The sequence below is a fragment of the Zingiber officinale genome, chromosome 3A (assembly GCF_018446385.1).
Source record: "Zingiber officinale cultivar Zhangliang chromosome 3A, Zo_v1.1, whole genome shotgun sequence".
NCBI lineage: Eukaryota > Viridiplantae > Streptophyta > Magnoliopsida > Zingiberales > Zingiberaceae > Zingiber > Zingiber officinale.
Window position 1 is genome coordinate 118,309,454 of NC_055990.1, and position 72,089 is coordinate 118,381,542.

Genomic DNA, 72,089 nt, shown 5'->3' on the forward strand with positions numbered 1-72,089 from the left:
GATCAATCTTCTACTGATCCAGTCAACAAAGGTAGATCGATCCTCTACTAACCGCAACAAGAGTAAACTGGTCCTCTACAAACCGAACCAACTAGGATAAATCAATCCTCTACTACCCAAGCCAATACGAGTAAATCGATTCTCTACGAACCAAGGCAATACGAGTAAATTGGTTCTTCACGAACCGAAGCAATATGATATTTAGCATATACTAACCACTACTAAACTAGTGATAACAGAAATTACTAACACTAGTGGTATGGTAAAAGAAGTCCTATAAGACTGTATTCCTTGATCTCTAGTAGGGTCAACCGTGATCAGTGATTGACCCAACACATTTGATGTATGCTACAAACAACTGGACAGGTACTAACAAAAGCATACTAATACATAACATAACTAACATAACAACTATGCATGTACTAACAGAAATGTAAGATAACAATATACAAACATACCTCCTATAGTTTGGAGAATCCTGTCGCTGCCTGATCCCAAAACCCAAAAAGTCACATCGAGAAACCAAATCACGAAAAACCAAACGAAAATAGGCCTCGTAAACTTGGCTCTGATACCAATAAATTGTCACGCCCCCAGAGGAGTCCTTACCGAAAAATTTTGACAACATCTCCCCTGTATGGGTGACAATCTGAGGCATACATACATACAATATACATCAGCCACATACGGCTGGAATATATCTACACAACCACGTAGTTATATAATCAGCCTACTCGACTGGAACAGAAATAAACACAATCACGTAGTTATATAAATATATTAATCAGCCCACACGACTGTACTAAAATCAACACAGCGAAAATCACAAACAACGATCACAAAACACAAAGCAACTAACTGCGAGCTGGCTCGACTTGACACAATAACATCAAACCAATTACAAGATACACAAACACAAGAACAAGAAGCAAAACCAAAACACAACTAACGTACGGTATATCAAAACCATAATATCGTCCTCGAATGTGACGTGTGACTGGCGGACAGGTTCTCCAGGCGACTCCATAAATCCTTTACCTGCTACCTGGCGAAATTACCAATATACGGGGTGGTGAGTATAAAGACTCAGCGGATAATAGATAGATAGTGCATGAGTATAGTAAAGAACTAAAGATGCAAAGGTATACAATCTCGTATGGAAATAGCAGATACTACAGTGATATCATAATAGGTGTACATACCTGAAACCATATCCTAAGCTAGTAATGGAAGGTAGGTGTAGCAAAATCCTGCTACAGTGCTGCTCATAACTATATGGTATCATGTGAGGTATATACATGTCAATAGTAAGTAAGCTAGTGTATAAACACATACCACAGGTATATATCTCAACCTATGTAAGCATATCAGCATAAGTAAACAACAACAACATAAGCTAGTAACAACAGCATAGATAAGCAACAACAGCATAAGTAAGCAACCAGCAGATATAATAACAACAGCGTATGTACGGATGGTTATCCCGCCCACCTCTCTGCACCATAACCCCTGTATGGTCGAGAGGCCGGATCGATGACAACTGTACCACCCAAAGGCCGCCACTACTCTTGAGTGACCGGATGAATAGGTGCATAGTAGCTGAATAGCTACGTCTGCGACGGGGGTCCCTGCTGCCCGTGACTCCAGCTATCACTACCCATGAGTGTGCGAGTGGGGGGCACGACAGGACAAGCGGCACGCTCCAAGCTACCACTACCCATGAGTGGCCGAGCGTGCGGCCCTGGCCAACGACCGTCTCAACCACAAGGGAGACAGGGTCGTCGGCAATGCATGCAATGACATGATGCGAACAATGCAACAGTCATCATATATATATAAACAGAAACAGGTATGCTACATGAAGCCAGCATGCTCAGTAAGGTGTGTAAATAAACAGCAACCAAAGCATGTAAACATGGTATCAGGTGTCTATATATCCAATACCTAATATCTAATGTCTGTCATCTGGTATCTGGTATCTGATACCTAGTAATATAGTATATGCTAAATATCATCGATAGCAACGAGAGACTGTATAGATACAGAAACGAGTAGCTCAAAGATTGAGTGGAAGTATCAAACGCAGGAAAAATAAGAGTGGAGTCAAGTTAGATACAGCAACTATCTGAACATAAAGCTCATGCACTAGGATCAAAATACTAAAGAGATAAAGCAAGAAGTACCCGCCTATATATGTCGATCGTGCCAAATGACCTCACATCGAGACGCTCATCTCGGATCAAAGTCCTGTAAATCACAATATGTATAATGTAGCTAATCAAGTAGGAACTAAATAACTAAACAGAATCCCTAATCTAATTAGGGTAACTCTAATCGAACATGATCCTGGAGTAATCCCCCAATCAACCTTAATTATACTACAACCTAATTAGATTAGGTTTACACATGAATCATCAATTAATCCAATATTTAATCCTTGAGTTTCTCAACTTTTTAATTAACATGAATCCATAAATTCATTTACAATCCAATCTTAGCCTCAATCTTTAATAAACAACCAATCCATAATATATTAATAATGATCATGCATCCATTTGTATAAATCATTCATCAAATAACCATCATGAATATAACATACATAGTTCTTCCACTTAACCAGTTTCTAACCACCACATCCAATAATCCCAGCAACACCACTAATTACTCATCAATCATCACCAATCAAATCCCATGCAGAACTAAAATCAAATCTCAACATACTTTACTCTAAATTTGGCAACAAGATGTCACTGAAAGGGGCTCACAACCAATAGCAACGATTCACTACTGTTCGCTAACTCCTTCCCTTGCGAATCTAACAATCCAAACAATGAATCCTATTAATTAACCTTGTAATCCAAGTCAAGCTTGACTTCAACAACCTATAACTAACACTTACCCAATCTCAAGTGAGTTGCCGGTAGCTCATGTCTGAAAAGCTCATAGTTGTAACAAGATGGCCGACATTGTGGATCGCCGGTGAACAGTGCTGGCCGGAGCTACAAAACCAACCAAACATCAAATCTCTATATTCCCATACAAAATGAAAATTAACTTGCTACACATCTGATACGAACCATACCTCAATCTAATTCTGTGTATGAAATCTGTCCCACCCAACGGATCGATAACCAATCTGTACTAGCGACGAAGAGGAACCAAAATCCAGTGATCGGAGTTGCGATGTGCAGAGATCCAGTGGCAGCAGGTTGAGTCTAGGACTCAGATCACATATCAAACCTTACAAGAATGACGACTCAACCCTCGGAACAACAATGACATAGATGTATGCCGACGATGAAAGGGAAGAGGCGACGACAAGGCCGAGCTGCTTCAGCCTCGACCGATCGAAAGAACGGTGACCAATAAAAACAAAGAAGCAGGAATCAGAGAAATCGCAAGAAAGGCAAAAGACTCAAGAACCCTACTTTCACCGACTCACGCGCTTGGTTTCCGGCGAGTTCCTGGTGTCCGCGGCTAGGGCTGGACAGACGACCGCTGGATCGGAGCTAAGGGGGGTCAGCGTCGGCAATCAAGTGTCAGGATGAGGACGAATCGAGAGAGGATCGGTGAAGAGAAGAATCGGCGATTTGGCGGTAGACTGCGACGTCCGGCGTCAAGCTGTGGTGGCCGACGGTGGCATGGAGAGGAGAAGGAAGAAGAAGAAGAAGAGGTGGTCAATCGTGGACCTCGACATCGAGGTCGACGGCCCTTGGCAGAGATGGAAGAGGAGTGGTTCGGCGGCGATGAAGAGAAGAGGAAGAGAGGCCAGCGGCGATGAGGAGGTTTAGGGGAAATCGGGAGAGGGAGAGGGAGAGGGGGTGTCGGCGGAGAGGGTGAGGAGAGCAAACTTAGGGTTTTAAATTAAGCCCTAAGTTGATTTCCTCAATCAATTCCCACTTATTAGGTATTCTAAACTGGCTTTCTCCCATACTTATTAATTCATCCCCGCAAACTACCTCCTACGAACTCCGTTTAAATCCCAGAAAATTTCTAAAAATTCCTAAAAAATCCCATAAGATTATCTGACAAATAACCTTTTTATTTAACTATTATTTGGGTACCGTATTTTACACTTACAGAGTAGGTGAAGTCCTAGAGAGAGATATGTATAGGCTTCTAAGCAAAAGTCATTGTTGAGTGAATTACAGGTCTGTGTCCCCAGGTCGGGGTCAGCGGGTATGAAGACCAAGCTTAGGGATAAGGAACTTAAGAGGGCGCACATTATATGACAAGCAAACAAGGGAATCGTAACCACCCGTTAGAAAATAGTCAGGGCGTGTTAGGGAATATGCTAACGGTCCAGGGCTCATTACCCCTTATCCCTCCTCTGACCTATAGGAGGATGCCACGTGTCACTCACCACCAGACAAAGTCTGACACTCGACATTTCCTGACACTCGCCAGACTCTAGAAATGCCCACAGCCATATAAAAAGGGAGGCTTCGTCCCTACGCAGGTACGCTCACTCGTCTTCACACACTCGTCCTTTACTTTTCGTCTTTTTTACTGTATTTCTGGAGAAAAAACATCTGACTTGAGCGTCGAAGGGTCTGACCCGAAGACTTTTTTCCTGGTTTCTGGTCTCTAACGACTTGGGTGATTTTCTAAGTGTGTGCAGAGCCTTCGCCTGATCATCCCCGTCATCACCCCTCGTCATCCACCCGTGGGAACCTTTCCCGCAGGTGCCAGATCGACCAGCCATCTATGCGACTTTCCGTCAACATCGAAGATAGCGCAGCCCGACCTCTGTCCGACTCAATTTCCGGATGGGATATGCCGATATGGCAAAAACTCAGTTTAATCAGTTTTATCGAACTTGTTAATTTCATACTATCGACACTCATAATCTGATATTTTTTTCCTATTAGATTACCCTTGAAATATTCATGAAGAAATTCTAAGGAAAGGACACTGCTTTTATTATGAATAAACCTTTTGCAAAGTTAATGATAAACTTGCTCGATTTGATTGTGCCTACTGCTGAGGAACATTTTGTCCTATTAATATTCTATTATCATGGTATTGTTGGAAACTTGAAATAAATGAGTTCTGAGTTCTCTTTTATTATCTCTTTATATCTCATCTTTGATTAACACTCTTTGATTGTGTATTCCCATTGCTTTATATCTGTCTAAAGGAAAGTCCATTTGTTTAATTATTAATGAGCTTGCTTTGTTAATGTCAACATGTATTTTTGCATCCTTTGTTTCTTAATGCACAACTAGTATGTTCTGTTAAATGATTGTTATTGTTAATAGTTTAATACTTTCAACTTTGAAAATGGCCACACCATGTTCTTTTATTACCGGGCATTCACTTTAGATAAACATGGAAATTAGATGATGTGATCTGTGATTAGCTATTTCTGAAACCAGATAATCTAGACACCAACCTTCATGCTGATGGTTATGTTGCAGATATTCTCTAATTGGCCTAAGGGAGCATATTAAGAAACATCCCCCCTTGGCAACCACAGAGAAAGTGCAATAGTTTGTTAGGGTGAGTTGAAACTTGTGCATATCACCTGGTAGATTACCTATTATACTATTATTTTATGCATATCATATTATAGGGTTGGCATTATCAAATGGTCTAGTATAATTTGTTTATCACTCGTATTTCATTCATAACTCATGAATATATAAATATAGTTTTGTGTGATTGTTCTAGATGTTATTAAATAAATATGCCATGCATTTTCCCCATTATTATAATAAGAAAATCTGACAAATTATTATTAGGTATGGAATTAGAAGCTTTCATGTAATAATAACATAGAACCGTTAATAAATTTTGGATCCCTGAGTTTGTTTGACCTTGTAAAATGCTTTGTTTCTGAATGGCCATTATACAATGAAAATCCTACTGCAGTACAAAATGATTTTCTGATAAATAATATAAAAAAAATAAAATGTTTTATAACTGTGCTTATTTAATTTCCTTTCTTTTAGTACATAAATTTAAGAGTAAGCACAATTTGGTGACCTTGTAGCATGAATTTTTCTCATTATTGTGGGCTTCAAAATTAATATTCATGTATAGCAAGTTAACCAGATATGTTTGTTTTGTTAGGCAAAGGGAAGAGAAGCTATTGTTGCTGGATTCTATCATGGAGGTTATGAAAATTCACTGTTGATGCTTATGAAGAGAAGGAGAGTACATTCGGGTTTGGTTATAAAGGTGGGCAGCTTCTCTTCCATTCAAAACTGACTTTAGGACTACAAATGCTGTTTATTGCTATGCTCTTTTACCAAGTGTTTGTGTTAATTATTTGGAGTCTATATATATATGTGTGTATTGGTTACCATAATATCAGTATATATTAGCCCACATCATCAAGTAGGAAGCCTTCGACACCATCAACTCCAACAGTGGTCGCGAATTCACTTCCATTAACGAGGGACTGACAGTCCTCCAGATCTACTCCAAGGATATCAGCTAATGCATGATGGATTTCTTAAAGTCGAAGCCCTTGCCAGCCTCATCTCCACCCACCACCGAGGAAGCGGTTGACAAGGCCATTTCAGTGCAAGATGAATCTGCCACCACTACTGAACCTACCATCACTGTTGCTAGTGGTGACAAGAGTCCACGTCCATTATCGAACAGGAGTTTGCGTCCGTTTGAGTCTTGTGTTCGACTTTGGCTAAGTCTAGCATATAATTTGTTTGTTTCGTGTACTCGTATTCCCGTACTTAATGTTTCTCTATTGATCTATTTACTATGGTTTTTGTATGATAATTTAAGGATTGTGGTTATGGTGTTCATTTAACTACATGACTACTTTTACTTGAATAATTTGATGAATTGGATGGATCAATTTATATTCATACAATAATTATGATAGAAAAGGCCTTTTTCCCCACTGAATCAAATTTAAAACACATTTTTGTTTTGTAATTATATATATGATGTTTTTTAGTTGTATGTAAAGGCTATTTCATGCGGTGAAGAATCATTTAAATTGATTTCTTTTGTTCTCCATTATTTGATATTCCTTGTTTACCTAAACTTTTCTTAGAGATTGTAAGTGGATGTAGCAAACTTTGTTAATATAATCTTGCATTTATAACCTATAGATTATTTTGAAAAAGCAATGTTCTTTTCCCTTCTTGAATCCTTGCTTTGTTGTTGTAAAGATTACCTGCTTATCATAGTGGCATTATCTCACTTATAATACTGGGGGTGTTAATATAATGCTAGCAACTTGTTTCCCAAATCATCTTTTGTTGATGACGCGCATTCGGAGTTGGCAGAATGTATACGAGATCATATTTATGAGTAGGTGCGTTCAAATTTATATAAGTTCATTATCTTGTTTTAGCTAAAGTGAACAAGATTTTTTAAGTGATTTTTTAATGAACTATTTGTTGTCGTTAAGTATAGTATTTTGTCTTTAATTTTATTTTCTTCTAATGTCAATATTCCTGAAAGCGAATAAGATTTCCAATGAACTTTTTATTTTCTTCAGCACTTACTGATTTCTTACCCTTTTTTGTATTTCTAGGTTCTAGTAATGATTTCTTAATTTCTCTTTCAAATAGCAACTATTAAGTAGTTTTGTACTATTTTATAGTTTTGTGCAACGTGTTGCCTGGAATCCAGATTTATCTCGTCTGTACCTCAATTTAGATTTTTTAATTGTTGTATGGTGTGAACTGTGACCTTTGTTTTTAGCTTTAAAAGTGAAAATTTCTTTTGCATAATACTGATGGTATTATTTTCTGTGGCAGATACACAGTGTAGATGTTTTGTCCTAGTCTCAAGCCGACCATCCTTTTTTAGTGTAGCTAGTAGAAGTAAGCATGCAGATTGTTGCCTTCAAGACTAGCTAGTTATTTTGTGCTCTTTTGTTTTAAATTTGAATGTCACTATCTATATTGAAACAGAACTATTTAGTCTATGAAATTAGCTAAATTCTACTTTGTAGCTGAATTCTCCTGTAAATACCAATATCTACTTTGTGGTTGAATTATATTGTTTTAGTTGAATTATATTGTTTTGGTACGAGTTTGAAATCATTAGCCGAGCTAATTAACTGCTATTATATGTCAAATTCGAATCTGGACATGGTAAAAAAAAAATAATAGTTTTGTAAATATAAAAACAATGATTTTGTAAATAGATTTTTTTTTATTTTAAAAAGACAACGCTTTTAAAGCATGGTAAAAGTGTTGTATTTGCAAAAAACAGCAATGCTTTTAAAACGTTGTAATAATGTTGTTTTTTCAAAAAAATGACAATGCTTTTAAAGCGTTGTAAAAGCGTTGTCTTTGCTACAAACGACAATGCTTTTAAAGAGTTGTCGTTGAGCTGACTTTTAACAACAGTGTTTTTAACAACGTTTTTTCAAGCACATAGACAATGCTTTTAAAGCGTTGTCTATCAGCTTTTTTCTTGTAGTATTAGATACTATACGTCCTGTCTGTCCACTAGACCAGATAGTGGTAACGTGAGTTCGTCCGCAGATAGTGATATTTATATACTCTGACTGCCCACTAGACCAGATAGTGGTAGCATGATTCTGCTCGCAGTCAGTAGCTGAGGAGCTAGATAGCTATCTCATTCTGTCTGCCCACTAGACTAGATAGTGGTAGCATAAGTTTGCTCACAGATAGTGACCCTGACTGCTCACTAGACCAGATAGTGGTAGTATGAGTTTGCATGCAGTCAGGACTTGATATATGTGTTATATGTTTGTTATGTGTTTGCTTTATGCAGGTGATTTATTGGTTATACCTGGTGGAGTAGGTTAGTGATGTGTTATGGTTTGTTTAGTAGATGATTTTATATCAGTACTCTTACTTTTGTAGTAAGTATTTTACCTGAAACAACATCCTTTTATTTCCTTGTAGTAGTATCATGTAATATTTTCTTATAACCACCAAGTGTTTTGTACTCACTATCTTTTATTTTTATTTGATCTCCAGGAAAGCATATAGAAGATATGTTGTGTCACTCAGATGTCCTGGCTGTCAATCCCACTCAAGTTGGATTCATCCTTTGCGAGTCGTTTGATTTATTTTTTCGTTGCATTTGTTTATGGTTGTATTTCCTAGTTGAATCTTTAAGTTTTGTTATAATAATTTAACTATTTAATTTAGTATGATTATATGTGTGTATATATATATATATATATATATATATACACACACACACACACACACACACACACACACACATATATATATATATATACACACACACACACACGAGGCGTAACACATGTTCGAATTCTTTGTGTTGTTTTCGTTTCTTTTTCCATTTTATTCCGCTATGCACTTTGATTTTAAAATGAAAAAGATAGATTTTTTTTTAAACACATGTGATTCACCCCTCTCATGTGTGCACCCATCCTACAAAAACCTTTAACTATATAACATGAGTTTAGCAACAGTTGAAAAATACATAATGGTTATCCAGGGATGTGAGATTCATTGTAATTTAGCCATTACTTTATTTATATGAGAAAAAGTATATCTTCACTTACTTAGGGCATCTTCAATGGAAGATTTTTAAAGAAGTTTATAAATAAAAAAGCTAAAGAAAAAACTCTAACTGGAAAGAGTGATATATAGTTTTATATTTTTGATGTGGCATTGAAGTGACATATTGGAGAATACAAAAAACTCATATAGAGTATTAACTATTGAAGATGCCCTTATTCTCAAAACTACATTGCTGCTTTACTTTTGAATATAGATATGCTCAAAAAAATGAGCCCATGTCATAATTCAACAGTTAGATACAATATCTATTTATGAAAGAAATTAACTAGTTAATCAAAACTTATATCAAGTAGACAAATAAATACTACCTTTATCTAAGTAATAAGAGGATAGGACTAAGAGTCTTTGATGCAAAAACATCCTCAAATATTCAGAGTTGAGGAGTCATATATTTGTATATTATCTTAATCCAATTATAACTTCATAGATTTTCAAAATTATTGACAATATCTATAAGACCTAAAGTTATCTTATATAACCCCCAAGAGTTTGGTGTGGTGGTAAGAGACAAGTAGGAATGGCAATGGGGCGGGGCGGCCGGGGCGGGTTTACCATTCTCATCCTCGCCCCCGAATTTTATCTCTGTCCCCATCCCCGCCCCCATACCCGATTTTTCCTAATCGGGGAATCCCCAACCCCGACCCCACGGGGATTAAATCCCCCATCCACGGCCCCGTCCCCGATTTTTTAATCGGGGAATACCATCCCCGCCCCGACCCCCATCCCCGATTTTAGAAAAAAAATTATATATCATCTCATTTTAAATAATATAACAATACAATATATTCTCAAAACACCAATTACAATAATATAACAATACCATCCTTTTTCAAACCAACATAAGTTTAATTCTTTAATCTGTCAAACAAAGCTAATGAAATAGTATAATGATGTTTAAAAAAAAAGATTAATATTTCAGAATTTAAGGAGCAAAATCCACCATCAATAAACAAAGCGATCAAGGTCCAAATAATGCATATGTAACAGGTGCAAAATACATAGCATTGCTAAGTCTCAAGGATCATATGAAGGTCCAAACAATGCATATACATCAAGTGCAAAATACATAGCATTGCCAAGCCTTAGGGATCACCAAAACATTTGCACTGCCACTGCTCTCTCCATTCTCTAACTCATTCCTTGCCTTCTCATTCTCTAAAGGCCTGTAAACAATATTACAGGAGTAACAAAACAAAATCAATTCAGATATCAATAAAAGAGTGACAAGAAAATCACCAAAACATTTTTTTACTAGAATACGCATAAAAAAGAAATCACAATGTTACATTGAGTAACAAGAGAATGCATCTTGTTCAAGATCATGGCACCACTTGTGCCTCATGTGCGACAACCTAGCAGATTCGACAAAAGATCACACAACGGAGTATATGGCAAATGCAGTCTACATATCGATTAACAAAAACATGGTTTTCCATGTGTCATGCATCATATGATCACACATTTTGTGTGAAAAGATAAATCAGATATATCAAAATATACTTATTTTTGTATATATTAGTCATTTTTATTGATATAAATATTTTTAAAACTGATCATGTATGCCCACATATTTTATATGCACTATATGGGTTGACCACATATTGCCTGCATTAGCTTTTTCACATCTTACTCAAGATCAAAGGCTTTCTTCATTAATGCTACAACTAATGATAGTCCAACTAATGTGTGATGAACTTCAATATATGGACTCTCTTAGCCAATTGACACATGACCAGACAATGATACGTACAAAGAGGAGAAAGATAATTGCACATACGACAGGAACAATTCTAGAGGAAGGAGAAACATGAGAAGAAAGCAAAGAAAAAGCAAATAGAAGAATTCCAAGTCTATAAGAGAACTAATATAATATTATCCTTTTCTACCTGTCTCATCGTACCTCAGCTTGGTATCAGAGTTGCTTTTTGCAACACCAGCATTACTATATAGTTAACGAATCAAAAATCCAAAAATTCCTAGTTAGGTAAGTGTTGCCATATGTACTTCCTCTTAAGTTAGATAAGAGTTGTGCGTCAAAGATGATTCGCAGCGACAGGAGAAAGCATGAAGTTTCTTATAATCATGTCCTTTATAAAGGGGATCTGAATCATCAACCGCCTACTGAGAAAGGAACCATCACACATATTCCGAGCGTGAAAAAATAGATAGCCGCAAATTGCAGCATGAATCAAAACATGGCACAGACAAAAATCTGACGACTAAAATAACCAAGACAAAATAGGAACGGTCCGAAAGGAAAAAACGAGATCGGCACATAATACTAGGCAATAATCTCAAAAACAATTAGAAAATAATTCTAAATTCTATGGAGTAATAGGGAACAATATCTAAGAGATTAAATTATTATCAGAATATATTCTTGAAACTGATAAAAAGGGGAGCAATTCTAACATTCTATGGAGTTGCTGTCTGTGACTGTGCGTGAGCATGACTCCGACTCCTACAAAATAATAAGACATATAGAAAAAATTAATTAAATTTAAAACACTTTAATACAATAATAAAAATAACTTATCTCAATATCAGTATCATTGTCAAACTTTTGATCCTTTGAAATTATAGAATCTAATAAGACAAAATAAATAACAAATATTTTAATGAAAAATAATAAAGAAATAGAAACAATTTCATTTGAAAACTATTTAATACCTTGAATTTCACTCCATAACCAATCTCGAGCACACATCAAAGCCTCAACAGTTTTAGAATGAAGTTTACTACGGTGAGCATTTAAAACTCTCCCACTAGTACTGAATGTTAATTCGGAAGCAACGATTGTCACGGGAATGGCCAACACATCCTTAGCAATATCATGCAAAATGGGATATTTGATCCCATTTGTCTTCCACCAACATAATATATCAAACTCACTTGTTCTTGGCAAAAGAGACTCTTCTAAATAATAATCCAAGTCTGACTTATGTTCGGTACTAGTATTAGAATCTATGAACATCTCAAATTTATCAGCATAACCACCACGCTTAGGAAGTGGAGGCCTTAAAGAAGAAGATTGTGAATTTTTCACTTTCTGCGATTGTTTGGATTTCTTCTCATACTCTTCAACCATGTCACACAACTTTTTCTTTAGTTTTTCAATCTCATACGAAGACATATCACCATAAACAAGAGGATAATAGAATTGAACTATCTTCATTTTGTACCTCGGATCTAAAATACTCCCAATTGCCAATAAACAATTCATTATGTCCCAATACTTTTCAAACTTTACTTTCATATTTGTTGCCATTGTTTTCACCAAATTATCATCCGAGAGAAGTCAATCACCAATTGCCAACTTAATATCACAAATAGTTGAGAAGAAAAGATTTATAGTGGGATACTTGGTCCCCGAAAACAACTCCGTGACATCAAAAAACATATCCAATTTGGAAGAAATATCTTTCACTTTTGACCAATCTTCTTGTGTGGAAACTCTTTTATATAAAGTCTCACGTTGTTTCAAGCGAGCAAACACAGCTTCATATTCCAATGCAATGTTAAACATTAAATATGTAGAGTTCCATCGTGTTTTGCAATCAAGTTCTAGTTTCTTTGTGCTTGGAACCTTCAATTGTCGAGCTGTTTCAATAAATTTTTCATCTCTTTTTGGTGTTGCTATCCAAAATGCAACACTATAACGAATTGTTTCAATGCTATCACTGATTAATTCTAGTCCATCCCTCACAACCAAATTCAAAATATGGGCACAACACTATTGGTTAGTCCTAGGAAAACGTATCGGTTCCACTGTACAAAATTTTGTTGTACAAGTGTCGAACCTTTCATTAAATAACCTATTGTATTCTTTAGAAGTTAAATTAGGAATCGCAGACGGAACTTAACATTATTGATTCCAAATTTAACTTATCTGTTCTTAATGGTTTAGATTTGAATCGCAAGCAGAACTTAACACTATTGATTCAAATCTACCTAAGTTATTAATTCCATAAATATTAATTTTCAAAATTGACTTCCAGGACTGCATGGCGAGGCACATGGCCTTCTTGGATATGGGAGCAACCACCACTGCCTAGACAAAGCCTTTTAAGGAAAGCTAATATTTATTTCCTTAAATAACTCTAGGTTAACCAAAAAGAACAATTGAATTACAAATTCGAAAAATAAAAGAAAAGAAACACAACTTCAAAACAAATCTGAAAACTCTAGAATCATATGTCTCTTGTGTTTGGTATTTCTAAAAATAACTATACAAAGAAAACTAGTATGATGCGGAAAATAATTACTAGTTATACCTTTCTTTGTAAGCAAATAACCTCTTGATCTTCTACCGTATTCCTCTTCTAACCTCGGACGTTGTGTGGGCAACGATCTTCCGAGATGAGAACCACCAAGCACCTTCTTCTTCCTTCTAGGTTTCGGCCACCACAATTCTCCAAGAGAAGTAGAGGTCCGACCACCACCACCAAGCTCCAAGGGATGCATGAAACAAAACCTTCTTTCTCTCCTTCTTCTCCTAGCTAGAACCGACCACCATCAAGAGCTCCAAGAGGGGTTGCCGCCGGCCACAAGAAGAAGAGAAGAGGGAGAGGCTAGGGCCGACCACCAAGGAGGAAAAGAGAGGAAGAATAGAATAGAGTCATTAGCCATGAAGGCACCTCTACCCTCTCTTTTATAATCCTTGGTCTTGGCAAATAAGAAAATTTTAATAAAAACTTCCTTAATTCTTTTTCTATGAAAAAGAAAATTTAATTAATTAAAAATCAATTTTCTTTTCTCAATTCATATGGTCGGCCACTTTCTCCCCAAAACAAGGAAAATTTAATTCACACAAGAATTAAAACTTCCTAATTTATTTCTAGAAATTTATAAAAAAATTTTCCAATAATTTTAATCCCTTCATGATTGGTTAGTAAAAAGGAAATTTTATAAATTAAAATCTTTCTTTTAAACATGTGGATAATTTCCAAAAAGGAAAGTTATCTCTAAAAATTAAAATCTCTTTTCAATCTACAAATAAGGAAAGATATCAAATCTTTTCTTAATCTTTTGTAGAAACTAATAAAAGAGAATATTTAATTTTTAAACTTTCTTTTAAATCATGAACATGGTTAAAAAAGGAAAGTTTTCTCAAAATTAAAATCTACCTTTCAATCTACAAATAAGGAAATATTTCAAATCTTTTCTTAATCTTTTGTAGAAAACTATAAAAGGAAAGATTTAAATTTCAAACTCTCTTTTAAAACCATGATATCCGCATAAGAAATAATTTTAACAAAAATTCCTTTTTAATATGATGTGGCCGGCCACCTAAGCTTGGGCTCCAAGCTATTGGCCGACCACCTTAAGGCTCAACCTTTAGGCTTGGCCGACCCTAAGCTTGAGCTTCAAGCTTGGCTTGGCCGACCCCTATAGGTTGGGTAAGAAGGTGGGTATGTGGTGGGTATAAATCTCTATATACAAGAGACTACGATAGGGACCGAGAGGAGGAATTGGTTTTGGTCTCCTGATGAAATTAAGCTTCCCGTGTTCGCCCCGAACACACAACTTAATTTCATCAATAATAATTCATTCCACTAAAGAACTATTATTGAACTACCGCACCAATCCCAAATTACATTTTGGGCTCCTTCTTATTATGAGTGTATTAGTCTCCCTGTGTTTAAGATGTCGAATGCCCACTAATTAAATGAGTTACTGACAACTCACTTAATTAATATCTTAGTCCAAGAGTAGTACTACTCAACTTCATCATCATGTCGGATTAAGTCCACCTGCAGGGTTTAACATGACAATCTTATGAGCTCCTCTTGGGGACATTCTCAACCTAGATCACTAGGACACAGTTTCCTTCTATAATCAACAACACACACTATAAGTGATATCATTTCCCAACTTATCGGGCTTATTGATTTATCGAACTAAATCTCACCCATTGATAAATTAAAGAAATAAATATCAAATATATGTGCTTGTTATTATATTAGGATTAAGAGCACACACTTCCATAATAACTGAGTTCTTTGTTCCTTTATAAAGTTAATATAAAAAGAAACGACCTCTAATGGTCCTACTCAATACACTCTAAGTGTACTAGTGTAATTATATAGTTAAGATAAACTAATACCTAATTACACTACGACCTTCTAATGGTTTGTTCCTTTCCATCTTGGTCGTGAGCTACTGTTTATAATTTATAAGGTGCTAATAACATGATCCTCTATGTGTGACACCACACACCATGTTATCTACAATATAAATTAATTGAACAACTACATTTATCATAAATGTAGACATTTGATCAATGTGATTCTTTTTTTCTAGATAAATGTTTATACCAAAAGCTAAGCTTTTAGTATACACTCTAACAAAACACCGCATGTGAAATAATTTTCCTTCTAAGATAAGTGAACTCGGAGGAAGCTTGTCTAGAATAAGCTCAATCATAGCATCATTAGTTGTGCAATTATCAATGGTTAAAGTAGATAACTTACGATCCAAGTTCCAATCCAAGAGGCAATCAACAAGTGCATTTGCGAGGACCTCAGCAGTATGTGGACACGACACATATATAAACCTAGTAGAAAAAGAAATATAATACATTGTAATGATAATAGTAATACTATTAATGGTAAATGCAAGTATAAAGTTAAAGAGAAAAAAATTTACCTAACAAGCCGACTTTGTAATTTCCATGAAACATCGATGAAGTGTGAAGTGATGGCCATGAATCCTCTTTTTTGATTACTTGTCGTCCACATATCAGTTGTCAACGCAATCCGACTAGCATTTAAGTCTAATAATTTCATTGTTTTATTTCTTTCATACTCAAATATCTTCATGATGTCTGTCTTGATTGTGTTATGGGAAACAACTTTAAATATTGGTTGCAATGCATAAGACTATCTTCTAAAGCCAACATGATCAACCATAGATAACGGGTACTCATGCAATATAATTATATTTGCAAGCTCTGCCCTTGCTTGATCTTGGTTGAAATGGTATGTCCCAAGCTGTGTTGTCCCATCATTGGATTTTGTTGGCTGCAATAGAGATTGTTGTATGGTCTTCTGTTTTTTGTGCAAGCATGTTTTCATGTGGTTAAGTAAATGCTTGGTACCATTCTTAGTTTCACCACCTAAGCTCTTCTTACAATCATTGCAGACCGCTTTCCATTTTCCTTCAATTAATTTTTTCTCGAAATGATCCCATGCAATAGATCTAATTTTTCTTTTTTTTTCACCATTTGTACCCGAAATTTCAACATCTAAAGTGTTATTTAGAGTTGCTTCATTTGCCTCGATTGGAACACTCTCATTTTGCGAATGCGATTCAGTCGCGGCATGAACTTCACTTCCCACAGTTGGAGTAGTTAGCATAACACCCTCAACCTCGTTATCATTAATTTCCATCTGAAAGGATATATCATAATATCAAAAAAATCATATTCTACTTATCCACATAATCCCTACATTAATAAAATAAGGTAATGTTATAGATGAGTTTTTTTGAGGAACATACTTTTAAAGAAAAGTCTTCTTAATTGATTGATATCCTTAATCATTATAAAAGCAACACAATCTTAATCTATCAGAGAGTATATATCCTTAATTAATTGTCTTCTTTTATCAGACAGGTAAAAGAGAAAAAAAGACATCACTAGTTCATTATCTCTGTCAGGCTTGTTTACGTTATTAACTGTGAAAGTGGTTGAGCTACTAAAATTTTGAATAAATAAAGTTTAGTATAATCATCAACATCATGTTTTTATGCCAAAGCAACATGGATTGATGATTTGATTAGCAATAGTGATTCCTCTAACATAGCAAAGCAATTAACTGCTTAATTTGTTGAAACATTCAACAATGAGGCCAGGTTTCACCCTTGATCAAGATGGAAAGAAGGAAAATCTTGCTAGATTCTCCTTTCCATTTGAAAGAGCATGCGCATCGAGGTGAGAACAACGATTCTAATGAGTAATGACTTTGACTAGCAAGTGTTGATGATAAAAACTTGAAATATGGCTCACCTCATTGACAACGGGAGCAAGTGTTGATGACATACAAGGATCGGAGGATGTGTACACTGATGACGTTGACAGAAGACTAGAGCAAAGATCAAACTTGGACGGGAGGTAGGGAGCGATCAACGATGACGGGGCTGGAGAGGCCGGAGGCGTTGAACGTCGAAGGGAGCGGCGTCAACGGAGGCGAGGGCCGTCGGTGAAGATTGATGCGAAGGGACGGCGTTTTCGAAGGGACGGCGTCAGCGAAGGGATGACGTCGGTGAAGGGACGACGTCGGCGAAGGGAGCGACGTCGGGGAAGATGGATGCGCGAAGGGACGACGTCGAAATGTTGAATGGCGGCGTAGGGTTTCCTGTTTAGGAATTAGAGTTTATTTTTATCTCACTTTTATTTATTTATTTATTTTATTATTATTATTATTATTATTATTATTAAAACCGGGGTGGGTTCGAGGATGGGGATAGCATACCCATACCCGCCCCGGTTTAATTTCGGGGATTTTAAAAATCCCTGAACCCGAACCAATACCCGAATTAACTCCCCAAAGCCGCCCCCGTTTCGGGTTTTCCCCACGGGACCCCAAATCCATGGGGAAAATTGCCACCCCTAGAGACAAGGTACATTTCCCAAGTAATCAGAGTTCAATTCTCACGCAGGGCACACTTACAACAATTGAACTACTGGTAAAGCTGGAGCTCAATGACAGGAGTCACCTCACTTTTTGAATTTATTTAGTGAGAATAATGTGAGGTCAGATTGTCTATCCTAGGATTAATAGGATCTAATTACTTGATAAAAAAGCTAGCCTATTTTTACTAGAAGCAAACAAAACAAAAGAAAAATTATACAAAATATAAAATTTATAAAATAACAAAATATCCATAATTGAATTAAGATGGAGAGATTATGTCCTCAGTAGATTTTCTAGTATGAATCAATTTAGTTCTTTATGTGTAATTTTTTTTTTAAATAATTCACTGGAAGTAACATTAGAATTCATTTGTATCTCTGTATTTGAGATTCCAAACAATAATGCTATATCTTTCATTGTGAAGGATAAATACATGTTGCAGAATTTAAATGTCTTTACTTTTGAATCTCAATTCTCAAAAATGTTAATTAGTAATCTCTTAAGTTGTGAAATTTTTGGTATAATGAGGAATGGCACAAAGGAGCTACTATTTATAACTTGAATGTGTTTTCATCGAGATATACTATTGAATAACCCTTTCCCTTTGTGGAAGTTTTAGAAAAAAAAATCCTATAAAATATCATAATTTACTCATCCAATGCAACTTTTTCTCCAAAGTTGATAATTGCATCTTTCGTGTAGATACAATTTTTTGAATTTCCTATAATAGAATAAAACAATCAAACTTTGTAAAATTCAATCAAATTACTTTCGTAAAACTAAGTTAAACTAAGTTTAGTCATTACCGCTATCAAAAACTTATCTAAACAATGAGACAATTATAAAAATGCAAAAATATGTATGGTGAAAAAATAAGTAACATAAACCTTAAAAACATTACCTTTGAAGATGATTGTAAGTTGAAATCTTTTAATCGACATTGTCCCAAAAAGTGAATTTATAGGTGAAAGAAAAGTCAAAAACTAGCTTAAAGTTTAGTGAGAAGGAGTTTGGTTGGAGGGAAATTACAGTTTCAATTCTTATAGTGTAGAGGTCAGGATGAGGAGCTTTGGGTGAAGAAGAGAAGAGGGTTACGACTTCTCACTGGAGCTTCAAATTGCGTTGGGACAACACCGCACCTCAAAGTTGTCAGGAGTTGCTAAGGGAAAACAAGAGAGAAGGTGATTATTCAGAAGCTTTGATCGATCGATAATACATGATTTTAGGTCGGACATTGATCACAAAAACTCAATGGGATGGAAGGAAACTCATCGGGACAGAGATATTAGGGTTTTTAGAATAACTTGAAGTGAGAAATGGTTTCGGTGGCATCAAGAAATGGGGTTTTGGGAAAAGTAAAAGTGGCTCATGATTTTTTTGGTTTTGACGAGTACACGATGTTGGTGTAATCGACCTTTAGGATTTCGATATTTGACAATATGACCAATGGTTGATCCAAACAGGACTTGATGTTTGGGAGAGAGAAGTCTAGTCAGGACTAGATGACTAGCAAAAGTAAGTCCTAACGAAAGGTTAGGCAAAGTAGAAATCCCGATGAGTGAAGTAGGGTCCTAATGAGTGAAGCTATTAAACTCTTCATAACATAAAACTTATATCATTGTTAATATTTATCTTTTGTTTAAATTCATTCTTTTCAGTCTCATTTATCATGGATTATGGCTACAGCTAGACCCGACCCCAGGCCGAGTCTGGCCCGGACCCGGCCCGGGCCTGTAACCGGGTCAACGGGTCGGTTGCCCGTTGACCCGGTTCGCCGGGTCGAACCGGAACCGGCCCGGCAAGTTGCCGGGCCGGTTCCGGTTCATGGGATGTAAACACGACGAACCGCCGGTTAACCGGCGGTTCAACCGCAAACAATTTTTTTTTTTTTTTTTTAAACGGCTTGAACCGCCGGTTAACCGGCGGTTCATAGCCGTTGGAACCGTCGGTTAACCGGCGGTTCGTAGCCGTTGGGAGGGTTTTTTGGGTATTTTTTTCAACGGTTAGAATCATTTGACCGTTTTTTGATCAATGGCTATGATTTAGTGTCCGTTACTATCAAAACTCTATAAATAGAGAGCTCATTTCATCATTTTTCACACACATCTTCTCTACTCTTAATCTCATTTTCGTATTCTCTAATCTCTACACGCTTTCGTTTTCAATTTTCAATTACAATGGAAGGAGGCCGCGGAGGTGCATCATCTCGAGCTCGGAAGGGAAAGCAAATAATGAATCCGCGGGAGGAGGACCCTAACATTCAATCCACCGATGATGAGATCGAGCATCTTCCGAATCCGACACCCGAAACACAAGGAAGTACCGATGCAATTACTTCTAAGGTTCGGGAACTTCCTCCTCTAAAGTCTTCTATTTTTATTAAACATTTTGAGAAGGTCACTCTTCCGTCGGGAGAAATGCGTGCAAAATGTAAGCACTGCAATGCTTCCTACAAATTCCAAGCCGGCGACGGCTATGGGTCGTTGAAACGACATGTAGAAACGAAACACCCGACAGAATATGGACTCGACCGTTCTCAAACACAATTATCAAGATTTTCTTCAACTAGCGGTAGTATCGATTCCGGTTTATTTTTATATTCGGATAATAAATTAAGAGAATTATTAGCTAAATTTATTTCCGTAGAACATCTTTCTTTTAGTTTTGGATCTAAATGCACATTTGAAGATTTTTGTAAAGAATCTCTTAATCCATGTGCTAAACGTGTTCCTAGGACTACACTTACTTGTACAATTAAAAAATTAGTAAAACAAGGAAAAAAGAATTTAATTGATGAATTTAGTAAATTAGATAATAAAGTTTCTTTATGTTCCGATATTTGGAGTGATCATTGGCAAACACATTCGTATATGGGTGTGACTTGCCATTGGATCGATAACTCTTGGAACCTCCAAAAAAGATTATTAGCTTATAGAGTTTTTGATGAATCACATAATGCTCATAATATCGCACAATTATTATGTTTAATTTTAGAAGAATATGGTTTAACTCATAAAATATTTTCAATATCATTAGATAATGCTAGTTCTAATACCGCTTGTATAGATGATCTAAAATTTGTTTGTCAACCTATTATTGGAGGTTTATTTTTTCATATTCGTTGTGTATGCCATGTTTTAAATTTATGTGTTCAAGATGGTTTAAAAATTTTAGAAAGTTATATTAAACCAATTAGAATTACAATTTCTTATTTATAGTCTCATCCATTTATAATGAAACAATGGGGTAGGTTTTGTAAAATTAATGGAATGAGACCTAAAAAATTTTCACGTGATGTACCAACACGTTGGAATTCAACATACCAATTATTACAAGATTCATTTCAATATAAAGAATTATTATGTTCATTTTTTGCACAAAACACTAATACTAATATATATTTATTTTCACAACAATGGAATATTTGTAGTAGTATTTGTGAAATTTTAAAAGTATTTAATGATGCAACCGAACAACTTTCCGGTGTTTATTATCCCACTGCTCAATTAGTTTTAGAAAATTTTTCTAATATAGTATTAGTTTTAAATGAACATATTAATAATGAATCTTTATCTCCTTGCATCTTAGCTATGAAAACTAAATGGGAAAAATATTTTTATTTAATTCTTGAAATTTATTTAATTGCATTTGCTTTAGATCCTAGATTTAAATTAGAAGTTTTACAAGAAATGTTAACTTTATATTATGACGCTTTAATTTCAATTAAAGATTCTTCTTCCCCTGATCCAGTTAATATTATATATAATATTAGAATTTATTTATATGATATTTATAATCAATATTATGCAAAATATGGAACACAAATTAATATTTCTGAAATTCAACAAACTACTAGTAGTAATTTAAAACTTACAAAAGCACAACTCTTATCAAAAGAACGGACAAAACATCCACGAGGATCCTCAAGTTCCACACAGGAACTTGAGAATTATTTTACGACTTCTTTTGATTTTAATGAAGCAGATAGCGAAAACTTCGATATCTTAAAGTGGTGGTCACAGAAGGCTCAAAGCTTTCCCGTTCTCTCCGTGATTGCAAAAAAATTTTTAGCTTGTCCAGTGTCAACTGTTGCTGTGGAGCAGACGTTCAGTGCCGGCGGCAACATATTAGATGAACGAGATCAACTTTGTCTCCCGACTCATTGGAAGCCCAAGTATTACTGGACGATTGGACCAGAGCGGAGAAAAGAATCCAAGGAATGCAACTTTCAGATGACGAAGTTGAAGATTTTGATACTAAAGGAACAAATACGACAGGAACAGGAAATGGAAGTGAATGAAAATGTAAAAGGATAAAAATGTAAAAGAACTACGTGGGCTTTGATTCCCCTAAAGGGATACGTAGGCAACTTAAATAAGTGCAAGCCCTTTTTTCAATAAATTTTAATTTCTAATTTTTAATGTTTAATGTTTAATTTTTAATTTTTTTTAACATATTAATTTTGAACCGTGACGAACCGTGACGAACCGTGAACCGAACCGTGAACCGTGAACCGGCGGTTCTGAACCGTGAACCGTAACCGTCTTGGGCGGTTAAGGTTAAGGGTCGACCTGCCTGGAACCGGCGGTTCCGAACCGTCGAACCGTCAGTTCCGAACCGTGGTCAAGTCTAGCTACAGCTAATCATTTTCGATTAGCAGCATTTTTATTTTATTACCTTATTATAAATGAAAAAACATTAAAAATTTTATCATTGAACTACTGCAAGTATTTTTTTTTCAATATTTGTTTTAACATTTTGTTGTTAAACTTTAATTATTAATTTTTTCTTGTTTTTTAACAACTTACTATTTTTACAATAATTAAAGTTTTTACAATTTTGTATTAAGTTTAATGAGTAAAATTATATTTTTGATGAAAACTTCACCTTTCTTCTCTTCTTTTTGATATTTGCAAAATCACTTTAGGTAATGTCCCTTACCCTTGTACCTTTAAAAATTGATTTAGTTTCTGCCTTATGTCATGATGTGGCCACCACATGGCTGTCATGTGGATCTGAAATTTAATTGACTTACTTTTACTTTAATGTTGGGAGATAAACTGAAAATGCTTCATAAACTCTAGGAGGAAAATGACAATTTTGAAAAGTTGGAGGTCAATTTACAAAAAACAGATCAAGTATGAGAGGAATGTGAAAATATATATCTGCTTTTCATTGTCTTCCTGCTCCATGATCACATTTTCCTTCTTTTTCTGTATTAGGGTATTACAATGATTATTTGGCTTGTGGTATTCAACAAGTGCTTAATCATATGACTGTCAATAACTCGGGTATTCTATGGTGTACAAGAGTACAGAGTTAGTTCACTGTTGGTGTGATTGACTTAGCATTTAATAAGGTGTGCCGGACACCATTTCTTTTCCATGCGAGTTCCATTGGATAAAGGATTTCTACCATATACTAAGACCTCATGTTAGTGGGAGTCTCGTGTGTTGGGCCTTATCTTTTTTTTCTTTGGAACAATGTTCTTCACAATACCATTTCCTTAAATTGGATAAGCATGATCCTAGTTGATCCAGCATGATATGATTTGCAACTCCACAAACTGCCAAATATTCACTGGAATTGTATCAAATAGTGAAACAAAGGAGCAGATTAATGCTTGGACCAGCACTCAGCATTTGTTGGACATTGCCTAATAGTTCATCGATGCAAATTACGAGCTGTTTCTCTTTCTATGACTCTGGACTCTTTGAGCTAAATATCATATTGTTTGAGAGAGTTGCTTATATGTCTTGCATGCTTTCTTAGGAAATAGATTACACTAAAGAAGCAGCAAATGCTGAAAATTTTTCTAAAAACTTCAAGGACATGGATTACGTGAAGGTGCCTAATATATACTGGGAATACACCACGACGCAGGTTCATATCGTACTTCCTAATTTCTTTGAGCGCATTAAATTTCATAGAAGCCTATTAAAATATTGGATCACTTTTTGCATGGACTAAGAGTTTTCATTCTGATGGTATTGCAGCATTAGCTCTAATATTAGGGAAGGGCTACTTGAAGTATTCTATGGTACGTATTTATGAGAAAGATCCAGACCGGGTCAGTATCTTGTGAACTTCTGTCCTATCTATTACTCATTTAATTGCAAATCTATTATAATCTTGATACACTAAAAACTACTGCTTATTCTTGAGTCTGATTTCTTTTGATTCAATTATGAACACTTGTCTCTCTGAAAGAAAACACTGCAAGTTTCTTATAGGCACCACCTTCTTCAATATTTGGCTAGCAAATTTTTGTTTTCGTGTGAGCTGTTTTCGTAATTTCATTTCTTTACGGTGATGGGAAGGTAAACAAAAAATATATCTCATAACAATTTTGTGATATTTTCATCTCTTTCTCATATAACTTTCTTTTCTTACGTAATGGAAGTACCAGAGTAGCTAGCTGCTATGCTATTTACATGCTAGTGTTGAAATCTTAATTTATAGTCATTTCATTTTTCTTAGCAATATCTATTATATAATTAAATTGCCATTTTATTCTTGATTATGAAAATATATTGCAAGCAGGCGCTTCAAGCAATGATTCATTCAAATGAGAGTTCTTGTTCCCACTGGCGACATGACAGCTGTCAGGCGAACAACTCAGTTCTTTCTTAATAGGTGAGGTAGAGGAAATTTCATGTAAATTAAACTTTGTATTAAGTCCCCTTGCGGCTCATCAATTTTTAAAACTTTCTATATGGTAGTTTTGAAGAGCGCCTTGTAGCCCAAAGGAAAGAGAGGGAAATGGCCACTGCAGAACTTGGATTCAAAAAACAATTGTCTAAAGAAGAAAGATTTGAAAAGAAGAAACAAAGGCTAGCAGCAATAGGTAGAGAAATAAGACCTTTTAATTTTTGTATCATGGAGGTTGAAACTTTATCTATTACTTTATGTTTGTATTCCATGAATTCTGAATCTTCAGTTTTGCAGCGGGAAGTTTAGTAAACCTTGCGACAATGTTGCATTTCAATTGCCTTCGGGTATTAGCTTTGATCACTCCAACTTTTACAAGCGACATTGCTGATTTATTTTCTTCCATCCTTCTAAACAAGTTTCTGAATGCAGATGCCTGCTACAGCAGCATACATTCTGTGTGCCTTCTTCGGATTGCAAGTCCTTGTAGGCGTTCTCAAAATAAAGAAACTGGACCAACAAGAGAGATTGATAACCGGCACGGCTTGACCTATGAGTTTCTTCCTTGTAGCAAGTTGTTGTCACACTCTTATCGATTCTCTTTTCAAATCTAATTTCCTCATCCATTTTGTATCATAGAAACTGCATCTTAGTAACAAGCAAACTTGTAAATGGTGCATTATAATTGTAAATATAACATTGTAGCTCTCATTCTTATAGAGTTGAAAGATTTGCTCGAGTCCTGTAGAATTGCCTAGGTTAGTTCCTGTCACTCTTTTTTATCAATTGACTCGACCAAACAGATCATGAAGATTGATCATTGCTCAACTTCGATGCACAAAATAGTGCCATTCTCAGAGTCTTCAACATCCATTTTACCAGACAATCATCGGGGACCAATCCATCACAGTTCGTTCAGATGACCCCATCAAACCATGTGAATGAGAGGACTTACCTTCTTGATTTGTGCTCACTTTTTCTTCCATTGATTGAACATAACTGACAAGTAGATCTTAACTTGTTGCAAAATAAACGATAATTACAAGCAAAGTTAATATCTAGTTGCCAAATCGAACAAAAAAAAAATCCTCAGCTGCTGCTTTCTGTAGTCATTGCGACCCTAAGGAAAGGAAGTTTGAATGACAGGGAACATCTAGAAGTCCAGATTGAGCCATTTATTGTAGTACACGCATGTCTTGGGCGATATAACCCCATCGGGTGTGCATTCGCTTATTCTCGGGCACACTCCGCAAGGAACTGAAGCCAAGTAACCAGCTTCAGTTCCCACTTTTCCCCTTGAGATCCTATAGCAAGTCTTACCTGATGGCACCCGCGCGAATTCTCCTGCACCCTTGCTCCTAAATTCCTCAATCTCTTTGTCAAGAACCAAGGTACGAACGATCTCAAGCAACTGCTGCATGCTACATGGCACGTTCAGCACTCTTGAGGCCTCTATGGACCTTGATATTTCTTCCATTGTTGTGACTTTGTGCTCCGCAATGTACCTCAAGCAAACTCTCTTCAAAGCATTGATGAGCTCCGTATCGAGTTTTCCATCGGTGTACCATGAACCACCAGATATTTCCCTTGATGGTTCAAACTCCACAGCCATGAACATCTTTTTAGCTCTGTTGTGAACATTGACGACATCTTTTATAAGGTTTTTGTTCTGCAGTGACTTGAGGGCCTTGGTGACAACAGTGTTAGGAAGACCTGTTTCTCTTTTGATGTCCGCTGTCCAAATCCCCATGCTTTGTTTGCTCTTGATCGATGTGTAGATTTTTTGTTCAGCTTCCGGGAGTGGTGGAGGTTTAGATTTGGAGTCAGGATGTGGCCTCTTCTGTGGTAACATTGGAGGCTGACTCTTCGAAACTAATCTACATTTACATTCACAAAAAAAATCAGAGAATGCAAACAAGTAATAATTCTAGCAGAACAAAATGTAATTGTTTTTGTTATCTATTTGCCTACTGCATTCCATAATTAGTAACATTCAGTCGATTCAACGTTTCTCATTAGAGCTAAAACAAAATTCTTTAAAGTGAAAATATCGAACAGAATAAAATTGATGAGACCAAAAGTAGATAACCCTAGTGTTTTTCAAACTATATACCATAGAAAACTCTTTCTAATGATATTGAGAAAATCTTTGAAGCTATTCATAGAATAGATGGAGCACAAGTTGTACATGACGACAAAGTGGTTTTTTAGTCGGTCTTCAGGAAAAGAAATCCAGGGGCAGAATTCGGTCTTACACAGTTAAGTAGAAGACACTGCAGTAAAGGTATGTAACAAAGAGGAAGTCATCGGTATAATACAAGATGTGATTGAATGTTGAAATAAGCAATACAGGTAAGCCGTTTGTGTGAAGGATTAGGAGTTGTCTCAAAGGTACAATTTCTAGCAGGTATAGTCATGATTAAAAACATAGCCTAATTGTTTTATTACAATAAGAAAGTTATGTAACAATTTAAATGTGATTGTTGAATTAGGATACCAAATGATTCACTAAGTTGTAAGCTATAGTTTCATCTCCGTTAGAAAGGGAGAAAACAGAAAAATGCAATGAATGGTGCCTTGAAGAAGAGACAACCAGTTACGGACCTTGTCGTCCTCAATTTTCCAACAATTTCCAACAGAAAAAATTTAAGATCTTTTCATTTCTTAGTTGCACAAAAATTTCTCAGTTGCACAAAAGAGATTAAAGGGACATCTAACACCATCTGGAGGAATCAGAAACCGGGAGATCAAATGAAAAGGGGAATCAAAATTGTAGCAATAAATGAAATGGCAGAAGCAACAACCTAAAAGGTTCTCGCTTTCTTCCACACGGTGCCAGGGAGGGAGGCCGCTGGAGGTTGCTGGAGGTTGCTAGAGGTCGCGAGAGGGAGGTCGCGGGAGGTGGCTGCTGGAGATCGCGGGAGGAGGGAGGCCGCGGAGGGCGCGGGAGGGGGCCGCTGGAGATCGCGGGAGGAGGGAGGCCGCGGAGGTCGCTGGAGGGAGGTCGCAGGAGGGGGCCGCGGGAGGGGGCCGCGGGAGGTCGTGGGAAGGAGGTCGGGGGCGGACGCTGGAGGCCACGGGATGGAGGCGATGCCGGCGGGAGGTCGCTGGAGGGAGATGACGTTGGAGGGAGGCCTTAGAGGTCGCGAGAGGGAGACGACATGGAGGGAGGCCGCAGGCGACGCTGGAGGTTGGGGGAGAGGAGGTGACGCTAGGGCTTCTGTGCGTGGGCGCGTGCAAGCGTTTTGCACGTGAGAGGGATCGTATAACGTGAGAGGGATCGTATATAACATATGTGGTCCAGGGAGAGACCAGGGATAAGTGGTCCAGAAGATCTGATCCCGGATGATTCGGTGGCGTGCATCAAGCAAGAACGACTAAAAATAGGAAAAAAAAAGCCGTCCAGGTTCAGATCTGTCTTCCCATCGATGAACGAACGGATGTGAGTCTCGGGCAGCATCCGTTCCATCGCGTCCTCCTCCTGGGCCTCCGGCTTCTGCCTTCCGACAGCCCGTCCGTTCCCCAAGCTTCCACCGTCTGTGATTTCCTTCCGCTGCTTGCCGCTAAGGAACTCTCCGCTGCTGCCGCCATCGATTTTGTGTTCCTTAGTCAACCTCTCCCTTGCTGTTCGGGTGAACAAAATTTCCCTCTTTCTTCTCACTACTGATTTGCCAGAGTCGATTTTAGTACTTGATCTGATTTGATCTTTTCCCTTTGCTTGCTACTTACTAGGATGAAGTCGTTGGCGTCGAGGTTAGGTTTCTGGGTCGTAGTTTTGGCGATTCTCAGTGCTGTGAATTGCGGGCAATCCAAGACTGACGACGCTTATGTCACCCTCCTCTACGGGGACGAATTTCTCCTCGGAGTTCGTGTTCTTGGAAAGTCGATCAGGGATACAGGATCCACAAAAGACATGGTTGCTCTTGTCTCAGATGGCGTCTCCGACTATGCTGAGAAGCTACTCCGTGTAAGTTTTCCCTAATTTTCTTCCTTGCTGAGATTATTTAGGTTCAAATTTTGTAGCTACCGTCTCAAAGAGATTTGCGTTCTTCTCTGCTGCAAGTGATTTATCGGGAAGGCTTTGCAAGATGTACTTTTGGCTATTGGAATGTGATAATTTTCGAGATTCTGAGTGTATATATTATTATCATAATTAACATTAGGCAATTCTATATTAGTGTGTTTCATTCATGAACTAGATTAGTATGTCTCATTTGTCTAGTGGCAAAAGGTGAAGCCATCACCTTAGCGTCCCCGCAGCTCCTCCACGACGACCCCACACACTGGAAGGGGTAAATCATGGGGGCTTATTCAGCCTTAGACCTTCCTTGACTCATTATTTCCAAAACTCCTCTTCAAACTGGAGTGTTGATGTCTATCATGCTTAATTTGCCATATAATAACATAACTTACCAAGTGACTTTGTAAAATATCAAATTGGAGCGTAGGTGTCTATCATGCCTAACTTGTGATTTAATAACATAATTTAGGTCCAACTAAGTGGCTTTGTAAAATATAATTAGTCTATTCTTCAAAGAAGTGTATGACATGTTGATATACTTGGACATAGTAACCTTTCAAATGAAATGGCAATTAACGGCACCATATACTGGAGTGCTTGGAATGTGATTAATAGCTTGATTGTTGCTACACATATTTGTTTTTTAAGTATGTGAAAACTCAAGATGTGCTAATAAGGACGTGATCCACATCATCTCACAAGTTCTCATAGTTTTATAATTTTTTTTAGCATGAGAGTGGGCTACAATTCTTTGTTATTGCTCTTTTACATAAGTAAGTTGTTTTCATCAGAATGTAAAACTATAAAGTGGACTCCTATAGTCCTATTAATTGTTGATCTGACATATCAACATCATAGAATGTTTCAATATTGAAATGCAAGATGTCCGCATTTCTTAGTGAGGAAATCTTGTTGAGGATCATCAATGTTATGAAGCTTCTCTATGCAAGAAAAAAATTGCTCCTTTATCCTGGGAAAATAATGAGCATAAAGTGCAAAGAGAAAAAGCGATCACAGTGAGAGAGAGGCACGAGAAGAGTGCCTATGCCCATGACCACAACAAATAAAATTGTATTGCTCAAAACATACACCAATTAGGCATGCACAACATGGTAGCACCCTCTCCTATTATAGACCAAGGAGTTAGTGATACTGTCAATCGAATCTGCAATTATTGTATCTGGTAGAGGTAACTTTAATCTACATCTTCCAAAAGTTGAAATCTCTATTGTCAAATTTATTTATTTTTAACCTTCTTTTACTGCCATTAGATCCACTGGGAGATACTTAGGCCATTAAAAGGAACTCCTAAATTGGATGATACTTGGTTCATAGAAGATGAACTTTGTTAGATAGTAACATAATATTCTTTGAAATCCAACAAAAATAGAAAAGCCAAAGTTAGCTTCCTTAGGTGTGCCTCTTGACCATCCACTCGTACACCTATACACGACATTGGAAGCTTGATCAAGATTTGAAGTCTTCTTAGTTGATGGAGTTAAGTTGAGATCTTTTTGGTGAGGGAGGATAATGCAATACTTAGTATTTTTTTTTTGTAATTAGATTTGAAGTGGTAAAATATTAATTTTGATTACTTTGGTTTTAAGAGAAAATTGTTGTAACAGTATAGGTTGTTTATTACTAAGGTCATCCAAGTTATTTTAGGAGAAGAATATTTAGTGTCCAGTTTTAGGTGAAGGGCCATGGCTGGCATTTATAAAAGAAGACTTAATCTCTCTTACCCATTCATCTTTTGGTTTAATAAATTCTTTTTGTGACTTTTGATTGTCCCTTGTGCTGCATGACAACAATACTATATTTTCTGTTCCACTTAGCAAGTGAAATCATGGTTGATCAGTTCCTGCTGATTTCTGACGGTTTCACCGAATATGTACTGATAGGATGCTATTCTTTATCATTGTTAATGTGTTAACTTATGGAATATGAAAAACTGCATACATTGAGATATATACTAAATGGTATTGGTTAGAAATTTAGTTAATTACAACACAGATGTCAGTTAAATCTTGGCAATGAGAAGATGGGTCCATGTAAGTCTTAATTTACCTGTGCCATATTGCATACGCTACAAATCTAATTGGTGAAAACCAAAGATTTTTAATTAAAGTTTTTTGTCAAAGTTGCCAAGGGAACATAATGATTTTGCATGTGATCATGCTGAGAGCTTGAAAAAAATTTGTCACTATACATAGCTGGTCAAAATTCTCCTTCTGTGGTTGATATTGGTAATTTGTCCATGGTTAATTTTTTGTTGTTGAATTTGTATATCTTGTGGCCGGGATTCTTTATTATGATTCAATAATTACTATCATATATCTGCATCTTTTCTCCCTTTTAATTTGTTGGATTTGTGTTGGGTGCTCACTTATCATTTTTAGATTAAATGTAGGCTGATGGTTGGATTGTTCAGCATATAAGTTTATTGGCTAATCCAAATAGTGTGAGGCCGAAGAGGTTTTGGGGAGTGTACACAAAACTTAAGATATTCAATATGACAAACTATAGAAAAGGTAATTTTTTTAACTATCTTATAAACTGTTCGTTGCTTTTCATCCATTTCCCTTATAGTGGATTTATTAAGCTAATCTTATTCTTTTCCAGTTGTTTATCTTGATGCTGATACAATTGTGATAAAGAGTATTGACGATCTATTCAAGTGTAGAAAGTTTTGTGCAAACTTGAAACATTCTGAAAGATTAAACTCTGGTGTGATGGTTGTGGAGCCTTCTGAATCCATTTTCACAGATATGATGAGCAAAGTAACTACTTTATATTCATATACTGGAGGTTAATTTCTACACTAATTTCTTTTACAACTTTTAAATTTTAGAGCGATGTTAACAATAAATGAATATTTAGCTTCTATAGAAGGTTTTTAACCATGTAATATTGCACGTTTTTGATTGAGCTTGAAAATATAAATTCAAGAATGACTAGAAATCTCAAGCATCTAATTATATTTTTTTGGGCAAAAATCAAAAGGGCGCCTCTAATTATCAGAATCGTTAAAAGGGGCGCCTCTTTTTTTTTTTAAATAATAATAAAGAAAATAAATAGAAAGGGTGCCCTACCATATTTCTCATATTGAAGTTACCCTTATTCACAACCACTATGTAGCTGCCACAACTTGTAAAATAAATTAATTCAACTTATTCAAAAAAATCTATACATAGATTTTATATATAAAAAATACTAACTTGGTCAAAATTGCTCAAACTTGATCAAAATTGCTTCAACATGGTCAAATTCACCATAAATCTGTTGGAACAAGGATTAATCAGCTAGTATTGTTGTAGTAGCCAAGTTGGTACAACATTTTTATAGTGAATTTGATCATATTCAAATGATTTTGATCAAGTTTGAGTATTTTTAACCAAGTTGGTAATAATTCTTGTTATCTAAAAGTGCTCTATGTATATATTTTTGATCAAGTAGCTATGTCATGGCTGCTACACATTGTAGCAGCTATACCAAAGTTGCTACAACAATATGAATAAGGATAACTTTGGTATGTGAAATATGGTGGCATGCCCTTTTGTCTTTTTTTTTTTTGAAAATGGGGCGCCCTTTTGACAATTTTGATAATAGGGGCATCCTTTTGATTTTTGCCCTATTTTTTTCTTCTGATTCTTGTCATCTCAATAATTTTTCTTAAATTTCTGCAGGAGATCAAGGTTTTCTGAATACATATTATTCTGACTTCCCCAATGCACATCTTTTTGAGCCAGATTTGTCAACTGATGCCATGAAAACTAGACCTGTACCTGAAATGGAAAGGTTATCAACCCTGTATAATGCAGATGTTGGTCTTTACATGCTGGCAAATAAGGTGAGTTACTAGTACAAATGAAACTAATTGTACAAATTTACATTCTTGCATGCTTTTATCACGGGTTCGAATCCTGGAAACAACCTCTTGCAAAAAACAGGGTAAGGCTACGTACAATGGATCCTTCCCCGGGACCCCGCATGGCGGGAGCTTCGTGCACCAGACTACCCTTTTTTTACATTCTTGCATGCTTTTATCACCACTACATTCCATAAAGTTGTCTTCTACTATTATTATCTTGAGAGAATGAAGAAAGGTTACTTGTTTTTCTTAGGTTACACACACTTGTAGTGATGTTTTTTCACTTCCTAATTAGTCTCCCCTTATCCTTATTGATTTAGGTATCTTTTGCTACCTTTATTACCTAGCATCAAGTAACTAATATCTCAACTGATGTGATAGCGATAAATATATTCCTACATGGTGTCTTTAGTTGGAAGGTTATAATATTAATGCCTTTTATATCTGGACATGCCCTTCTTTGACCATTGTCTTGAAGGTATTGAAGATTTCCTTGATGTTTCTTATTGATATGGTGAGCTTCGGTCACTCCTAGGTTACTTCCATGGTCCAAAATGATTTGGGGTCATTGCCAATCTTGTTGGTAATGCAACAATTGATGGTTTTGAATTCTCTGTGTTGGGTTCAACAATATATAGGATTGTGCAGAAATAAACTACATTCTCTTCTTAATTCATAGTCTTAAAGGTATTGAAGCTTTCCAAGATGCTTTCTAACAGATATGCTGTGCACCGAGCACACTTAGGTTACTTTCGTAGTCTAGGAGCCATTGCCAATCTTGTTGGTAATGAAGCAATTGATGGTTATGGATTTCCCATGTTGGGTCATGGTTGTGTCTAACATATCCAACTATACCAAGTGTCAAACAAAATCTATTTTTGGACTTTTGAGTGGTTTTTAGCATGATTTTGCGTGGGGATAATTAAGTTTGCAAATTATCACCCTAATGGAGCATTTTGAAGAATAGGAGATACCTAAGGTGTGTTTGGAGTTTGTGAGACCTTATTGTTTTAGAGAAGAGGGGGTTCTTCTCGTAGAGCCTTTTCGTGCTTGGGGAAATCTAGGAGTGAGGTTTTCCACTTTACTATATTTCAATAGTTAAGGGAGGGTACGAAAGTTATTTTCATTTTTTAATTGCATTTTTTACTTATATATTATAGGCTTTGAATCTATTTGATAACTATAGGTTAACTTTGTTAAATGGCTCAACATCTTATTCCTTGCATTGGAAAAACTTTGTTAAATGGCTCTTGATTTTTTTTGGTGCTTTTCTACTTCTAAAGACAAAGATTCCATTGGGCTTGTGTTTCATCATGTTATTTTGTATTCTAACATACAATGCTAGAGTGGTCCCCAACTGTATCTAGTGCTATTAAAGACAATTGTGATTCTAACAAGTGATATTAGAACTCAAATTATTAGATCTTGCACTGATGTTTCATAATGTATGGATTGACATTGGCGACAAGTTGTTTGTAGATGATAATGAATTTAGTCAGCAAGGAAGATTTCTCTATCATAGTTTAGATGAAAAATCTACTTTCTCATGAAAGCAATTAAGGATATTAGGTTTATTGATTAAGCAGTGTCTATGGTATAGTGTGGTGTACTTTAATTGAGAAGGATGAGATATATTTATTAGATAGAGGATTAGGAAATTATGGAAGGTGAGCTTACAATTAATGAGTTATACAAAAATTAAAGACATGTTATATTGTAATTAATATCAACAAACATGACAAGAGACGAACATTTGATGCAGCACATTCTAAGGCCTCGTGGATGAGATATCCATGGTAAGCAAGAATCAAAGTTGTACAGTTAATTATCTTTTTCTCTGGTCAAGATATCAAAGTAGTCTTTAAAGTCAAATTGGTAGGAACTTCTAGGTCTAAGTCAATAGAGGATTTTTCTATAATCAAATTATCATAGTGGTCTTCTAAGGTTGTATTTTATGATTCAATTGTAAGGCTCGTCAAGTTTATAAAAAGTAAATAGTTTGGATGATTTTTTAAAATTTAGTTTTATAATTGGATATTAGGGTTGAAGTTTGTGGTTTAATTATAAGTTTCTTTGAGTTAAGGAAAAGTAAATGTTTTCTTTAAATTTAGATTTATCATTGGATATTTTCCTCTTAAAGCTGGGTTCTTAATCTTTAAATTATGGAATTTTTTAATGGATTTACTTTCTACAATTTTTCTGTGCGCAAGGAAGGAGGGATTTGACCATTAGCGTATTATGACTATTGTCTTACCTATAAATCAATTATTCTGTTGGCCTAAATTACCTAATAAATTAATGTCGAGTTCACTAAGGCTTTAGCTAAATCCAACGTGTTGTGAGATATTTTCATGCATCAGACACTTTCCCGTTTGTTAGGGGATGATTCATCCAGATGCACAACTGGACTTGGTTAATTTCAAGAGATGACGTTATGCTATATCTTTCCTTAGTAGATATAATTTCATCATATAAGATGTACACAATGTCACAATTGACGTCAATCCAAAATTTTCTATTCTTCACAATAGCACAACCCACAGTAGTCAACTACAACAAAGAATTTACCATGCGATCCTAAAACACAAAACACGCAATACATGAATCTAACATTTGTGTCACAATATCAAATTACCATGCATTATAAAGTAGTAAATCAAGTACCAAGTCATACAACAAATCCATAATAACACAACTAAAATACTGAACATAAAGTTTGTGAAATCCAATTTAAAGTAAGTCCAACAGCAAAAGCATCAAGTCCTATGGAGTCTGGTTCCTGGTCTTTATTGGCACCATGAGACCACCTCTGAGCAGAACTATGGACTTGCTACTCCTTGTCTGAGAATCTGAGGGCACAAAAATGGGTGCAACAACATAAATATACCACATAAGTCCTGTTGGCCAAAATAAATACAATGCAAATACAATAAGTATAGAATGAGGCAGCCATGCAGAGTATCAAATGACATGCAATTCAGATTTTCATATGTAACTAAATATAAGTATCACTCTAAAGAGAGCATGGATTAACAAATGTCAGCCAATAGGATGATATATGCCTTCCATATACTGCACCACATACTTGTGCTCCATCCAATACAACATGCACACAGTCAGCATCTACACCATGGTAGAATAAATAAAACCTCCAATTACATGACCGAAGGTCTAAAAATGCATAAAGTTAAATTGTCGGAGCACACCATGCAACATGAATCACACAAAGTTCCCTCTATCACAGGCACCACCTCAGAAAAATGGTTGGAGCTCACCAAGTAATGTAAGAGTTGCACAAAGTGCCCTTCATTGTAGGGACCATTTACTAAGAATGATGGCTGACATCTACCAGATAATGCGCGAGTCTTATATAGTGTCCTCCATCACAGGGACACTATCTCAGTAAAAACAATGATGCGAACATGCATCACACAGCAAATGTTTGAGCCTTCCAATGAGCTTGGAACATCATAGTTCTAACTATAGGTGGTCCAGTGACCTGTACAGTATCCCCCACCTTAGAAGTCTATTAGTTTTCCTTACACAAAAATTCCTTTATTTCACCTCCAAACATGTTTAGAGCAGCATTAGCAAGTTGGAAAAACACCCAATTAGAGACCCTGCGGATATGTTACAAGTCTGACATTCCAAAATGTAGTTACAAAGACTAATGCCCATCTTTTAAGTGTCTTAAAAAACTTGCTTAGACCTTGGCTCGGCCCAAAGTTTGCCCAAATTACCAAATTGCAATTCTATCTCAGCAACATAACATAATCTCTTTAGTTGACTCTATGTTGAATTGAAACTTACTAGCGACAAGTATATTCCCTCTAGAAGCACCAAATTCCTCCTTTTGTAGTTGCCCTCGAATCAAAAGACCTTTTTAACTCCAATAAAACATATAGATCAGCGCCAAAAGTCCTTATTTACATGTTAGGATGCAAGGTCACCCTTGAAACTATCAACACAAAGAAAATAAGGACTAACAATGTCTTACCTATCCTTGAAGAGATGGGTCCTTCCTTTTTGTCATATCACTAGAAAGTGGCTGCTGAATCTTGAAGAGGGCAACTATCACAGAGTGGGTTAGGGATACAGCTAGATTTTGTAAAGAGAAGAATAATAAGTGGAACTCTAGTTTGAGGTTCATAATGGGAAAAAATGAATGAAGGAGGGAAGAAGAAGGTGTTTGTGTGTGGACGAGGAGGGGAAATCACATGGTATAGAAGGGGATCTGCTAACTCCAAGTACCTCAAACCAAGGTTTAACCTAATTCTTCCCTTGAATTGAACTGAAATTAACTTGGTTTAGCTTTGGTTCAATCATAACTTATTCAATCAAACTCTAAATCCAAGTAAAATTTGAGTAAAGCTATCTCAAAACTCTTATTTTGAATTTGACACAAGTTCAAAGTTCCATCTCTGAAGGCTCATTTTTAAATTTTAAAGTTCAAAACATATTTAATATTTATTAATAAATTCAAATAAATTATAGTAATTAAATATATGAAAAATGGGCATATCCCAGTTACTTATTGTAATGTATTCCTTAGAGCCTTGGCAGAAGGGGAGCCTTGGCGCAACGGTAAAGTTGCTGCTTTGTAACCAAAAGGCCACGTGTTCAAATCCTGGAAACAGCCTCTTGCAAAAAGCAGGGTAAGGCTGCGTACAATGGATCCTTTCCTGTGACCTCACATGGCGGGAGCTTCGTGGACCGGGCTGTCCTTTTATTTGAACTTAGTTAAATTTACTTCCAATTTGGGATATGTATACATTGGGCCTTTAGTTTTATATGTAATGAAATGAAAGGAAAAAGATAGTGTACTGGGTTCGGGGGTGTCGTGAGCAGCGACGGTGGCAGTGTGGTGTGCACAGTTCGTGAGACTTAGCTAGGGACTGCTATAGTGGGATTTCCTGCTTTGGTGCATGGGTTTGTGGATGGAAGCTTGGTGCAAAGCGCTGGGTCATGGAAAGGGCTGATCAATAAGTTGCCCTGTCACTAGAGGGCGCTGATGCATCCACATAAGGCTCAGTTGGCAATGAGGTTGCAAAAATGTGTTGCACGTATGATGTCAGTGAAGTTGAGAGGTTGGGAGAAGCAGTGGGGTGGCTTAACTTGTGGGGCACTACAAATAAGGGTGCAAGTGATGTGAATGTGAGGAGGGAGGTTGACCTTGAGCTTGAGGCCAATTAGTAGTGGGCATGCGGACGATTGGCAGAGGACTTTATTTGGCCAGGATGATGGTGCGAAGGGCTTTGAGAGGTAGGGAAGATATATCTTTTCTCTACTCGACTTCTGTGGCTCAGGAACTTCTAATGAGGATGTGAGATCGATTGAGGGGTAGTATCCACACAAACTCAGCTTAGATGAAGAAATTGCAAGGAAATAAAACAAGTGCTAGAGGGAATTGGGAAACTCATATGGATACCAAATTAGGAATTCAATTTCGATACCAATTGATGCAACATAAAAGGTCACTTTGCAAAACTCATCAAAAAGGAAAAGATCATTAATCGAATAATAAATACATACATGAGATGCTAAACCTTTTTATGAACTGAAAAATGACTTTAATTCTTTGTGGAAAGAAATATAATAAACTATAAATTTTTACTCAATTTAGACAACTTTGAAATTTTAAATGAGTTTAAATATGAATTTCAACTGTGTAACATGTAATACGAATTTATCTATATACATACATATGCATATTATAAAAACCTTAGTGGTTTGATTTAGTTTTAGTGTTTTTATAGGCTTAAATAATTTTTTTTTCCCTACTTTACAAATTGAAACCAAATTGATAAACTAACAAATTGAATTTCAATGATCTTGGATTATTAGTTTTGGATTACTGCTAGAGTTAAGGGGTATCTTATACATAGTTGATTTGGAAGTCATTTTACCTCACCCATCTGTGAGCTACATTTGCAACCCTCTACCCTTCCTACAAGTCCCCTTTTGCCCTTTGTCACTTGTGAGCCCTGTTGATCTTGTTCATGTGCCCTCCATCATCCATCCTTGTATGTTGGCATAGTTTTGCATTTTGCCCTTGTTGATGATCCCTCCTCCCTCCATATTGATTGGTGAACCCCTCCCTCTGTATTCAATGTTTTTTTTTAAATTTTTTTGCAAACAAAGAATGTATATTCGTATACATAAAATTTCTACTCAAATTCAACTATGTTGCAATCTTTGGAAAGATGAGAAAGCATTTATTGTAGGGAAGAGATGCAAATGTCTGATATTTGAATTGTTTTAAAGTACATACTTGGTAATGAGTTAAGGATTTTTGGTGCCGATTAATCCATTTTTGATGGAGCCCCTTTCTTGTTTAGGCATCTGAATTTATTTGATCACGATTAGGGGTGGCAATTCGGTTCGGGTTCGGGTTGACGAATTCGGGTTGGCAGGTTCGCAGGTTGGCAAATGACAACCTGAACCCGACCTGATTATTAATTCGGGTCAAACTATTCAACCTGAACCTGATCTGTTTATTTGCACTTGACCCGAATCCGACCCGTTTAACCCGTTTGACCTGTTTGACCCGAACATGACCTAAATTCATTAAAGAAATTTTGTATATTAAATTAAAAATTAAAATAACATTTATTTACACAAATTGAAAATCCATATCATAAATGATAAGCCATGGCAACATTGCAATCAATAGCATATCTCTATGTTTATAGTTTTAACTTTTTTAAATTTGTAATTTTAGTTTAAATTTATAATTATTTATAAACGGGTTTGCGGGTTGTAATTGGGTCATTTCAGGTTGACCCGAACCCGACCTGTTTATTAATTGGGTCAATTGGGTTGACCCGATTTCGGCCCGAACCCGAAACTACCCAACCCTAACCTGATTTTTTCGTGTTCGGTTCGGGTCGTGTTTTCGTGTCGGGTCAAAAATTGCCACCCCTAATCACGATTCATCTTCTTTCTCGCAAATGAGGAATAGTACCTGACTAGTGAAACTAATATCCATAATTATTGCAGATGTTTTAGAAGTGAGTGTTTTATTGGAGTGGGCTTGGAAAGTGGGAGAGTGTGAAAAATTGGCAAAGGAATTAAGTTTCACCTAATAAAATTCTGATCATCAGTAGTGCAGTAAGTTTTATAAAGGTTCAGTATGGCCTTGCTCTCCTAATTAACAGTCTTATAGACGTGGTCTACAAACAGATCTTGGAATTCCGAGTGCTCCATATTTGCTTGACTTTTGCTTTGTAATTCACACGTCACCAGATCAGACCCATATTTTACTTTAATGTACATAAGAACTGGTACGTTCTTCAAAACCTTGTGTTTAGCAAACTTTTGATTGATAATTGGTGACCTTTAAAATTGCAATATATTGTCAACTTGCATTTCATGTTAGCTTCTAATTGGCATTTTTAAATGCACCCTGTTTGAGCATTAGATGACTTGTGCTTTCTGTGCAGTGGATGGTTGATGAAAAGGAACTCAAAGTAATTCATTACACCCTGGGGCCCTTGAAGCCCTGGGACTGGTGGACAGCTTGGCTTCTGAAACCAGTTGATGTGTGGCAGGTGATTGCCCTTATAGCTTTTTTTATTTTCTGTGAATTTCTTTGTAACTTGTCCATTAGGATCAGAGTGCTTTCTATTGGACTTCCTTTTCTGACATAATTGTGCGATTGGTTCATGCTAATTAGAAACCTAACTTACACTGCTTATTTAGTTGACAATTAGAATTTTTTTTTGGCATTGCTTGTATTGTATTACAGAATGTGCGAGTGAAACTTGAAGAATCGCTTCCTGGAACTGGTGGCGGAAGAAATCCACATGATCAGCTGTTGGTGCAAATTCTATTTGCATTTCCAGTTTGCTTGTTGTTTATATGTTATTATAGATCACTTCTTCTGGTTAGTAATTTTATTTCTTTTGCTACTTTGAATGACATTTTCTAAAATACCCTTTTTTAGTAGTTTGTTTCTGTTTCACAGGCGAGCAGAGATTTCACCACTAAATTTTCTCGAAGTTCTGTAATTGATTATGTAAGGCGTATATGCTTGCATTACAGATCAGGCACACTTCCTACATATTCTGGTGCTGGTGTTGCTTCATCTTCTTTTGTGAATACAAATCAACAGGTCAGTCTTCTAATATAAAAGTGATTAGGAAGTTGGTTTTTTATTTTGTTGATCAAGAAATAATGCATCATCGAACTTGGAAAACTAGAGGGTTTGATTTTTTTTTTTTTTTTTTTTTTTTTGCATAGTCTATTTAATTGGAGCTGTCTAACCTTTTCTTGGTGTCTCCTGGTTTCGACCCATAGACGATATAATTCAGCAAGCAATCGGAGATAGAAAAGATTATTGGAAAACATTAACTTCTAGGTATTTTTACAATTCTACATTTGGTTGTTTATAAAACTTAATTATGATGCATTTAGTTCAAGAAATGAAATAGAGAAGGAACATAATGACAATTCTTAACGATGGTGGAGGGAAGAGATTCAAGGTGATAAAAATCTAGGATGGAAAGGGAAGAGAAAGGGGGGGGGGGGGGGGGGGGGGGGGGCAAAACGCGGTCGGCGTCTGCAGCTCACTGTTAGTCCAGAGTTCACGGGGCCGCAATGATTTGCAACCAGGTCGCACACTTGCAACTGCAACTCATGGAAAGGCCAACGAGCTTGTGGCTTGATCGGAACGATTGTCAGCCCAATTGCTAGCTCGCAGTTGCTGCAATTGCAATTCGGAGCTCGTTGCTGTGACTCAGGTCCATGCTACGATCATGACTCATGGCCAAAATGCTAGAAGCCTAGAGCAACTCGTTACCTCGACTTGCGGCCAAAATGAAACTTGCTTCGTGATTTGTTTGTGATTGTTGGCTCTTTAAGTCCCTCGCCAAATGGAGTTTTCTGTGACTTGGAGAGGGGGGATGGAAACTTCGTCTACTCAATTTAGTTGGATGACAAATTGTTCACTCGATTTTGGCTTTCCAAAAAATATCCAAAAATTGGTCCACAAACAAATTCTAAATCCATCAGATCATTTATTTTGATTAAATAAATGGTGGATATTGTCACTCTCGCGCAATTCATCGTTTTTATTGCCCATGTTTTAGAGTAAATAGGCAAAAGAGGAGAATAGGAATATTAATCCCTTTGTTTTAAGGAATAAAAAATATTTTAGTTGATTTCTTATGTTTAATATGTAGGAATGTAATAAGTCATGTACGATGAATAATTTTGGCTTGTCTGACATCCACAATCCTTTTGGCTTGATCCAACCAATTTACCTGGCTTGAGATTTACCCAAGCTGTCCAATCTAGTTGGCTCAATTAATCTACCTAATTTCATTGCAGTAATTAGCTTGACCAACATGATTGACTTATCTAGCTTGTTTGATCCACTTCAATCCACTGATGCAACCCATTTTATCCAATGGATTCTCTTTTCTTGTTCATAACGTATTTGCTTTGAAGGGCTCAATAGAGGAAAGACAAGTATTGTTTGGAGAATGGAACAGTGGAAGAATAACTATTCCTTATTCCATAAATAGCTGAGGTATTCCTCATGATTAGGCAATCATAATTCCATGGAATTGATATTTTGAGTTCATTTTTGGAATCCTCACTTTTTGAGAATGATTTGGATGAAATCAAATATATTCCTCATACTTTTGAGATCCAAATGTAAAGAAAACCTACCTTTGAGAGGAAGAAACTTGAGAAGTGGCTTGGGCCTCTACGAGGAGTGGTGTTAAGGCTTTGTTGCATGGGGAGACATAGAGGTTTGAGGTGCTTGGGCATAAGGGAGGACTGAGGAGGAAGTTGAAGCTTTCAGGTTTGTAGGTTAGTCAGTGTTGTTGAGGAGATGAGGACTCTTTAAACAAAGTGAAAGTTTGCGTTAAGAATCCTCTCGATGAAGTTTTTGGAGTTAGACTTATTAATTTAAACTAATTATTATATGCTTAATTTTTAATAATAAAATTAAATAAATAAATCATTATTATTAGTTTAGGATTGTTATTAGTTAACCATTAATTAGCTTAATTTAAATTAATTAAATTGAATTAAAATTAACTACATTAATTATAATTATTATATAATTCAAATTAATTATTAGTTTAGGATTGTTATTAGTTAACCATTAATTAGCTTAATTTAAATTAATTAAATTAATATTTAACTAATTAAATTGAATTAAAATTAACTACATTAATTATAATTATTATATAATTCAAATTAATTTATTTAATGGAATATAATCCTTTGCCAATAAATTTAATAATTTTAATAAATTAAATTATAGATTAAATTATTTAATTCAACATAAGTTTATTTAAATTGGAAAAATCATAGATTATGAATTAAAATTAAAATTAAAATTAAAATTAAAATCAAATTTAATAATCTAATTGCAATTAAGTAAATTTAAATTAAATTTTAAATTAATAAAATTAAATAAAATAGTGTAGCAGAAAGGGAAATAATTGTGACCTTTTTGAAGTTGCTAGAATCCACTAGTTCCAAAATATTTTAAAGTGAAGGCACTCTAATAACCACCTATCTCATAGATAGAATTTCTTTAGTCCTTCAGATTAATTTCTCAGTATCACTACTTTTACTAGCATATCCAAATCTTGAATCTCTCTCATATTCCTACGTCTTCCACTTAGGTTGTTTGGATGCACTTTTTTTTTTTTTGCATATCCATCCTTGGAACCTCAAAAAACCTTATCGAAAATTAACCAAATGTGTCCATTGGGTATTCACCTACTCAACATGGGTACAAGTGCTATTCTCCATCACTTAGTTGTATACTTATGTTCATTGATTGATGCATGTTACCTTTCTTGAATACTGATTTTATTTTTTTCAAAAGACTTCTCGTCAAGGGGAGACTTTGTGCGAAGAGAAGACTTAGGAGAATCCAAAACCTGAACTATCACCTACCACTTCTTGGCTCTTAGTTTTTTCCCTTCACCACTTCTACCCATCCACGCTACGCCTTGGGGGCTACTTTGATGCAAGGTTGGTTCTTTAGTGGACAGAAGGTCAACTTTAGGCAATTGTAGCTTTCTAGGATAATCTTATGATTGAGAAGTATGAAACAACTTGGGTTCCAATAGCCAATACGCAACTTGAATTTTGGGCATTGGCTCACCATATATGTGACGGAATATGGTTAAGGATACTTAAATGCAACATCCTTAACAACAACCAAGGCTTTATCCTACTAAGTGGGGTCTAGATTCTCTTATGTCATTGGGCTCGATCCCCTACTATATTAGCATCTATATTTAAATAAATTTTATCTTGTTTAATCATCGCTAATCAAGTTTTCTTTGATCTCTTCCTCGATTAATATGCGTATTTATTATGGTCTCATGCGCTACGCCTTGGGGGCTACTTTGATGCAAGGTTGGTTCTTTAGTGGACAGAAGGTCAACTTTAGGCAATTGTAGCTTTCTAGGATAATCTTATGATAGAGAAGTATGAAACAACTTGGGTTCCAACAGCCAATACGCAACTTGAATTTTGGGCATTGGCTCACCATATATGTGATGGAATATGGTTAAGGATACTTAAATGCAACATCCTTTACAACAACCAAGGCTTTATCCTACTAAGTGGGGTCTAGATTATCTTATGTCATTGGGCTCGATCCCCTACTATATTAGCATCTATATTTAAATAAATTTTATCCTGTTTAATCATCGCTAATCAAGTTTTCTTTGATCTTTTCCTCGATTAATATGCGTATTTATTATGGTCTCATGTTAGCTGAAGCATTTATTAGTTGCGTAATACATGTTCATACTATTCAAACATGTCCTCGGTTGCCCCCGAAGCAATAGTGTAGTGGTAGCGCGCCTTCTCAATTTCCCAAGCATCTAAGGATTGAGTCCCAACTTTGACGAATTAACACATGAATTTCCCTTAATGGGTGGTTGACCTAAGAACGCTGGGTTGATCGGCCGTCTACTGCAAGTGTTTCCCGATTTATCCCGGTGGCCAATGAAAAACTTTTGTGGGGTTGGGTCGGTCACCCCATGATTAGTTGGTGTAAGCTGGATACCCGGTGCCAACTAAGAAAAAAAAGGTCTCTTAGAGTTTTTCCTCAATAAGCATAATCATCATTTTCTCTTTAATGTTCACATTTCCTATTTGTCCATCTTTATATGTCCACACATCTATCTTAATATTCTCATCTTTACGACTCTCATCTTTTGCTCGTATACTCGATTCATAGCATAACATTCGACTTTATATAATATAACTGGTCTAATTGTCGTTTTGTAAAACTTACGAGGTTCCTTATGATCACAAAGAACACCTAATGCTTTTTTCTATTTCAACTATGTTGCTCGTATCCTATGTAAAATATTTCTATCAACCCTTCCATGCTTTTGCAAAAATGATCCGAATTACCCCTCTATCTTTTGCAAATTGATTCGAGATACTTAAAGCTCTCAGTTATAGGTCATCTCATGTTTTAACAATTGTCTGTTTCTCGACAACATTCAAGCTTAGCATTTACTCTTTCATATGCCTTATCAACCAAAATAATGTCAGCAAACAACATATAGATGTTGATTGCCATTTCATCAAGGGGAAAATCAATAATGGAATGCATTTACGACATGTTTTTCTGGTGGGGAGCAAACAATTAGCATTTTGACATATGCAGTCTTCATAAACCAAGTTTCAAAGATTTAGTGAGCAAGCTAGGAATGATAACATATGTAATCCAGCTTGAGGGGGTGAGTATATTAGAAATCCTTGCTTTTTTATGAATGATGGGATAATGAGATAGTCTCAGTTGTTCTTTTAGAAGATATTTCAACATTCTATTTAGGAGACACTTGATTAGTAGGAGAGAATTGCTGGTTTCATTTCTATTTTTTAAAAATATTCTAATTTATTTTGTTTGTTTTCTGAGATGGATGATATTTTCTTTTTTAAGATATATGGTCTACATATTTTAGTTCCTTTTCTGTAATGACTGAAAAAAATGGTTCTTTAAAAACTAATTTCACTTGTGACCAAATGCAACATAGGGATGGAGAGGTAGAGTGCAGAATGACTCTATTCAAGCATAGCATCCTGATTCCAGGAGCATATAGAAGCTTAATCGACTTATTTAGACAGTCTGCATGAAGTAGATCAATTTACCTAGTGGTGTTATGGGTGTTACAAAGACCTTGCACATCCTTATGATTTTACCTCCAACTGTTTCTGTTCTTGTTGATAAAAATTATTATTTTTTTCTATGTGAAATCATTGTAATATTACATCTGGATACTATGTAATTGAATAGATATGCTCCCCTGTTTTTCCCTAAGTTTGGTTTTTTGACAGTTCTTCAGTGGCACACATTCCAAGCTACCTTGTTACTTAGGTCCAATATCTGTTGTTGTCTGTTTTATGGCCACTGCATTTTCCCTTGGGTTTGCATTTATATTAATTCCCCATCAAGTGACTCCATGGACTGGCCTACTTTTGATGTATGAGTGGACTTGTATGACCTTTTTAGTAACATTCGGAGGCTATCTAAATTTTATGTACCAATGGGGAAAGCGGACTTCAGATCATTCTAATTATGGTCGCAATGATTCTTCAGATCACGACTCAGACAAAGGTTTGGCGAGCAAAATGAATAATGTCAATGACCATTTCCTTGTTCTCCATTCTAACTACAAAATACACGCAGGCTTTCAGCGAAATGTATCTAGGTGTGACATAGTGACATGGTTTTATTGGTTAGGGATGACATCTCTAGCTATCGTTGTACCTTCATTACCATACCTGTTCGGAATCACTGCTCTCTTCGCAAGGTAAACTGCTGTGTTTTTTCTTACTAGTATTAGCAGGGCGAAAATTTCTTCTTGTGCAGTCTTGTTGATATTATTCAAGCATCTATAGTTGTGTTTTCTTTCTTGTTTTTGGATTTACCTGCAGGTTCCTTTGCAATTTCAACTTCACAGTTAATAGAAAAACGTTTGAAATCTGTCCTGTAGTATAATTTTGGCAATTTGCAATCTTAAGCGAGTATTCATATCTGACTAGTGAAATAATAAATAATAACTACACACTGTCTGCAAGATGATAACTGAGTAGTTTTGGTTTTCCTGGAAATAAGAGCTTGATAAATGTCCATTTCGTAGGATTTCCTTAAGAAATCTGACACGTTACTTGTTGTACCAACGTAATACTTTTCTAGAGCTCTGATTCTTGATGGATTTGATAATAATTATTGTTTGGTTGACTACTCAATTCAATGCTATTTAAGAGGCCAATATTCTTACATGCGGGCCTACAACTGGGATTCCTAGCATTTTAATGTGCTGTTTTGTAGTTTATACATCTAAGTTGTTATAAGTTTGCTGCAGTGACTTGTCTGCTAAATCCGTCACAATGATGAAAATAAAGAATAGAGGTAGAGTTTCCCGTTTATCTTAATTATCATTGCTTATCTGTCGTACCCATCCACAGGTTGGGTCTGATGGTTGGAGGTGGCCTTGTATTTTCTGCATTTTTGGCATTTGCCTCTGAACATCTCGCTATTAGAGCCTTCATCAAGGGATGTGAAGATTTTAATCAACGACTGAGCAGAAACATATGCTTGTGCTGATAGTCAGCATGTTGATCACTCTGCTTACAATTGATACTTCTCGTGTCCATGTATATTAGACTTGGTACTATATAGTTTGGAAGGTCCTGTGATTAATTCATTCAGAATTTTGAAACGATAAGCTTGTTAACCACTGATATGGTATTTTGACTTGGTGGAACCAATAACTCAGAAGTCTGGTCTTTGTTAGTTCTTGAATTGGCAGTTGACAAACTGTATGTACTATATTTTTTCCCCGTTCAAGCATAGTTCACAACAGCAGCCATAATGTTCATCACAATTAGGATTGTGCAATCTGCAGCCATTTTTATCGTTTGTGTACAACAGGGTACCAATAGCCCGTATGGAATTATAATGAAAACGGGGTTGCACAAGTGATGTTGGATCTATTGGTGCAGATGGTTTTGCAGGAGGTGAAATCTATCACCCTGGTGGTTTCTTTATATTTATTCCATATTATTGAGAGGGAGTAAATTAGAAAATTAAAGTATGCCATAATATGAGAGGGTATTTCTATCAATTTTATTAAAATTGGGAATCAATCCTTGTTCAATTATATAATTTTATTATTTGGTGATTAGCTCGGCTATCTCCTACAGACGTGTTGATGCTAATGGTGATAGGTGGAGAGGGGGCGAATAATATGCTTTAAACAAAACTTTACTTTTTTTTTTCCTACGACATTAGCAATATCACACAAGCGATGTAGTGGCTAGGTAACTTTTAAACTCCTAGTCCAAGTTTTGACTCTTTATATGGATTACTTTTAGCATCTTTTATTTTTTGTTGTTGATAAATTATTAGAGGTGAAAAAAAAATCTCTTATCGAATTGTCAAGTGAAGTTTAGGAGGCATACAAAGAGTTCTAAGGTTTTCTAAATAAGTTCAACAAAAATAATGAGAAAATAATATGGTAATCTCTTTGTTGGTTTTCTCTTCGTGGTCTTTAAATCCACTTTTAAAGTTTTCTTAATGCAATGAAATCTTAAAATAGTCTAATTGACGTGGCCTTTATGTAGAAGTGTTTAACAGGGAGAATAGTGTTTTTAAAACTTCTAGTATAATTTTATTTTTCTAAAAAATATTTTACAATTAGATACATACAACAATAACAATCAAACCTTATCTCATTAGGTAAGATAGAGTCGATTATATAAATCATTTTAAGCTATTAAACTATATCTTCTATTATATCATCATTTATATTTAAATAAATTTTATTTTATTTTATTTTTGATAAATCTTTTTTAGTCATTCTCTTCCTCATTTGATATTCGTGTTTGTCATAATTTCATATTACTTAACTAGAATATTTATTAATTGTCTAAATATATATCTATACATCTTAAACTAAAATAAGATGCATAACAAATAGAAATTTAATTTTCTAGTGTTAATTTGAATAAATATCTTTAATGGAAAATGAAATAAGAGTAATGAAAAGAGTAGCCAAACCCATGGATTTTACATGGTTTAGAAATTCTCAAAGTCCCAAATCCATAACTTAGGATTTGTTAGCTGAATCATCTCTTTAAAAATTATTACTATACTTTAAAGCCAAGAAAATAATATAACAAGTAACTAATAATAATATGACAACTGTTGGAATATTAAAATAGAAATATCGAGCTATTTGAGAGATATGAATGTTGTGCTACTTATAGAGTGCTTCTAGACATAAGGATTGAGAATTTCCGTATGCTTTGATGTTCTTGATATTGATTTTGAACCTATTTATATGATCTAGTTGATCAACTTGTCCTTTCTACTTGACCAACCCATGGGATTCGATTGTTATCCACAGAAAAAATAATCTAGATTCTAAACAGCTAACTTCATTTTTATAGTGGACCACTTTCTATGTCTTATCCTCTGTTTGGATGGGATGAGCGAAGAATTATTAATGGAAGGAGAAGGGAAGGGAAAGGAAGGGAAAGGAAGGGGAAATAAAGTATTTATATTATCCTTATTTGGAAGGGAAAAAAGGTTTATTCATGTAACATATGTTACCGTATTTGGGAGGAAAGGGAGGGTAATGAAAGTTAAATATATAAAATTATCAAATTACTCTCACTTTTTAAAATATCATTTAAACTATAGAAATCATTTTACAATTTTTAAAATCATCCAACATTATTAAACTCGTGGAAGTTTAAGATATGTTGTATTGACGTACTAGTTTCTGTTGCTTTTAACTTATAGTAACTTTGTTGGACTGTAAAAGTGATAGATTTGGGCAATCAAATTTAAATTTCAGGAACAGATTGACATTATATTCATTTTCCTATGTTTGAATTACTTGCATCTGTGCCATCTCTAAGCACAAAGTACATAGCATCCATAAAAACACAAAAGGCACAAAGTATAGATAAATCATCCAAAATCAAATAACAAGTCTTACATTACATAATAATGATTCAACAAACATTCAAAATCTTCCAAGTACATAGCATCCAAATGCATAATACATAACATCCAAATTTATATCTCACATAACAAGCAAAAAAATAATCATGTCGTAGATTTTCTCCATCCAACATTTGAAGTAACAAGTCTTTGTGATGTTCTAAAGGACATCCAAATAAAGCTCTTAACATCTTCGGGCGTTGAATAAGAAACAAATAGCATGTAGAAGTTATATGTTGCTTGACGCCTAATTGATTCAACAAACTCCACACTTCATGCTTAGGAATAGGAAGTTCATTTGACTTAACTATTTCATGTGTTGAGCTCATAATGGCTTGAGCTACATGGTCAATCGCATTGCTTATATTCTCATCATTAACTTTACCTTTCTTTGCACTTTTGTTCTTTGATGATGATCCAACAAAAGAGTCAGCTTGAGATTTAGAATGGTTGAGTTGGAATTTGGGCATCCTTATTAACTGCATATAAATTGTTCAAATGGATTTCCTGTTGAGAAATCATAAATTCAACTTCATCAATGGTTTCAAAATTATGTCCACCAACATTATTTTCTACTTCTATGCTAGCTCTTCTTTTTTTTCGCATTTTTGATGTAGTTTCGACATATTGTCTTGTAGCCCTATCTTTTCCATATAATTGAACTAACTTCTCATAATTTCGAATAGGCTTGGTCTTCAATTCGGCAGCTCCTGGTTTTATCTACAAGTTACAATATAATTGCATTAAACATTCATATATAGATAGTATCACAGAAGAAAATCAAATATAGTTTTCAAATGCATATTATGAGACACACCTCAATCAGTTGTTGCCAAACTTCAGATTCAACAATGAAGAATTCTATGATGGGATCCCATCCAAAGCCACTTATACCATTCTTGAATACATCATAACATGAAAATCAACATCTTTTAATATGTTTCATGTGATTTGAATCCTGTCCTTATCGATAAGTTTGTTGGAAAATTTTGCTTTCAATTCATTCACAATATTTTCAAATACATGTGTAGTAAAGGTTCCACCAACCCTATTACCTATATTATGCTAATTCAAATACAATAAGAGCATCATCCATTATTTTAGTCCAGACACATTGATTATTCGCCTTGCTTGCACTAACATTTTACACGTCCTTTTTTCACATCGTTAAAAACAAAAATATATTAATAATCAAACACACAATCACACAAATAGTCATATGATATAAAATTCAAGTAACATAATAAATTAAAATGTCAACATTCATAGTCATCCAATTACAAGAGAATTTGTCCAAAATCACTAGATAAACAAATAAACATAAATATCACATATTATAATTTAACCACATAGTTGCAGCTATGGAATCCCTAAGCAATTCTCCCCTTCTTGCATTATCGTTGTCATCTCTATTACTATGATTTTCCTTTTGATGTTCACTATTATTATTAAGTTCAGCATCAATCTCAGCAAGCAAACCCTCATCTGGATTAACATTAATCAAGTAATTATGTAAAATACAATAACAGAGAATTATTTGTTTTTGTGTTTCAATTCCATAATGTGGTTCCATTGAACTTCTTATGATAACAAATCTTTTCTTAACGACTCCAAAAGCTCTTTCAATTACACTGCACAAAGAAGAATGTCGAAGATTAAATAACTCCCGAGTATTTCGTGGTGGATTATGACTATATTCTTTCAAATGATAACGTTCTCCTCGATAGTGTAATAAGACTGCTTTTTAACATGAATCCAACATCAACAAGATAGTATTTTCCTAACAAAAAATTTATGTTATTAAAGTGTAAAAGTAAGAAAAGTCTAATCACAATATATGTCATTTAATTTACTTTCTGGAATTTTAAGACAATCTTGTCTGGTTAATGTATTTTTTATTATTCTCGAGTCGAATGTTGTTCCTTCCCACCCGGCTAAGACATTAGTGAATTTCAAATCAAATGTGTATACTGCTAAAGTATTTTGAGTTGGAAAATCCTTTCCACCATGAAACTTTGGGGCATCAATGGGAGAAATTTTAACACAAATACATGTTCCATCTATTGCTCCAACACAATCCTGATATACCATATCTAAATTATTAATAATTTTGAATATACAGATATGCAACTATACTAGTCAAAAGATAAGAAAAATATTTTTACCTTAAAAACGAGTAGAATCTATTGCTATTAAAGATTCCTGAAGGAACTTATAACCCATTCGGTTGATTGAGAAATTTATCTTCTAATTCTATTATAGCTCTTAAAACATTATGGAAATGACGATTCATTATTTCTCCTAATCGATAGAAAAAGAAGCCAATTGCACGATTTGTAACATTGTGATCTAGCAAATAGAGTGATTTTGCTACTTGTTCTTCCAAGTAATTCTTGTTGTAGGTCGTAAACCACCTTCTTTGACTAAAAGATTACACAATTCCACAAATGTATATTACGACATTGATCATTAGTTAGCACTTTTATCATTAATTCATTTCGTACATGTTCTCCTTTTAACCGTACAACATGAGGAATTTGACTATTTTGTTTGTGTCTATTTTGTGCATACAAAGCTGCAACTAAACAAACAACCTGTGCTGATGTGAGTTGATGCATACAATGCAACTTAATGAAATCATTACGTTTACTGTTTTCATCACCCATCTATAATCAAATAAATGAAAAAAATAAATTATAAATAGGTAATATCTATGCTTTAAACCATGGCAACTTTAGTCTTACCTCAAAAACACATCAATATAAGCACACATACAAAATAGATAGAATAAGCACACATACTCCCTTTGCTTGATTGTTGGATTAATAGTTTCATAACTCAGTTTAACATTTGAAATTTAAAGATAAAGAATTTATGTTTACTGATGTGGTATTAAGTTTAGTGCACAAAGATTCAATAACCACTTATGCCTAAGCTAAGATAAAAATTTGAATATCTATTTTGAAGGGAAGATGACATCTTGAGGTTTATGGAAGAACAAATCCAACAGGTTTGAGGCTGTGTCTTAGGCTTTACTTCAATTTCCTTGAGAGTCCACATGATGACCTCATTCTTGGTTGTGTTGCTAGAATCAGGCTTTAGATAAATCAAATATTTTTTAGAATATACTGTGTTCTATTAATTTGGGGTTCTCACTATACCTTATTTTAGATTCTGTTGCTTGTTTTGATGCTTATTACTGCCTCCTATCACCCCCTCTTCTACTACTTTGTTATATTTGTATGTTAAGATCCCTCGTTAAACTATATTGCATACCAAATCTATGTATCTTCTTCTTATTTGATTAAGATTTTAGAGGTAGGTCCACTTCCTCAAAAACATTCAAATTACTTTGAAATTTATAATGTGTTTCTGACGTTCTTCTTTGCTAAAGTTAAGCATGACTATTATACCTTCATAAATGTGAATATTTCAAAATTTGACTTTTTGAATTAGGTTTGATACATGAACATCAAAATTGATAAATTTTTTCATGTTGAAGTTTTTGTATGTATAATTTGTAAGCAAATTACATGACTATATAACATGATAACAATGTGAACTTATATCATCGAGCATTAACCATCAGTGAAAATAGAAGAAGCAAAAAAGAAAAAATGCTACACAGTAGAGAATAGAAGTAGTAGAAGAAGAAGAAGAAGAAGAAGAAAAGATTAGGGTTACCTGCCTTTGGAGAGATATGCCGCAAGGGCCGACGCCGACATCGATGACGTGGAGTGCAAGAAGTTGTGTAGTCGCCTAGTCAGGCGGTGGAATGAGGAAGATGAAGCAACGGTGTAACAAGAGGAATAAAAGAAACCTAAAATAACACTTGGAAATTAATATTATAAACAGGGATAAAATTGGAATAAAAGTTTTCTTAATTCCCTTTACCCTTCCTTACACCCAAATGTAGGGTGTAAGCAAATCTTCTATTTTATAGGTAAGGAAGGTTAAAGCTTACCCTTCCTTAGTCGATTAAGCCAGCTACCACATCTGTTGCTTCATTTGGTTTGGCTGCCAATTGCATCATCTAATCGACCACTTATATGATACATGTTTTTATGGAGGTAGATATCATACCTGACCTGTATACCTAGATCATATTATTTGATCCACGTAAATGGTACATGCTTTTATGGAGGTAGATAGGATCAGGATATTTCTATGCTTAATGTCATGCACCATCTCGCATGATTGCATGCTGTGCGATAGTCGACTCCATTATTGTCTGCACACACCACCACTCATGAGTTAGTGGTATATCAGGCAGGGTGTGTGGTGTTGGTGCAATATCCCTTAGGTCAAGGTTGACTGAGTTGACCAAGCTTGAGTCTTGGTCATAGTTTCGATGTTTGACAATACATGTAGACACATGGACAATGCAGGTGCAGTTGCTCATGTGGGGAGATTCCGATCAGGGACTGATCAGTGTGATTGAAGAAGAGTCAAGTAGGTCAAGGATGACCGGATACTTGACTGAGAAGTCCTAACTAGGATGTTAGGCAGAAGGAAAGTCCTAGTGAGTGAAGCTAGGAAGAATGGAAGTCCTGGTGAGTGAAGCCAGGCAGAAGAGAAGTCCTGGTGAGTGAAGCCAGGCAAAGGAAAATCCTGGTGAGTGAAGCCAGGTGAAAATCCTAGTGAGTGAAGCTAGGTGAAAGACCTGGTGAGTGAAACCAGGCAGAAGGAAAGCCCTAGTGAGTGAAGCTAGGCAGATTGGAAGTCCTAGTGAGTGAAACTAGGCAGATGGAAAACCCTAGTGAGAGAAGCTAGGTGAAAGTCCTGGTGAGTGAAGCCAGGCAAAGGAAAATCCTGGTGAGTGAAGTCAGGTGAAAATCCTAGTGAGTGAAGCTAGGTGAAAGACCTGGTGAGTGAAGCCAGGCAGAAGGAAAGCCCTAGTGAGTGAAGCTAGGCAGATTGGAAGTCCTAGTGAGTGAAACTAGGCAGATGGAAAACCCTAGTGAGAGAAACTAGGTGAAAGCCCTGGTGAGTGAAGCCAGGCAAGGGCAAATCCAGTTGGGTCAAGATTGACCAGACATCTGGTGGAAGTCCAAGTAGGTCAAGGGAGTGACCGGATACTTGGCACGAAAAGAAAAGTCCAAGTAGGTCAAAGGGATAGACCGGACACTTGGTGTGGGAAGTCCTAACAGTTCAAAGGAGTGACCAGATGCTAGTCATGATGTACCAACAGGTCAAGGTTGACCGGATGTTGATTTGAGAGGCTTAGGACTTGGTTTTGGGCAAAAACCAAGAGCTGGATCGATTAGTGGATCGATCCAGACCTTTCCCAGCGAACAGAGAGCCTCTGGATCGATCAGTGGATCGATCCAGAGGTCCCAATCGATCAGTGGATCGATTGGGACGCTGCTGCTTCGCGCGATAAGCGCTGGATTGATCCGTGGATCGATCCAGGCGTTTTTCCCAGAGCACAGAGGCGCTCTGGATCGATCCGTGGATCGATCCAAAGCCTCCCCGATCGATTGGGAGCAATCCAATCGATCGGGATCCGACCGTTGGCATCGATAAAGGCCGCAGGCGCACGATTCCTTCGGTATCGCTTCACCGATTCATTTCAGATCTTCACCAGCTCCTCCACAGCTCTTCTCAAGCTCGAGATTGCCAGTTCTTGAAGGTTCTTGGAGGCTCTTCCAAGTCAAGAGGCGGATCAAAGCAAGAAGAAGAAATTAGGGTTAGGGTTTGTGCACTCATTGTAAGCTTGTAAGCTTGTACTTCTTTACTACCCTTTTTTCTTCTTGTATTGAGTCTTGTAGGGCTTCTCCGCCCTTGGTAGTTACCATAAAGGAGAGTTTCATTAGTGGAGGGTATGTGCGTTGTGTGGATCCTTGGATTAGTCACCTCCCTTGGAGGTGGATACCAAGTAAAATCCAAGTGTTAGCGTGTTTGTATTTGTTTCTTTGTATTTCCGCTGCGCATCCTTGAAGAAACAAGCAACGCCAAACAACGAGCACGCGACGAGCTATTCACCCCCCCTCTAGCTACTTTTGGTCCTAACAAGTGGTATCAGAGCAAGGCCGCTCTTCACCGGAATCATTGCCGGAAGGGGCAAACATATCAAGAAAAGCTAGAGGGTGAAGAAGTTGAAGCAAAATTGTCAAAGTCAAACAAATTCAAAAGCTCAACTTCTACAATGGAATTCCGAGATGGGCTCGGATTCGACACGAGGGTGGCTCCACCATACCCTTCTACGAGTTTCGATTCTTGGAAATCAAGAATCGAAAATTTCCTTATGATGGAGATAAAGCAATGGTTTGCTCTTATGGAAGGCTTCAAGACTCCAACAAACTCAAAGGGCAAAGTTCTCAAGAGGAGCAAGTGGAGCCAAGAGCAAGTCCAAAGGTGCGAGGCCAATGACAAAGTGACCAAGCTTTTGGTCAATTTATTGCCAAGCACCATCCTTTGCAAAATTGGAGAATTTGAAGATACAAAGGAATTATGGAGCAAATTGGTCAAGCTTCATGAAGAGATCCCCTCCACTGTACCGAATCAAGAGGAATCCAAAGAGGGAGACTCATTGGAGCAAGATCAAGAGGAGGACTCTGAAGTTGAGAGATGCTCAACGTCCGAAGAAGAGGAAGTCCAAGAAGCTTCATCCTCAAAGGAGTACAATGAAGAGAACAAGGAGGGAGCATACTCCTTGTTCCATGTACAAGATGATGAAGCCTCCACATCTAGGATTGAGGGGGAGTGTAGATCAATGAACCCGGAGCAAGAAGAGGCCTCCACATCCGGGTCAAGTGAAGAGGAAGAAGATGGTGCCACCTTCAAAATTCAAGAAATATCAAATGGAGGAGCAAGTGTCATCCCTACACGAGAAGGTATAAATGTTTCAATTAAAAATAAAAATCATATAATATGTTTTGAGTGTAGGGAAAGTGGGCACTACAAGAGCAAGTGTCCCAACTTGGCAAAGAAGAAGGGTCAAGTGGCACCTAAGGGCAAGGAGAAGCCAAAGGAGACCATCCCCGGAACAAAGAAGAGCAAGGAGCACATTGTGTGCTTCTCTTGCAATCAAAAGGGGCATTACCGAAGTCAATGCCCTAAGGGGAAGAAGATGGTCAAGGCTCAAGGAGGAAGCTCAAGTCAAGGGGGAGCCTCTAAGGTAAAAAGGAAGGTAACTTTTATTGAGCCTACCCCTTTACATTATGGTAAAAAGCATGCAAGCTCTAACTTATATCATTTTAATGCTATTTACCATGAAAATAGGAGGCATGATAAAATTAAAGAAAAACATGTAGCTTATCATGCTAAGACTACCACACCTAGGATTAGGAAGATAGATAAAAATCTAGGCAATCACACTAAGGATCATAGTTATAAGTCTAGAAACAAAAATGCTCATGGGTATAATGAAAAATCAAAATCTAAGGATTTAATGATAGAAAATCAAGTCTTAAGGTCAAGGCTTGATAAAATGGAAAAGACCCTAAAAAGGATGGAAAATATCTTAAAAGGGCAAAATGAGCATAGCCTAAGTCTAGGAGCACAAAGGTCATCTAATGGTCATAGAGGTTTGGGATACAAACCCAAGGCTAAGAAGGATGTGCCCTCTTACCATAGGGTTCCATATAGTTATGGAACCAACCCTAGGTCTAGTGGTCAAGTCAAAAATACTAGGAAGGTTATTCCTAAGAGTATTTTTGCAATAAATGTGACTAAGCCTTCTAAGAAGTCTAAGAAAGTTACAAACAAGGTCACAAGGGAGGTTATCCCTAGAGTTGACCTAGAAAATGTGACCAAGGCTTCTAAGAAGCCCAACAAGGTCACTAGGAAGGTATCTAGGGAAGTTATCCCTAGTGAGTACCCAGAGCATCCAAGGAGCACCAATAGGTGTTGGGTTCCTAGGAGCATCTTCTCTACCCCATAGATGGGTTAGAGAGTGTCAACTCTAAGAAGAAGGGTAGTTGACCCAACTTTGAAGAAATTGACACTCAAGGAGCATTTTCAAGGTTATTATTAACCTTTGAAAATGAAGTGGATTTATGTTTACTCTTGGGAAGAGTAAAATGTGTCACAATTTGATAAATTGGATGATGTTTTAAGTGACACAAATTGAGAAAATCATAAGAACTACCAAGTTGAGATTTTGGTATGTTCTGAGGAAATTTAAGGTCAATCTAAGCCTTAATTTAAAATGCTACTCTTGTGGAAGAACGAAATATGCCAACATTTGAGGAATGAGCTTAATTTCAATTGGCGTAAATTAATCAAGAGAATTAGAAATGCCCATTTAGGTTTTGGCATTTTCTTGGAGCATTTAGAGGGCAATCTAGGGTTATATTTTGATTTAGCTAAGTGGTTAAGGATACTTAGATAGGTAATATAGGTATCTTTTATTTGTGCTAAACCTTGCCATGATTGTTTGCCAATAATATGCCATGACATCATATTTTATTTTATTTGTATTTTGCATTCATGATTTATCATGAAAAATACAAAAATATCATGTCATGTCGTACATACATCATATAGTTATAGGAATCTTTCTTTTGAAAGCCATTTTATTTTGATGTATGCCATAACATTATCATGCATTATGTTTATTTCCTTAAAAAAAAAAATTAAGGACATATGACATTAGTTAAACAAGTGGCATTTGTTTAACAAGTGAATCAACAAGTAACATCCTTTGTGGATGTCTACCTCTCAAAATGCCTAGATAGATATGCATGATCCCTAGAATAGGGCAAAACCAAAATCTTACATCTCACAAAGACCTATAAGATGACTTGTATGTGTTTTCAGTGCACATTAGATACAAGTGAGATGTTAGGATGATGAACAAAACTCAAGATGTTGATTTAGTGCATTCTTTTGAGTTTTAAGTTCATCAAAACACATAGTTATGTGTTTTCCCATCATTGGGAAAGCTAATGTACAAGTCATGTGCATTAAGCCCAAGGAACATGGTTGGATATTGGTTTTGAAAATGTTTTTAAAATAATTTTGGAAAACCTTGGCGAAGGCTATCTTTTGATAGTAATCACCATTGAATAGTTAGACACAAACTTGAAGAAAACACTAAAGTTTTTGCAAGTTCTCAAGTTTGTGTCAATTTTTGAAAATATGATGTATTTTCATAGAAAACTATTTTTCCATAATAAATTATACCCTAAATAATGTCTACACAAATTTTTACGATTTTTGAAATTTTGTAGAATTTTCTAGGGGTTTCTGAAATTGGCTGAAATTGAATTTCAGCAATTTCAGACCTCCAATCGATCAGTGGATCGATTGGAGTGCCTCAATCGATCAGCCGATCGATTGAGAAGGAATTTCTCGCGAGCAGAAGCTCGCTGGATCGATCAGCCAATCGATCCAGGAAGTCTGAATCGATCAGTGGATCGATTCAGAGAGGTTCAATCGATTGGAACCCAACTCCAGTCGATTCAAGTTGCTGATTTTGGCTAGAAAGGCCTGATTTCAGCATCTTTGAACCTATTTTAGTCCATGTAACCATTTCAAACCCCTCAAAATACATTTGTATACATAAAAAGGGTGTTTTAGTGTTGAAAACAAGGATGAAATGGTTAAGGAAGACTAAATTGAAGTTTAGGTTGAGGTTGATTTCAATATTGAATTTTTGAACCTCAAAACTTCTCAATTTGGGTTTCCTAAAGGTTTAGGGATTCCAAGTCATTGTTGGTGCAATGACAGAAGTTACCACCATGTCTTTAGGGGGAGGGACTCTTTAAAGGCATGAAAATTATTTTTCATGAACCTTGGAAGGTGGTTAACCTTCTGTTAAGAAAATACTCATGGATGAGTGTTTGAACTTGAAATGGGGAGTGAATATCCTCAGTATTTCAAGTGGTTTCAAGTAGTTGAAAAATGCTCAAGGTTGGGCATTTGTCTACGTTGAGGAAGAATTTAGTGGGAAGAATGAAGGGTATGAGACCTTCATTATCGTATTGCTCACAACAAGTGAAGTTGTGAACATTGAGGCGCAACTCTTCAGGGGGAGAGTTTTTCAACAATGGGGCATTTGTTGAAGTGTGCCCAAAATTGAGGCACGGGTTAATGTGTGCTCAAAGATGGTTTGATGTGTGCCAATAGGGGGAGAATGTGTGGTTTAAGTTAGGCCTTCATTACCTATGGGGGAGGACATAGGGGGAGAATGAAGGGAACCAACATTCATACTTTTGGCATGAATGGAGTTAAGGCTATGGGATTAGCTTAACTCAGAATGGTCCAAACTTAAAGGTATTGTCAAACATCAAAAAAGGGGAGATTGTTGGTGCAATATCCCTTAGGTCAAGGTTGACTGAGTTGACCAAGCTTGAGTCTTGGTCATAGTTTCGATGTTTGACAATACATGTAGACACATGGACAATGCAGGTGCAGTTGAGGGACTGATCAGTGTGATTGAAGAAGAGTCAAGTAGGTCAAGAGTGACCGGATACCTGACTAGGAAGTCCTAACTAGGATGTCAGGCAGAAGGAAAGTCCTAGTGAGTGAAGCTAGGAAGAATGGAAGTCCTGGTGAGTGAAGCCAGGCAGAAGAGAAGTCCCGGTGAGTGAAGCCAGGCAAAGGAAAATCCTGGTGAGTGAAGCCAGGCAAAGGAAAATCCTGGTGAGTGAAGCTAGGTGAAAGACCTGGTGAGTGAAGCCAGGCAGAAGGAAAGCCCTAGTGAGTGAAGCTAGGCAGATTGGAAGTCCTAGTGAGTGAAACTAGGCAGATGGAAAACCCTAGTGAGAGAAGCTAGGTGAAAGTCCTGGTGAGTGAAGCCAGGCAAAGGAAAATCCTGGTGAGTGAAGCCAGGTGAAAATCCTAGTGAGTGAAGCTAGGTGAAAGACCTGGTGAGTGAAGCCAGGCAGAAGGAAAGCCTTAGTGAGTGAAGCTAGGCAGATTGGAAGTCCTAGTGAGTGAAACTAGGCAGATGGAAAACCCTAGTGAGAGAAACTAGGTGAAAGCCCTGGTGAGTGAAGCCAGGTAAGGGCAAATCCAGTTGGGTCAAGGTTGACCAGACATCTGGTGGAAGTCCAAGTAGGTCAAGGGAGTGACCGGATACTTGGCACGAAAAGAAAAGTCCAAGTAGGTCAAAGGGATAGACCGGACACTTGGTGTGGGAAGTCCTAGCAGGTCAAAGGAGTGACCAGATGCTAGGCATGATGTACCAACAGGTCAAGGTTGACCGGATGTTGGTTTGAGAGGCTTAGGACTTGGTTTTGGGCAAAAACCAAGAGCTGGATCGATCAGTGGATCGATCCAGGCTTTTCCCAGCGAACAGAGAGCCTCTGGATCGATCAGTGGATCGATCCAGAGGCCCTAATCGATCAGTGGATCGATTGGGACGCATGGATCGATCCAGAGAGCACAGAGGCGCTTTGGATCGATCCGTGGATCGATCCAAAGCCTCCTCGATCGATTGGGAGCAATCCAATCGATCGGGATCCGACCGTTGGCATCGATAAAGGCCGCAGGCGCACGATTCCTTCGGTATCGCTTCACCGATTCATTTCAGATCTTCACCAGCTCCTCCACAGCTCTTCTCAAGCTCGAGATCGCCAGTTCTTGAAGGTTCTTGGAGGCTCTTCCAAGTCAAGAGGCGGATCAAAGCAAGAAGAAGAAACTAGGGTTAGGGTTTGTGCACTCATTGTAAGCTTGTAAGCTTGTATTTCTTTACTACCCTTTCTTCTTCTTGTATTGAGTCTTGTAGGGCTTCTCCGCCCTTGGTAGTTACCATAAAGGAGAGTTTCATTAGTGGAGGGTGTGTGCGTTGTGTGGATCCTTGGATTAGTCACCTCCCTTGGAGGTGGATACCAAGTAAAATCCAAGTGTTAGCGTGTTTGTATTTGTTTCTTTGTATTTCCGCTGCGCATCCTTGAAGAAACAAGCAACGCCAAACAACGAGCACGCGACGAGCTATTCACCCCCCCTCTAGCTACTTTTGGTCCTAACATGTGGCAGTTCTGCTCTGTTAGGCTCCGCTAGTATGGTGACGCAATGTGGTAGTCGGCAGACAGTTCTGCTCTGTTAGGCTCCACTGGTCTAGTGACGTAGCGTGGTAGCCGGCAGACGAGTTTTGCTCTGTTTGGCTCTGTTGGTCCGCTCATGGGTAGTGTGACGCAACATGGTAGCCGACAGAGATCCCTCCTTTGGACTAGCTCAGGGAGATGAGAGCATTGAGCTCCCCCACTTATGATTTGGGGTAGAACGATATATGTACTCCAACAGCATCCCGTCCACTCGGTCACTCATCAGGAGCAGTGACGATAGAGTGCACGGTTGTCACAGCCCTACCCACTCAGTCTCACCATTGTGTGTGAGATGGCTGACTGCGTCAGGGGTGACCAGGACATGTCATTGGCATCATATGCATGATGCATTTATTGCTTGTGGTTGATGTACTTTATATGCTGCATTTTTGGTGGATGCATTGTTTGACATGCATACAAGATATGCATTTATTGCTTGTGGTTGATGCACTTTATATGCTGCATATTGGATGAATGCATTGTTTGACATGCATACAGGATTTACGATACTCTGAGTCTGACGACCTTGATATCCGTATACCCAGGTTCTGGTTAGTACAGATACTGCTTATCTTACAGTTTTGTATTTTCTATATGATATATATACAGGAGTCTGTACGCATATTTGTTACTGCTGGTTATTATTTACTATGCATGTCAACTAGGTATTCGCTGAGTGTTGTACTCACACCTCGTTATTTTTATTTTCAGGATGAGGCCGTCCGGAGGAGTTCCAGTCGCTAGTTCCCCCTCCAGGTTGCGAGGATTTCCACTTTGAATCCTTGCTTTGGTTTTTCTTATTATGTTAGACTATGTTTCAGACTTGTGTCTTCTGGTATTTGGATTTTGTATGATCCCTTGTTATCGATGGGTTTTTATTTGGATGTATGCCGGATTTGTGTTTTATGGGTGTAGTTGAGTAGGATATCGGATTTGTGTTTTATGGGTGTAGTTGAGTAGGATATCGGATTTGAGCTTTATGGGTGTAGTTGAGTATGATTTTAGAGATGATTTTCCTTATCGTTGCATTAGTTTAGTTTCACTATTAAACTGCGTGGATGTTTGCTTATATTTGTACTGTTATAGATTATTATTGTTCTGGCCGTGTTGGCCGAGGTATATGTGGCCCTGAGAGCATTGTAGGAAGTTTTATATTGTCATTCATACATGGGAGATGCTACCGAAATTTTTTTGGGTAGAAACTACCTGGGATGTGACAAATATCCCGATCGTACTTTCATGCATAACCTTATCAAAATTGCAACTTTTCCCAAGAGAATCATGGCCTATCCATGCCTTTTAGGCATGTCCTTGTTAGTCTCCACCTATATTGCAAACTAAACTTTAAACTATCATAACTTTCAGCTCAGTTTGAGCCACAGGGTGTTTAACCTATTACAATGTAGATAATTTCAAGATCTAAAAGTTTGGTTCGGAGTGTAAATCGAGAAAACTAGGTTTGGGGGGTGAAAAACCCATTTTGGCAGATATAATCTGGTAGATATGGAAACTACATCCAAAACCAAATTTGGTAGATATGGAAAACTACATATTAAACGTTGAACTGTTGGATCAGAATGGTGCAATAGAGGGGGGGGGGGTTGAATATCACGTTTAAAACTTTTCTTATCGTATTTTAAAAAAATAATCAGAATATGCAGCGGAAAGTAAAATACTCAGTTCGGTTACTTGGTTCGAAGTCTAGGTTGACTCCTACTCCAATACCCACGATCCTTGACCGTACCGATGGACAATCCATTAAAACTCTTCTTTTTAAAAACCTCTAAAAGGAGTAGTGCGTACAATATGCAAGATAATAACACCCTACTATCTTGTAAGAGTTTAAGTATAATGCAAGATTAAATAAATGTACCGACAATAATAAAATACGAAGCTTGGTCGACACTTCTTAATGGATCAGCTTGCGAGTTGTAGAGTGGTAGCACGATCAGCAGAAGCTTGCACAGATATGAATTTCGAACCAAATAGCATTACCCAACCTTTGGACCTCGAGCTCTCTTTTATAAGAACCGTCGACGTTCGGTCAATTGATCCATGGATTCGGTCGACTGAACCAACTCCCTTCCAACTTTGCTGAGATGTGATGCCGATTCGATCTTCGGCATTAACTGATCATTGAAGGTTCAGTCGATCGATCCTTCTTTTCAGTAGACCGAACAGTATCCTTCCTTGTTCGTCGAGATTTGCCGAGATGTACACTTAATGCCGCATTGATGAGATGATTGTTCAGTCGACTGATCCATGTGTTCGGTTGACCGATCAGCATGCTTTTCTTCTGCTTCTGATCGATCTGAAAATGTGCTGAGTCATCAGGGTTCGGTCGACCGATCATCTGGTTCGGTTGACCGATCAAGATTTGATCGAACTCTATTTTAGTTTGAACTTATACCTGCTCCGAGTTGGCCTGGTTCAGTCGATCGATCCTCTAGTTCGGTCGACCGATCAGGCCGAACCTATAAAACAATGTTAGATAGAGTATTCCTGCAATACAAAAGTTAGCACAGTCATATATAATGCATGAGTAATATTAAACTGCAGAACTGTTTTGATCTCAACTTGGAAATCTTCCCGGTTTCTTCAGTTGGATCAATGATATTAGGTTGTTCCTTTCAAGAACACGACCTCACTATCGCTCCTCCAATTGCTTACCTCAACCTACCTGCCAAACATTGATCCTCCAAATCTGTTTGGACTTTTCACTTAGCCTTGATCGGCTAGCCAGGATTTTCTCTTGATCTTCAGTCCTCCAAACCTCTCAATCTCACTGCCAAGTGTCGGGTCCTCTCGACCCACTTGGTCTTTCCACCTGGGTTCCACGTGTTAGTAATTAGCCCTAAGAGCTAATCATGAGATGATTAGGCCTTTTGGTTACTAATTGAGTTAGACTCAAATGAACCCACTCATTGGATTGAGTTCAATCCGAATTAGACAAATTGGATTGATGGATTACACTCAATGGGTTAGACTTATTGGGTTATTGGATTAATGGTTAATCCAATATAATAATCCAACCCATTAAGAGGAATAAAAAGAGACAAAAAACCCTTCATATTCATTAGATGAATATAAATAGGTTTTTGGTGAGAATTTTCATTAGATGAGATGGGTGTCTCTTGATCTTCCTCTTCCTTCCTCCTTCTTCCATGGCCGAATTTTCTTCCATGGCTGAACCATACTTCTTGCTAGCACAAGAAGATGATTCTTCTCCGAAGGCTTCGTTCGTGGGACGAACGAAGGATATGTTCGTGTGGATACCATAGAGGCGCGGACACTTGAACGCGCTGAGATCTGGATCCAAAGAAAAGGTTGCTGTCGGGATTGCGAAGGACACGCAACAAAGGTATAATCCTATAATGTAGCTTAGCATAGATTATTTGTCATGAAAATTGTTTTCTTCCCTTCGCATGGATCCGCTGGATAAGAGGATCTAGTATTTTTTCACTGCGCTTTTGCATGTTTAGAGCGCTAGATCCCAACACCACGATCTACTAAGACTTTTCCTGCCTAGCCTCCAACTAGGTCTTTCCCATTTGAGTAAACAGCCTGTACACTTAGTTAACTTGTTAGATCACAACAAGACTTAACTTGAACCTTTGACAAAATCAAAACTCAGGTTTGATTCTGGTACAACTTGCACCAACATGAACAACCATAAATATTGGTTTTATTTGAGACATGGATCATACAACCTATTAAAATATAGATAATTTCTAGATCTACAAGTTTGGTTCAGAGTGCAGCCCAAGAAAATCGGGTTTAAGGGTGAAAACCCCATTTTGACGAATCCCTATAATTCTGGCAGATCATGATAGTTTGGGGAAGATATAAAAAGGGTCAAGGAAACCCTTGTTTGGACCATCTTTGACTAGGGGGCTCTGCCCCTTCCTTGGAGAGGGTTTTCCTCCTAGGGGAAATCCTAAATAGCCATCTTCTTCTATCAGGAAATCCGTCCACCATCGGAGCGGGGAATCCATCCAAAGAAACCATATCATTTCGAGTTCTATAGGTCCATTAGCCAGTTTCGGGTAAAACCGATTGATAGACCTAAAAAACTCGAAATGACATGAAACCAAGTCTTATGTGTTTGTCTAATTCTCCTAATTATATCTATGTTTTCAAACATTAATTTGACAAATTATATTGAGAGTAGTAATTTTTTGAATATAAATCGATTATTAAAAAAAAAACTTATCGATTGCTACACTGTAGCAATCAATTCGGGACCTTACTATGCTAATGAATAGTATCTCGAATCGATTGCTATACTGTAGCAATCAATTTGGTATAGTAAAAAGGGGTAAAATTGGTATGGGATACATGATTTGGTAATTTTGAAACTTGGATATATGATTTGGGTATTTCAAAACTTTAGATAGGCAGTTCAATAATTTATTGATAATTCTATATTTAAAATCATTCCATTCAAAATTTTTTGCTCTACCAAAGTGCTGGACTTCTAAATTTTCATAGAGTCCGTTAGGAATTCCTTCTAGGGTTTGTTGAATTATTTTAATGGATTGCCTAAATTCACTCATTCGTAGTAAATAATAGGCTAATGAATGCTCCTTTTGCGGACTTCCCAATTGAATTCATCGTATCACTCATAAGTAGCACAACACACCTCTAGGGCTTGGATTAGTGTCTATCTCATGTCCAAGTGTTTGTTCAATATAACCATGTTCCACTGAATGAGAGGCAAACTTGAGAACACTTCTTAACTGATTTCCCTTTTATTATGAGTGATCATTGCTATGTAAATTATTCATTCAACTCCATAAAACTAGCAAAATGTTCTACTCATTCATTAAGTGTATATTTAACCCTTTCAAGGGTTCAATCAAGAAGTGTCAAAGCATGTTGATACTCATAAGATGACATTAGTAATATTAAGTAAAAGGATCAGGTGCAGCAATCAACATGAGACACTCAGACACTTGGAACCAAATCAAATAAGTCCTCAGTCATGCCTAGTGTGATGTTTCTCCAACGACCCATCTATGAATTTGTTAAAACATCACTATGTTTACGTGCGTAAGATTACCGATTACTATCACATTACATAGATATAACATGTATTGGCCATTCATCGAAGTCAATATTTTCTCTCAGGATCACTATGAATAGGGAAACTTCAATATCATCACTTCATGCTTTATGGCCGTCTTACATCTTTACTCAATCTAGCATTAAAGCAAAAAAACCTTTTACTACAATCGTTGTTGTGCACAAGATCATGAATAAAAAAATGATTTCATTGACTTATTATGCAATTATATTTTTCAATGACACTCTTTAAAATCTGCTTATCTCTAGAAGATTGAACTACTGGCCTTACGCACTGATAGAAGATTGAACTCTATAAGTCAAATTAAGGAAACAATTTGAACGCCTTATGAAAAGGATACAAATTATGGCTTCAAATCCCTCAAATTCAATTCTAGTAAAAAAGTACTCATAATAGGGGAAGGGGGTGCCTTGCAACTAGGATTCATGTGTAGTGGCTCGCATGTTGAAAATGACAATGATGATTTGAACGAATCACATCACTGATATAGACCACTCTCATATAGATTGTGCGGCTAATTGAGAGAGGAGTCCAACGTGTTAACCAATCAATGTGTAGCGTCGAACACAACTGAAAGGGGCGTGGCACTTGTAGCTAAGGGTGACAGCACCACTCCGTCACTGACAAGGTATACTTATCAGAATAATGTGTCACATGGTCAGGAAGAGGATCCCTAAAGGAAGGAACACTACATTGTCTAAGAAAAGGAGAGGACTGAGAGGTGGCAAAGGTGTGCAACACCAATAGGGAAAGGGGTTGGGTAGGGTTTTGCCAAGAGAGAGGTTCCTCCTATCTATATATATAGAAAAATCCCTAGATGCTGACTAAAATGAACATAATTTTAATTTTAGGTTCAACTTGAGTATAATCCAAAAGTGATCAATTTGGATTCAAATGAACTTAATTTGAGTTCAAACAACTCTTTAACTAAATATCCTCTTTATTAGCTCAAAATTATCTCATAATCAACAACAAAAAAATTTCCCAACACATTTTGTTTAAATATAATTTTCTTGAGTAAATTTAGATTTCACATAATTTTTTTTTTTATAATTTAGGAAACACAAATAGGGAAACGTATGACGCACAGTTTTATTATACCATTGAAATTGCTACTACCACATAGTCACACTTTCTTCAATTTCCAAATTATTGCCAATGTCTCATCTCAACTAGTTATCAGTATAATCTATAAAAGCACATTTATTTATCTCACACATTAAAGCAATCCTTGAATTCGAGATTAGAAGGTCTCGAAGCACACTTTTTTTTAGCATTTAGTCTTTCCCTCTTCTTATACTACCAACATGTCCTCTCAATGTGATAATAGCCAATGAGTGGCATTCATGCATAATTAAAGTCATTTGAGAATATTTGGCTTCATCTTTATCATTCTTTTCCTCTATTTTATATGCTTGAATTTTATTGAGCTTATTATCCATTATAAAAATCATCAAATCCTTAAATTGTTCCACAACCATCAATATCACTTTTGATTTTCATCCAGGATTACAAGTAAATTTATTGATGAAGGGCATGAGTCTCAAACTATACTAACTATATGTACTTTAATAATCTTCATCTCTTTTGACAGTGTCATGATCTTTAGATACACCATCATCTTGGTCATTCTAATCTTGAGAGTTTTAAACATATGGTTCTCAATTTGTCTAGTCTTTAATCTCTTGGAGCAAAAGGTGATAATGCTCACCCCGGACTTAGCATAGTGGTCCTTTACGTGGGGGAGGTCACGCACCCAACAAGGCATTTTGCACCCACTACGAATTGATCCTAAGACCTATTGGAGCCCTTTTATCCTCGCCTCTATGTTGTGCCAATTTGAAAAAAAAATGCTAAGTTTTCACTCGCTGATAGCATTCTATATGGTGAAAGTGTATCATTTACTTTAGCTCATTGTAATTTGAGTTGTGTTCCAATCTTATGTTTGATAATCAAAAACTCTTTTAGTTCATTCAAATGTTTGGATCCTAATTTACATTTATAACTATTTACTAGTGCATGATATTTCTTAATAAAAGAGTATTCTAAACTTTCTCCATAATTTTTCTTTTCTTTTTTCAAACTTTATCTCAATTAAACCTTTTTGAAGCAACAATTCTAAGGAGTACCATTTTTGAGATTAGGAATCCTTCACTAGTTTTCTTGTCCTCACTACTAGAAAGATATTTAAAGCCACAAAGTCCATATTATCCTTCTTTATGTTTGATACCTTAAGGATGTTCTAAGAAAAAAAAAAGTTCTATCCCAGGATCCAATGATGTTAATTAGACAGGTTTTCCCTCATATATGATGCACATGGAATCTATCTACCTTATAGTTAGGTCAGAACACACTGAATAATAGAAACTAAAACTTTAGAAATAAGTTCTAAGTAGCCATAAATTTGAACTGTAAGCATCCAGCTATCATGCACAAAATCTGTATTTCAGTCTTTTATTAGAGGGCAAATAAGATTTTATTAGATTTATTGTCACTTCATCACAAAGAATATGCAATCTAATAAAATTACTACATTATTTATTAGCTCCAATGACCAACAACAGATTTGTTAACTCAATTCCTAATGACCTTAGAAATAAATATATTTGTAACAAGTTAATTTTTCATATGGTAGAGTTTGTAAACTGTAAAACTATAATATTAAATAAAGACACAAGTAGAGGAAGCTACTTAGAAAACAAAACTTTTTTCCCCCCATTATTTGTAAAATGGATTCATAAAAAAAGAAGACTTGGAACAATTCTTTTAGAGGAAGTATTCAAACACTGGAAGCTGGGATCTTATCTCAACAAATCTTCTATTGAGGCTTCTTAATGCATCAAAATGAGCTTCATCTTCTTCAACTGCTATTATTTTGGCAAATTCTCCTTCTCCGAGATAGTCCACCACTCTGTTTGCAACTTCAAGTCCCGTCACATAAGCTTTCTCCTGATATGCGTCACAGTATTATGTTAATAATTTCACTTGCAATTTCCCTATTGTTTTCGATTTGTCCGAGTATGATGCTTGAGGATTACCTTAGACCATGATCCATGTCGGTTGAGTATCCAGTCTCCAGCCACAAACAAGTTAGGGAATGTAGTTGAGCTGCGCATCATATGTTTATAAGAACCTGCATATATATCACTTCTAGTTCATTCAATTTTTGAAATTATGATGTAAAAACAAGAAAAGCATAGCATTTAGTAACTCAGCCACGTGTATTTAAATAACAAATTTTCTGGAAGTTTATTGTTATCCGCTGCCTTGTGGAAAAAAACAAAACAAAAACCTCATTGCTATCAACGAACTGCCATTCCCAAAAGGGACGTTTCCAAATTTATTTAAGAGCATCTGTTGAGATATTAAACATGTCATATCACCGATCTTAATCTATATATTTCCTTCAGGAAAAGGGAAAGATAACGAAGAAATTGCAGCAAGGAGAGTTCAAGATCACTGGTAAATAGATGCAAAAACAATAAGATTTTCCAAATGAAAGCTTTTGCGAACAAGAACGAAGATGATTGCTCTCTTCTAAAGAAATAATCTCCAAGAGGTATATGAAACAGATGTTCCCAATATTGTCAAAATTTTAGTCAGACACTAGTCAATTAAAGCATGATTGGTTGCCTGACATCGAACATAATAACCCGTTTGCATGTATCAAAATACAAATTTTAGTTGTCTAAACCAAGATTAGTCACCGAAAGATGTTCACTTCAATTAAACCAAATTTTATCAATCAGGTGTTGGGTTTGAACAAAATATATATTTAGTCGAATGACTAACTCATAGTCAACTAACCAACTATAGAAAGTCAGTTTTAGTCAACAAAACAAGTTTAATTCACCTAGATATATAAGCAACAGATAGAAACCAAGTTTTAGCAATCAAACTGAGCATTTGGAATAAAATTGATACAAACGTGAATGTTGGGTCGGTGAACCTTTGGTCTTATTGCAACTATGTTGCTAAACAATAATCTTTGGTAAACTACATGACCTGAAATACCCAATATGACATCTTCAATACTCTTAATTACATTTAGGATGTTTTAAGAACTGACAGTGCATTTGTTCAAGTTCTTACCAACAATCCAGAACTTCCAACCTAAACAGAACAGAGGTAATCATGATACAAAGCATAAAAAACAATAAACTTGATACAAATAGCTTGTTACAAGCCTAAAAGCAATAGAAACAAGCTCTTTAGGTAAACTAGACTCACCCTAGATGCTTATCCTTTTACACAAATCAACTTTTAAATCCTAAAACATTGTTGGAGGTTAGATATATTGGCAATATGGTTTAAGTTAGATATCTTTTTGTGTTTTGATATGTGTATCATGTGGTTATAATAGAGATTGTAGGCTTGAGGGTTGGAGAACTAGATCAAGTGGAGCTTATGGATATGGTGGTCATGAAGATCGTGCGCTTGAAGGCTAGAGGCCTGGATTGAGTGGAGCAAGGAGCTCGATGAACTTGATGGAATTGAGTTATAGGCATGGTGATCTTGGAGATCATGTGCTCGAGAGATTGGTGCACTAAATCTTGGGGCAAAGCTCGGTGGACATGAGAGTTGAAAACTTAGATCGTCATGATGCTTGAATTGGGTTGCTGCACTGGAGCTTAGTGGACTCAAGAAGCTGAAGACTCTAAGTTATGAGAATCATGATAGATTATATTGAGTAATTGTAATCTTTGATTTTTTTTATCTTTGAGTTACACGTTGTAACAATGTTGTGGTTGCTTAAGTAGTGGTTGAGCTACTTATTGCTTGATGGTTGTGAAACCTTCAACTATGGGATAGTCTCCCAAGTTGTATCTTGTCGACCGACTCAAGTCTCAACCTTTGTGTAGGCTTGATGGACTGTTAGCCAAGTGAAAGGGGATTCCAAATGTTTTCAATCAACTAGAGGTGATTTTCAGTCAATTAGATTAATATGTTGACTAGATAGAGGCAAATAAATTGTTTGATTGAAGCAACAGTATGTATGGAGGCTGAGTACTAGACTAGAATATTTCAACTAACTAGAGATATAATCATTGTTCGCCAAGGTCACTTGTGAGCATCAATTTTTTCTAGTTGACTAGAGACAACCAGAGATACTCCATTAAAGGTTTTGTATAGTTCAAGACCTTATGGGCACTTAGAACATCCACACCAGCTTATGTAAAACAAGTTACTACCCTAAATTTTGCATTTTTTTTGTCAAAAAACCACTTACATCAGATTCCCTTTCAATTCTCTAAATTTAGATTTATGCTATAGTGCTTCTCCAATTATAGAAAATGAAACTCTC

The 72,089-nt window shown here is 36.4% G+C and overlaps 5 protein-coding genes and 1 long non-coding RNA gene across 7 annotated transcripts in view; 2 read left to right on the plus strand and 4 right to left on the minus strand.

The window, feature by feature from the left end:
* Window positions 1-16,393: 16,393 nt before the first annotated feature.
* LOC122050610 (zinc finger BED domain-containing protein DAYSLEEPER-like) lies at window positions 16,394-19,089 on the minus strand. The gene is made up of 4 exons (XM_042611503.1): window positions 19,050-19,089; window positions 18,955-18,971; window positions 17,615-17,869; window positions 16,394-16,903 (listed from the first exon to the last, which is right to left on the minus strand). Exons 1-4 carry the CDS (start codon window positions 19,087-19,089, stop codon window positions 16,394-16,396), a joined length of 822 nt encoding a protein of 273 aa, XP_042467437.1.
* A 5,999-nt stretch (window positions 19,090-25,088) lies between these two features.
* On the plus strand, window positions 25,089-25,538 carry LOC122052352. The gene is made up of 2 exons (XR_006131971.1): window positions 25,089-25,146; window positions 25,232-25,538. It is a non-coding gene; the product is annotated as an uncharacterized LOC122052352 (long non-coding RNA).
* A 250-nt stretch (window positions 25,539-25,788) lies between these two features.
* LOC122052351 (probable DNA-directed RNA polymerase III subunit RPC6) lies at window positions 25,789-28,070 on the minus strand. Its single transcript, XM_042613830.1, has 2 exons — window positions 27,604-28,070; window positions 25,789-26,676 (listed from the first exon to the last, which is right to left on the minus strand). Exon 2 carries the CDS (start codon window positions 26,649-26,651, stop codon window positions 25,953-25,955), a length of 699 nt encoding a protein of 232 aa, XP_042469764.1. The 5' UTR covers window positions 26,652-26,676; window positions 27,604-28,070; the 3' UTR covers window positions 25,789-25,952.
* LOC122050611 (vegetative cell wall protein gp1-like) lies at window positions 27,604-28,390 on the minus strand. The gene is made up of 2 exons (XM_042611504.1): window positions 28,238-28,390; window positions 27,604-28,176 (listed from the first exon to the last, which is right to left on the minus strand). Exons 1-2 carry the CDS (start codon window positions 28,388-28,390, stop codon window positions 27,604-27,606), a joined length of 726 nt encoding a protein of 241 aa, XP_042467438.1.
* LOC122052349 (inositol phosphorylceramide glucuronosyltransferase 1-like) lies at window positions 28,199-47,494 on the plus strand. Its single transcript, XM_042613829.1, has 11 exons — window positions 28,199-28,431; window positions 28,532-28,766; window positions 31,231-31,351; window positions 31,443-31,628; window positions 32,507-32,670; window positions 40,134-40,241; window positions 40,439-40,576; window positions 40,658-40,804; window positions 46,024-46,303; window positions 46,376-46,499; window positions 47,158-47,494. Exons 2-11 carry the CDS (start codon window positions 28,533-28,535, stop codon window positions 47,294-47,296), a joined length of 1,641 nt encoding a protein of 546 aa, XP_042469763.1. The 5' UTR covers window positions 28,199-28,431; window position 28,532; the 3' UTR covers window positions 47,297-47,494.
* A 21,780-nt stretch (window positions 47,495-69,274) lies between these two features.
* LOC122052353 (phytoene dehydrogenase-like) overlaps window positions 69,275-72,089 on the minus strand; it is a 7,307-nt gene continuing 4,492 nt past the window's right edge. The window contains exons 12-13 of one of the 2 annotated variants that reach the window (XM_042613831.1): window positions 69,823-69,917; window positions 69,275-69,733 (exon numbers count right to left, since the gene is read on the minus strand). In XM_042613831.1, the coding sequence (XP_042469765.1) occupies window positions 69,551-69,733; window positions 69,823-69,917 (278 nt within the window). In that variant the 3' untranslated portion in view covers window positions 69,275-69,550. The remainder of the gene's footprint in view (window positions 69,734-69,822; window positions 69,918-72,089) is intronic. The other variant, XM_042613832.1, reaches the window with a different exon arrangement.

Coding starts and splice junctions, on each gene's coding strand:
- LOC122050610 (XM_042611503.1), bottom strand. CDS start 19,089: ATGTCGATTAAAAGATTTCAACTTACAATCATCTTCAAAG. Junction 16,904..17,614: donor GCTCCCTACCTCCCGTCCAA/GTTTGATCTTTG, acceptor ATATCCTTTCAG/ATGGAAATTAATGATAACGA.
- LOC122052351 (XM_042613830.1), bottom strand. CDS start 26,651: ATGTTACCACAGAAGAGGCCACATCCTGACTCCAAATCTAAACCTCCA.
- LOC122050611 (XM_042611504.1), bottom strand. CDS start 28,390: ATGGCGGCAGCAGCGGAGAGTTCCTTAGCGGCAAGCAGCGGAAGGAAA. Junction 28,177..28,237: donor GCTGCCCGAGACTCACATCC/GTTCGTTCATCG, acceptor TCCTATTTTTAG/TCGTTCTTGCTTGATGCACG.
- LOC122052349 (XM_042613829.1), top strand. CDS start 28,533: ATGAAGTCGTTGGCGTCGAGGTTAGGTTTCTGGGTCGTAGTTTTGGCG. Junction 31,352..31,442: donor TATGACAAACTATAGAAAAG/GTAATTTTTTTA, acceptor ATTCTTTTCCAG/TTGTTTATCTTGATGCTGAT. Junction 46,500..47,157: donor ATCACTGCTCTCTTCGCAAG/GTAAACTGCTGT, acceptor ACCCATCCACAG/GTTGGGTCTGATGGTTGGAG.